Below are 71548 nucleotides of genomic sequence, written 5' to 3' on the forward strand. Positions count from 1 at the left end.
ATGTTTCGACCGACTGGTCTTCATCAGGGCAAAATACTTGCCCTATTTTTTGCGAGCTCGGATCTCTCCTATTTTTCAAGTCTACTGTGCTTGTTGAGTAAAACACTTCGACTCACATGAAGCAAGTCAACTCTTTTAATTTACTCTCATACAGTTTACTCCCTTTAAAAATGAGACACAAATGCTAATTAGAGCACAAAGTACTGCAACTTTAATAACCAATGGTAGAAAAATAGCCTATTTTAAGTTTTTCAGATCATTTGTTATTGAGTTATTAAACCTATTCTATTAATAAATGTTTCAACAATTTGACAGAATTCTAAATCTAAATCAATCTTATTTACATTGTATGTATTTGTATTTGTTGTATTTACGTCCAGAAGATGTAGGCTATTACAGATAGTTGCAATGCCTTGTGAAAATTACAAGATTTAGTGAATAGTCCTGTTTGGCCCATAGATATTGTTAAATTAATTCCAACTTCCATTGCCCAACACAACCCTGTGGTTTCTACTCAGGGAATATGACACAACAAACATAAGCCTCTACCTGTAACCCTCTGCTATTCACTGCATTTTACTGTACATATTTTTCATTTTTCTTATTTTTAATTTCTAAACTGTTTATATGATGTTCTGCATAGTAGTGTATATCTGTCTGTCATTTAATGTCACTATGAATTGAGTACAAAAGGACCCCAATTGAAACAATAATCAATTCTTGTTTTTTTTATTTATCCTATTTAGTTGACCTTGTATTTGAACTGTACTACATAATACAATGGTGGCTCTGATCAATCAGTATCACAGGACACACAGGACAATGTTTTAGTTTGTCTCAAGGTCTGATTGTTTTTTAGATCAATAATACAAGCTTAAGCCATGTTAGCCTACATTACCCATTACCCATGACCCATGCACACAGCACCTAACAAAGGCACCTTACATTGTGTAATTGCAATTGGTATTATATCTTGGTACTATTTGTACTACTATTTATATTATTATTGTATTGTTATTTTTATATTTTCTCTGGTGCCTGCATCATTGAGGCGCAAAACTTAAGAATTCTACTCCCTTATACTACGCTGTATGTGTCATTTTGAATCATTAAATCAAACAGTCAACTGTGTCTAAGACTAGACAAAAATCACGATTGATGATGGGCAATATTTGTGGCAGTGTTAATGGTCAGATTGAAAAATAAAAATAGGAAGCAGAGTGTAAATATGCAGCACATGTGTTAGCCTACAATATTTTTTGGCTATAGGCCAACAGGCCTGGTGATGCTGTTGATACAGCAAGGTCATACACAATTAGATATTTTAGAATCGAAATATCACCTCAAAACTATACTGCCATATGATGAGAGACATTTAATTACTAGTGTCTTATAGGCTTAAAGTGCTTGCTAGCCTATAGCCTGCACAGGCGTGAATGAGAGACTGGTTTTATGGACAGGTAAAGGCCAGCGTGAGCCACGTCTCAACCAATCACAGGTCCAGGTCATCTCAGTCCTTTTAAATTAACAGCATATGCTGTGTGTGAGTCTGTGAGAGACACATTTTCAGTTCATCAGCCCTTGCAGGACTACCATTAGAATCTATTCTAAAATATCTATAAATCAATTTTAAAGTTCTGAGACGTTTCTAAAAAGGTATTTTAAGGGAATAGGCCTAGCTATGAAGTATTTGCCCAAAGTCCTTCTCTTGCTGTTTGCCAGTTTGTGTTCTTGTGATTCCTTGTCCTCCACCGTGGAGGATGCGTACAGGAATGTGATCGGTGTCGTGTCTCCTGGAGAAGAAGATCTGACGGAAAACTCTGTTCACTCGCTTTTTAATTTACTGGAGAAACGTGTGCAGTGCGGCGAGGTGTCGTGTGAAAAGGTAAGTTTTATTAGGCCTCCAACTCCGCACTAAGGTAGACAGAGAGACAGACTGCCGCACTGAAGAGGTCGAGGTCCAAAGGCTGTTGCTGTTGCCTCAAGTGTGGAGATCTTATGGATTTTTATTTTTACTTTTTTATTTATTTAATATAAATATTGAACGTGGATTTGCAGTATAGGCCTACTGGTCAATGAATTGATTGAACATGGATGGAATACTTCTAACCTACTTTGGATAAAGGATCGAGACCAAACTTGCTTGCATCAGTGATCATTTTCTCTCTGAAGCATTTTCTAAGTTTACTGATTCTTCCGAAAGGTTAATTAATTAGCCTCTAATTTTGAACATTTGATGGCCACAAGCCGACCTCGGATTATCTTCATTTAGCGGCATAATATGGCATATCCTATCCGATCCTATCAATGACACGCGCAAAGTTTGTTTTCAACGGAGTCGGACTCCTTTAAAATTTCCTGTTATGGAACATCTTTTACACCTTTTACAGTGTTTACTGTTTAGTGGAACGTTAGGCTAACTTGCAATAAGGACGGCAATGACAGTAAAATAGCCTACGTTCAATTATCTCATTTTTTCTTTAACAAAATATTTGTTTTTGCTTTCCAATGTAAATTAATTGTACACCATTGAATGAGGGATACATTTTTATTGGCGTGTGTTTTTCATCGGTGTGTGGACTGCGAACTTTGTCACACTTACACTCACCATATCATATAGGCTACTTTTTATAGCTTACCAGTTCAAGTTAAATATGTGTATAAAAAAATAGTGCATTAACAGCTATTATTGGATATGAGTCCATTCAGAATCTGGAAAATAAATAGGCATAGGTAATAGATAAGTCTATTCCATGTAAACATCCTCTGGAAAAGGCTCAGCAATAGAGCCTTTTCATTTGAATTAGTCTTGTTGGTTAAAAGCAGCTGAAGGTAATAACATTACTTATCTGTGTTTCATTTTAGTGTTACTGTGTGCAGCAACTATATACACTCAATGGCACACAGAAACACCTAAATGACTGGACTGGGGTCCTTATGGGTTCCAGGTGGTTCCCCAGCATATGTTCGATAGTTAATCTTATTACATGTACAAGTTGTACAACCAGTGTTGCAATGCTGAATTGGAACGTGGTTGCACTGTATTTTAATGACGTGACACGCACGTCGCTTAACACCTACACTACAGGTCACACAATGGACAATTGATATGCATCTAGGCTCATTCCTATGTTAATTCACCTGGTGTGAGTCGGGACTTGTGAGCTCCTGGTCAAATAGGTTCCTGCACGGCGTGCAAGGCCGCCCCCATGAGCAATGCAACCCTGTGTACAACAGTACTAATAAATACAACTAGAGAACATACAAGAATGGCTATATTTTGATATTTTTTGAATTGCTGTTATCTCTGTACCTACATAGGCAATAGATAAAGGAATTCTGGACCAAATGACAGACTATGTCAGACCAAATCATATATAATTTAATGAAAAGGTTTTTAGAAGAATCAAATGGGGGTCTGTGACCTAATACATATCAAATTGGGGTTTGTTGAAATTAAAAAGGTTGGGAATCACTGACTTATAGCATGTAAAAACTCAAGTAATCCTCGCGCTTCCTAATGTATTTGTCAGGTAATTCATGTCCCGATATCATTGCCAGGCAACTAAGGTAGCAAGCTGTAACAATCAATCAGCCAATCAATAAGAACCTATAAAATAATAAAGTGAACGAACTGACTGACTTGAGGGAACTTGAACAGCAGCATCTATTCTCTGTTATGGTATCTGACTAGTGATGCAAGGGGGTTAAACATTAATGGAAATACATTATGAAGTGTACATGCCAGTGTAAGAGTCGTATTTAAGTTGGTAATAGTGTCCCACAGGCACATGCCTGTCTCCCCTAGGTTTATTTACAGTCAATGTCCATGGTCAGGTGTCAAATAAGGCAATACCCTAAGATCCTTAAAATGTGACCATGCCTCTAGTGCTGTATGTGTTTTGCTTGCTCTTATCTAATGGGAGGTCCCACTGCTGCGTGTTGGATGAGTGAACAGCTCATTAGTTCAATGATGAATCCTCGTTAGTTCCTTATTTGCTTCATCTTGTCATAGCTTCTGGGAATGTGGTGTGTGTGTGTGTGTGTGTGTGTGTGTGTGTGTGTGTGTGTGTGTGTGTGTGTGTGTGTGTGTGTGTGTGTCAGCAGTTTATGGGTGAATCTGCCCTCGCTTGCTCTCCTTATCTTTGTCTAGGTCAGAGTAAACTGTACATCTCAATCATTAAAAGACATATTCTCTCTTCAGTTTTTTTTTATTTCCTCTCCTTGGTTCTTTGCCCACTCTTTTATCGCTTCCTCCTCTCTGTTTTGTCTGATAAGCTATAAGAGTTAAAGAGGAATACCGCTCAAATTTAAAATCCATCAAGTTATTCATGTCCACAAGAAGCCCTATGGCATATGGTATGGAGATGCCTTAGTCGACAAACCAATATACAGCTTTGTGTACAGAATGTTTTTATATCTCATTGTGAGTTTTATGGTAGGTGCTCTTAATCCCTAGAAAACAAAACACACAAAAACAACCTGGGTGCTTTTACAGACACATTCATCCAAGATCATAGGATAACGCAGTTCTGACCCCTTCCCCTGCACATACATGGATTGGTGTAACAATTAATTAAACTATTGAAACTAATTATAACAAATAATAGATTTTAATTTCTTAATTATTTCAAAAATAGCAAAAATAGCCAATCTACAAACTCACAACACATATTGATGCGACGATGTAGATCGTGTCATATATATATATGCCTATAAAACATTTTAGTGTTTGCTACAAAGGTTTTCCTAAAAGTCTTAACCTCACCATGACAGTAAAATATTTCCCGCCTGGCCAAAGTCTATACACACCGCAGAAGGTCAAGACAACCTCAGTGACATTAAGGTTCCTGATGGTTTCCCCATCTCTTATCTTCACCACCACACCTTCTCTTAAACACCATTAAAGACAGCAGCCAGCAGGTCAATGCAGAATGCAAACATCCACTCCCTACACAAAGACCCAGAGCGCTTTTGAATCAAATCAGAATCATCTATTGTCACATCACAGGTTTACAGGTGTAAAGAAGTGAGTGAAATTATTTTTGGCGTTGATGTGACACGATGTTTAGAACATTAACCATTTGAATCCCTATTCTGCAGTTTGTGGAAAAATAGCAGACATACAAGCTTGTAGATCGGCTAAACTTTGATCGGCATCTTTTGGGGCATTTTTACACACTGTTGAGAAAGGAAGATCCTACACGCTACTCTTGCTCAGCATCACAAGTATAACTCATACAAATGTTTCAGTCCCTCTGGACCTTCATCAAGAGTATTTTTTAACAATTCTTACAACCACGATCTTAAATAGATAATGCTCCATCCATTCTGTATGTGCACACTAAGTGTGGCACAATTATTCTCCTGTGAGAGAGTTTCTCAATAATTAACTGTGACATGTGTACAATCTGTGACATTATAGACCACATATAAGAAAAAGACAAGAAAAACAAGAGAAGTGAAACACCATGATAGTCGTTGGGATGTGATTCCATGGCAAGTCTTTACTTGTGAGATTTATCCACTTTGAATGTTGAAAGCCCCAATGCTGGTATGTTCATTCCTTAGACATGCAGTTTTTGTTAATACGTATTATGGTGTCTTACTTATTCCTGTTTTTCTTTTCTTTTTCTTATGTGTGGACGTGATGACAAGTAATACGTAAAAATCACCTTTGTTAAGAGGCATTTAAAGCATGGTGTGTGTGTGTGTGTGTGTGTGTGTGTGTGTGTGTGTGTGTGTGTGTGTGTGTGTGTGTGTGTGTGTGTGTGTGTGTGTGTGTGTGTGTGTCTAGTGCAATCTGCTAGAGAACATTCACCAGCTGATCAGCAATCACTCCATCCAAGAGGAAGGGCAAGAAAGAGGGGAAGAGAAAGGAAGAGACAAACGTCTAGTCAGTGTATCAGAGTTCAGCCACTTGGCAGCTGGCTGTGTGTTCTACCTGACCTCTCCGGCCAGGGCCTGTAAAGCCATCGTAGAGGGAAAGTGGGATGAAGAGACTAAACACCTGCTACACAAAATCACACTCCATGAACACCAAGATCACCAGCACCAGGAGAAAGAACCTGATCACGAATCTGGTCATGAACATGAGTGCATAGACGTACAAGGACTGGAGCTTCTGATTCAAGAGCTAGAGGTGCACTATAAGCCCTCAGACCATGAGGTGAGCATGAGACTACTGTATTACTGTACATGCATACACATGTAAATCCCATATTGACCATAATCACACAGCGGACATTTTGCTCTTATGTCATAGCCTACTCAGGGGGTGGGAAACCCCACATATTTATTAATATTGTCGTTAATAGCAATAAAAGAGACTGGTAGCATTGCTAATGGGTTTACTCAAGCACATATCTTTTATTTTGCTTTATGATAGGATAGAGAGAAAGGAAACTAAGGAGAGAAAAGGAGGTACACACAACATAGGTTTCAAGACAGAATTGAACCAGGAACATAACAATTATGTGGTCAACTCAATGCGCAATATAGTCCACTAGCAGTGCCCCCCTAAAAGGTTGCATTTTAAGAACCCAGCAGAACTGCTGCAGGATTCTGCAGAGCTGTTGATCTCGTATCAGCACAAATCAAATCCTCTAGGGTTGTCGGATCAGTCTTTAGAAATCATTAACTTCTCTTTCTCCTGTATCTATCTCGCTCTTCTCTGTCCTCTGTTTTATCATTGTGTCAACCAGGGCTGTGTTAGACCAAATGACATCATGCTGGAGGTCAATGCAGCATCATCATCATCATCAGGCACAGGGCAGAAAGAGGAAGTGGGTGCAGTGTTGGGTCGCGTCTTGTACCATGTGCTGGAAGGTCACTATATCACTAGTCTGCCTGAGGAGAGTTTCTTCCTGGATTACATCATGCAGCGTATAGGGTCGGATAACTTCACGGTCAATGGTAAATATACGTTTTGGGGATGCAGACATTTTTGCTTTTACACTGGCCCTACTATTATTGTGATGCTTAAGGATACATGCATTAGAGTCATTAATATAGTAATTACCACAAAAACCCAAATTAAGTAACCGCAGACACTGTAATCAGGAAACATAATGTCCACATTAGTTTGTGTGTACTACAAATGTCCTCCACAGACAGATGTATAAAACGAATCAATCTAGCAGCCTGTTACCTGATACATGCTATTGCTGTGGTCAACTAAATCAAATATACAGTATATAATAACATATATTTTTAGTTTTATTAAGTAGTAGATCCTTTTGGGAGAGCATTACTTATACTGGAACAAAGTTAAAACACTATTGAAACTCCATACTGTACAAATAATGTACATCTGTGATCTTGTGTTAAAGCCAATTTGCATTTGTGCTCTGTAGACCTAGAAACTCTTATGGGGACATTGGGCATCGGCGCTAGCAATGAGAAGAATGACGAGGACGAGCACGATGAGGGATATACTGGTCACAAGCACAGTGGTTCACAGCACAGCGCGAGGAGCACTCATGAACACCATGAGCAACATGGGAGAAACAACACGTGGGACCAGGTATACATAACATAGCAGCTAATGAGGTTCATTGTGAAGTCCAAAACAGTAAACTAAATGGATAATAAATTGTCTTATTTTCTCACTTCCAGCATTGTTTCTCGGCTGAGGAGCTGGTACTGATCCACAGCATGAGGGGAAACGGCACCACTGTTTCTGTCCTGGATCGGTCTGACTTGGGCCGGCTCAGCGCAGCACTGGTTCAGCAGATCCTGAGTGGGGTCTGTGAGGGCACCGTAGAACCACCAGCACCAGATCAGCTTACCAAGACTGAGAGTGAGTAAAGACTGATGTATAGGCTACAGCAGAAGCTACTTTTCTCCCCACAGACGCGATCACTGGCAAACATTGGTTGAACGTTAATCTGACTCTCTCCCTCCTTTTCCACTCTCCCCTTCACTCTCTCTTAAGGATACATCTATGCAACCATAGCCAACATTGTGATCACGCTAACCTCCATGTTTGGCATCGTGGTGTTGCTGTGTACGTCCTGCTCAAGCTTGTTCCAATTATCCATCCAGTTTAGCATCAGCCTGGCTGTTGGCTCACTCACTGGAGATGCTTTACTGCACCTGTTACCCATGGTGAGTGGAGAGATGCTAGATAGACGGAGAGGGGGGGGGTACACTCGTAAAATCTGTGAATCAAATCTATTTTTGTTTGTTGGTTGTAACTGGATCAACGTATTCCTGCTGTCAATGGGCTTTAAACCATAACATTATCACCATAACATTATCCATGATGTGTATGATATTGTATGTGCATTGTCTATTCACAGCTTTGGCCATATTCTATAAACATTAGAGCTGTCGAATCAATTAATCGGTCATTTTGGTCTATACTTTTACGCCGTGGCCGTCTAGAAGAGCACTTGTGTGGGGGTGTGTGTGTCTGTCCGTCCGCAGCTAATTATGCAAGTCTCTCCAAGTTGATTTTCATACTGTACTGAAATCCAATAGTTTCCTCAAAAAATTAAACAAAGCTTTGGAGTAAAGTAATGCAGTAATGTCATGTATACCATGAGTCATTGCTAGTGGGCTAAACATTCCAGACCACCGGTATGGTCCTTTAAAAAGTGGAACATCTACCTGAACATCTACAACAGCTGTAATGGTTTCTGTGACCATTGTTCAAGGAATCAATGAATCAAAAGCTCAAAGACACCTACTGTTGGTCTGTGTTCAGTTCCTAGGCCTACACGTGCACTCAGGTGACAGTGAGAGCCACGACCATTCAAAGCACCAGGGTAAAGATATGGACTACATATACAAGATGCTGGTGGTGATGGCTGGGATCTACTACTTTTACCTGATGGAATGCATCTTTTCTCTGGTCACTCGTAAAGACAACCATCATCATCATCCTCATCATCATGGGGTAAGGCGTGCACAGACAAACACACCTGCCTTCCTTTATTTTACATACTGCCTTTAGTGCCTTACTCACTCTCTCTTTCACTGCATCTCTGTCTCTCTTTCTTTCTCTCTGTCTCCAGGAGGAATCTGATCCTCATCACTGTGATCATGGCAAGGTTATACAAATGTACCAAAAAGAAAAGGAAAAGAACCAGTCAGCATCACAAGTAGAACTGGTGAGGGGTACACACACACACACACACACACACACACACACACACACACACACACACACACACACACACACACACACACACACACACACACACACACACACACACACACACACACACACACACACACACACACACACACACACACACACAAAGATAAAACCTCTGATTTACAATCAAATGTATATAATAATAATGTTAATAAAATGTATCTATTTCAGTTTGACCCTGAAAACAGTGAGAAGTCTCCAATAAAAGAGCGCACCAGAGGTGAGATAAGCTATGTGTGACACACAGGCACGCCACATCATTGGGATGAATATATCCCACCTACTGTACTGTACCTCACTTTAGAGAAACCCTCTTTGAAAGACTAATCTCTCTGTCTGTGCGCATGTCCCTGTAGAAGAGCGTCTGCTGCCCTACATGATAACTATAGGCGATGGGATCCATAACTTTGCAGATGGTTTGGCTATCGGTGCGGCTTTCTCACTATCATGGAAGTCAGGCTTGGCCACATCACTTGCTGTACTCTGCCATGAACTGCCACATGAACTTGGTAAGAAAAAGAAAAGAAAAAAAGAAAATAACTCACAGAAAACATACAACAAATTAGATATAGACAATATATTGACATTAGGAACATTTTCAGATTATGATGATATGCCATCAGCATTGTTCAAATAATCACAATTTAAGATAAGATTATTTTATGAAATGTGAAGTTTATATCAAATATTTACAAGAACAAAAGCATTAAATATCAAATATGCAACTAACCCCGCTCACTTGACATTTTGTTTCTCTCTAGGTGATTTTGCCATATTGCTTCACTGTGGTGTTTCTGTACGCAAGGCCTTATTGTTGAACGTTGGCAGTGCCATGACCTCCTTCATAGGCCTGTATATTGCTCTGTCTGTGGCCACCGACCTCGCCACCAAACAATGGATAGCTGCCGTCACTGCAGGACTCTTTTTATATGTGGGACTGGCTGATATGGTGAGCGTTTGTGTGTCTAAAGAATGAAACAATAGACACCTGCCAAAACGGCTGTATTGTTTATATACGTAACGGTAAGACTATGAAGCATGCGTCAAATATGTGTTAGAATATTAGACAGAACGGAGGGGAGTTGGAGGCTAAATGTGTCCACTAGGGTACAGTAGATGTTTGCTAAATTCTTCCTCCCTCCCCTGCTCCTCTAACCCTGCCCTCTCTTTATTCTTCCCCTATCCATCATCTCTGCTCTCTAGCTCCCAACTATGGTGCACATCAACTACGAGAGACCCTGGCTGATGTTTCTCCTGCAAAACCTAGGTCTGCTGAGCGGCTGGGGCATCCTACTGCTGCTGTCACTGTACGAGGACCAGATAGGCGTCTAAACCAGAGGACAGAGATGGATAGAGACACACACACATACAAACACTTGATGCCACAGGAATGAGTACTCATCGAACAAAAGCCGGTCTGCTCAGTGGACTGGTCATTCTACTTCGGGATTAAAGAGATATTCAAAGAGAGACACGGGCACACTGGAAGACCAGATGTCACATACACACACTTTGTACAGACAGGCGCACACATTGTGTGCGATAGCCGATCGCTACATTCGTCTGCAAAGTGGACTGGTCATCCTTGGTTGGTGTGAGAAGATCATGTAGGGTTCAAGACAGTGGAACTAATCCATACATGCAATTGCACACACGCAAACACACACACACACACACACACACACACACACACACACACTTTGGGTAAGGACTTCAATGGGTACTAAAAGAAAATGCAGACACTGTACATGTCTATATATGTAGACATTTGATATGCCTATACTGTACACATTCTATCATAAGGGGATATGTTCATTTATTTACTGTACAATGTTTTGCTGCAACAACTCACTGATGAGTCATGCATACACTTGGAAAATGTAGCCTTACCCTGACTTATATTTATATTCTATTGGTTCCAATTTTGTCTGCTCATTTCTTAGTGCCATCACTTCCAATTTCACTTGTTTAATCTGTATTCTGTGCAAGTTCTCTCTCCTGATTGGATAAAATAGGTATCCCGATACGAAAATGCCTTTTCTGTTTCCTAAAGAGCAGGAGAGATGGGGAGACTCCTGTTACTGAACAAACACTCTATATCAATGAGTACTATCCGAATATAGAGCTATTTACCACTTACTTTGACAAAAACAATATGACTAAGTGCTTGCCAGTATGCAGTTATCACAATCTGCAGCTACTAATATTCACTTGTATAAACAACAGTATCCTGGCCTGTATTATGTCACTGAGAACTGTACAAAGAATGCTATTTGATTTAAGGTGATGTTATGAAATGTAAAGTTGTATGCCAAATGTATGAGCCATATGTTGTTGTAACTCATTTGAAAGATGGTAACGTGCTGGATTGCCTATTCACTCTAAGAAAACAGGTTTTATTTTGTATTGTTTTTGTTGTTGCATTATCCTGTTGTTTGAAAAATGAAAGCTCTTTAAATAAATAATTTCTTATTTGTTCATTTTTATTTTTGGCTGTTTCAAATAGTTTTTCCCACAAGGTGCTCCTAGATTTAGATAATTTTCTCTATCATTGCATGAAGTTAACCAAAATAGGATCCAAAGTATCTTTGAGTATTTAATATCAATTTAAAATAATTTTAATAAGTAGACAGTGGCTGGCTTTTATGGCCGTAATACAGTAACTGACTTTCCATTGGCCAAATGAACAATAAAGTTTGTTTGGTTGGTATTCTCTATGTCTTACTCCAAGTGAGACTTTGACTTTAAAACAGCAACAAGCTCAATGGGAATGGTTTTTAATTTAAATCCTATAGTATGTACTCTTACCATGTATTTTTAATGTGACATGGGCACATTCTATTGTGATCTTCCCATGTGTGCCAAAACAATGACATTTACATTCCATAGTTTTTTTCTTGTTAGGAAAAGCCATAAGAATACTTTAGAAAATGAAGTAATTCTAGCCTGATTCAGTGGAAACTGGACATATCTCATTATATGTCTAATCTTATCTGCTACTGGGATTGAGTGTGACCAGAGTCCACCGACAACTCATCACACAAGCAAGCATAATGGGCATGAACTGAGTAGGCTACACTCAAACATGCATATTAAACTAGGCTTACTGACAGTATGTATGCACATAGGCATGTTGTATGATTAATGACATGCGTATAAACACCATAACGGGAAAATGCGTATGCACACCATAAAGGGAAAGAATACAGCCAGAGAGATGCACACATATACTGTACATACTGTATTATGCAGGACTGTGAAGTTTTTTTTTTTAAGATATTTTGGGGGTTTTCTCTGGATAGTAAGAGAGAGCAGTGAAGAGTGACAGGAAACAGGGAGAGAGAAACAGGCAGTGACACGCAGCAAAGGCCACCGGGCTCGGGAATCAAACCCGCAACTCGCTGTTAGAGCCTATGTAGTATGGGCTGTAACCACTAAGCCATCGGCCTACACTGTGAAGTATTACTGTGGTCAAATTAACAGTTACTAGGTTTAACTACTGTATTCACATACAGTAATGACTTCTGTAATCTATCTATAAATTCAAGGAACCTGTATGTGTGCATGTCTGTCCTGGGCACCGCCACCGCTGTGGCGTGTGTCATACACGTGCCAATTTTGAAATCCTGCGGATGGTTTGTGCCAAGTGGGAATGTCTAATAGCTTTTAAATTTTTTGATTTGAAAATTTTATTGGAGGATAAACCCCTTGAGATGCAGCATCTCGTCTTCCAGGGGGTCCTCAGGCACAACACACAAACATTGATACAAAACAATCACGTAACATTCAACAACAACAAACATACACATATAGGGCTCTCACACCATCCCAGACCAGTCTACATCTGTTACGCCATAATAAAAATAATAGTAATCAAAATAATAATAATACAAATACAAATTAAAAAATAAAATAAAATAATAATAAAACAATCAATTATGAAAAAATAATAATAATAATAAATAAAATAAAATAAATCAAAAGCAAGAACAGTTAGATTTTAAGGAATCAAGCAGAGTTATTTTGAAAACAGAAAAAGAAATAATTGATCTAAGTAAAGTGGATAAATTGTTCCAATCAGAAGGTGCTTTAAACTTAAACGAACGTCTCCCAATTTCTTTGTTTATACCGACAGGTACTTCAAAAGCAGGTTGTTGAGTATGTCTTAAAGGGTATCTTGAATTGCACGGACGTAAAAGATCTTTCAGATAAGAAGGATAATTAAAGTAAATACATTTAAAAACAAAAAGCAACCAATGAAAATGTCTCCTATCCTGAGGAGATAACCAGTTTAACGTATCATACAGAACACAATGATGTGTACTGTAAGGACACCTGAGTACAAATCTACATATATTATTGTAAACTACATTTAACGAATGAAGATGTGTCCCAGAGGTGTTCTGATAAAGGATGTCACAATAGTCAATGATAGGAAGTAGAAGCTGCTGAACAATATGTTTTCTTATTTGAAAAGTAAAACAGTTTATTGATCTATACATTAATCTGAGACCATTATTTACTTTACTCCTAACAGAATCGATATGGGGCTTAAAAGAAAATTCAGAATCTAACCAAAGTCCTAAGTATTTGAATGTTTCCACTGTTTTAAGGGGAGAGCCATCTGTAAAGCAAATAGATAATTCAGAGGATGTACGGTTAAGAAAGTACCGAGTACCAAACACCATGCTGCACGACTTCTGCTTGTTTAATATAAGATTATTATTTAAAAGCCATTTTTGAACCAAATTAAATTCCGTTTGTAAGGAGCTTTGAATTTTATGTATATCACAATCAGATGTATAGATAGCTGTGTCATCAGCATATAACTGTATGGAGCAATTTGTACATATTTTGGGAAGATCATTAATAAAAATGGAAAAAAGTAAAGGACCTAAGATTGATCCTTGTGGAACACCCTTTTCTACCACCAAGAAATCCGATCTAACATTGTTAAAAGAAACACACTGACGACGATTATGAAGGTAAGAACTAAACCAAAGTAATGCCTGACGAGAAAGACCAAAATCATAAAGTTTATCCAAAAGAAGATAATGATCAACTAAATCAAAAGCCTTAGTTAAATCAATAAAAATAGAACCTAATAATTTACCCTTATCTAAAGCGGAGTATACGTCATCTGAAAATTTAACAAGAGCAGTAGTAGTGGAAAAATTGGAACGGAAACCTGACTGAAATGGGGATAAAATATTGAGATCATTAATATATTGAGATAATTGATTAAAGATGAGCTTCTCAAATATTTTTGCCGTTGCACAGATAATAGAAATAGGTCTATAATTATTAACCTCTAAAGGATCACCACCTTTAAAGAGTGGAGTGACCTTTGCACATTTCCAGATTGATGGAAGTTGATAAGTAGATAGGGACAAATTAAATAAATCGGCAAGGGGGAAAATGAGAACTTGAGAAGCTAATTTAATAAACTTGGCCTCTAATCCATCTGGACCAGAGGCACATCCAACCTTAAGATCTGAAATAACTTGTGAAATTTCCGTAGGTAAAATTCGTCTAAATGCAAATGAACCATTAATAGGACTACTAACATGATTATTTAAATAAGGAGAATCAAAAGAATAAGAATTACTAACAGAAGAAAAATAACGATTAAACACATCAGAGATCAGAGCAGGGTCATGGACAACTTCATCATTTACACGAATCTGCGGAACAGAGTTTTTCCTTGGATTAAGAATACTATTCAACTTATTCCAAAACTGTAAATGTTGGCCATGGAAAGAAAAGTCCATGAGGTGAATGATCAAAACTAAAACCACTGGAGTGTCTGGGTGATGTAGAGGAAAAACATTTGCCTCAGGCTTGGCAGGTGTGAACTTCCGCCTGCTTCCTGTGTTGCACTCTCCTGTCAGGTGAAAAGTAGCAGCTGGTGACTTAGATGAAGTGCATACTGTAGTCGAACACGAACCAATGAGATCACGCACATCCTAAAAACCTGGGAAGGCAGGTGTTGAATCCAAAACTAACCAAGATCAAAGACGAAATAAAGGCTTTTATTGCAGCATCCACAGAGTGACAAGTCACTTCAAGGGAGCTACAGTCTGCATACTGTAGTCTAGTTTACACCCTCCCCAGGCCAACAGTGATCAGTGACGTGGACTGCAATACACACAGGAAAAGCACCGGATAAAGTGGAGAGAAAATGGGGGGAAATTTAATTAAAAACTAAAGCCAAAGAAGAAATCATGACCCTGCATAAAAGCCTTGATGATGCACAGACAGAGACAGCAATCAGCCACAGCCAAAACACAACACACAAATTAGAAGTAAGTAATGTAGTAGATGATGAGGATGATGTCATGTGCAACAGGAGAACCAAGGTGAAGTGTGTTAAGGAAGAATGGCTACTGAAATACTTCAACATGGAATCAGGGAGAAGCAGACAGATCAATATATCATGTCTCTCCAGCGTCACCTCGAAGTGGCAGACAACACAAGCAGCTGAGTCAATGCACTCACTGACCACATCATTTGGCAATGTCCCCAGTTTGATTCCGACCTCTCATCCCTCTGGATCATTTCCATGTTTCCTCCCCACTGTCCTCTCTAAAGAAAGCAAAACAATCTACAAGCTCTCTGTGCCTTCTCAATATCATCACTGTGACTCTTATCTGATTTGTTATCAGCAAGGCTGAACATGAGAAAAGGGCAGAGGGTGTACAGAGAAAGAGATACACGTGCAGTACACTCAGCGAAAGCAGAGACATACAGGTGAATGATTGAATGATCACGCTAAAACTACCGTTTTATTATAACTCCAGTGTATGTGTGAGTGTAAACAGGGGACTTTGTCAGTCCTGTGTCATACTGGCAAAGAGAGAGAAGGGCCCAAAGAGAGGAATGGTTTAATTGGAATATAACAAAGGAGCCGTAAAGCGAGGCAGCTGACACTTTATGGGATGATACAAAAGAACAGCTTCCACTGTTAATCATAGAATGTACATAAAGATAACTATGATTCACACACACACAAGCCTGGAAAACCAGACAAATCTGCCAGTGTGGGAAAAAAATAGCCCTCTGCATATTAAAATCAATGCAGTGATATTAGTCTGCCCAAGCGAGGCCCCCCTTATAGTTAAAGTACTCCACATTTGGCTGGGGGGCCCCTGGACCCTGTAGTGGGACCCTGGGGGTCACATTGAAAAGCACTGCTCTATGCTTTTGCCATTGTACTTGTGGGTGTTTGAAAGAGCCATGCCTGAGTATTTGAAAGTGAATAATTAATTTAGCACAGCAATAGTGTCAGCAGTTAGCGTACTGTACGTCAGGTGAATGGCTATCATTAACACAAAAGGATGGTAAGAAATTAGCGTCCAGTGGAGACTTTGAAAGTGACTTGTCGTAATAATGATAGCTACTCTTTGTAGAGGATCATCAGTCATCAGTAGTAAATCCTCATTGGTGACAGGGTGAATGACAGGTCAGTGTAGGGGTGTGATGACTCTTTGCCACCACACCCTACACTCTGGTTTGCAATATAGAAATAGAATTGTACAGGTATTTTATTGTACATGTAATGTTCTGTACTGCAAATCTAAAAATGTGTTTGGATTTTGTAATCTGCTTTAGGGAATATTTCTGTTCAATAGCAGCTGAGCAAGACAGACGCCAATCTGGTCAAAGTGACCATGAACTCTCTACTGTACTGATATCATTGGCTCTTGTCAGTAGTAATTAGACGGCCAATTGTAATTGAATGCCAGTTATTCTCAGTTATCACTGTTTAAAGGACAACTTTGGTTTTTTACAACCAAGGTTTATATTTTAGCTTGTAATTAAAGTAAATAAATGATGAGTGTAATTTTTTTTTCATTTACTGCTTTCTATAGTTTTAGCATTTTTGGCGATATTTTTTACAGTGGGCGGGGGCATTCTGTCCGGTGGCTAAATATGCCTTTTTTACACAATAAAAAAGGTCCGGCTGTCTGAGATGGCCAGATGTGAGTTATTGGGGGCTAGAAGAGCTACTGTAAATAATAATAAAGAAAACGGCGGGTTAATGTGTTAAAAAAATACATATTTAGCCACCGGACAGAATGCCCCCGCCCACTGTGAAAACACTGTAAGAAAGATTGTGAAAATTGCTAAAACTATAGAAAGCAGTAAATTTAAAATTTTTAACACTCATCTTTTATTTACTTTAATTACAATCTAAAACATAAACATTGGTTGTAAAAAAACAAAGTTGTCCTTTAATTTACTATAAATGGCATTTATATCCACTCCTTAATAGCTGACAAATGTACACTTGGAGCTGACAGGTCTCAACATTCAACCTCTAACACAGTAACTTAAATTATTGTGGTGAATCCAACATATCTGGTGTGTGTGTGTGTGTGTGTGTGTGTGTGTGTGTGTGTGTGTGTGTGTGAGAAACATAAATCATAAACATAAATATCACTTAATATGTAAGTAAGGATATGCACATGCATGTAACCTATTACAGTATACTGTATGCATGTGCATGAGTAAATAAGTTTGATTGTTAATAAATTTGATTTCTTTATATACTGAAACTGTTTTGTTTTGTTTGTTGTCTCAGGGGAACATTGTGCAGTTAGACCACATTTGTTTGGGCTGACTTCTAGTCATGCTATGGCAGTCGTCATGCCCAATATCTGGGCTCATAGTCAGATAGGAGTGCAAACGTGCAGTCTGTGGTGGTTCTAAAAGTATAAGGTGCATAGTGGTTCTCCATGGTGTCATGTACCAAAACAAAGCTGACGTACTGTACACCTTCAACTTTTGTTAATTCTTTTAAAAAAATCGAATAGTTTATTTGGTTATTTATTCAGTATTCATATAGTAATTCTGGTTAGTGGTTATGAATTGTGTATTGTGTTCTGTGAGTAGTAGTGTTCTGTTTTTTAAGCTTTATCACTGAAGTTATAAGGAAACTTAAGTCCTCTGTATCGATTCCCGTCAAAAATAAACATTAAAATCATTATGTCTACACTAGAGCGGGGCAGGTAGAGGTGGAGAGGAACAAGGAAAGAGGGGCGAAAAGGCCAAACAAAAACTGTCAATATTTGCATTCTTGTAGAAAGTTCTAAACGTGGGTCAACAGAAACTAGCACTGGTGAAGTGGGTGTATTTTCTTTTTCTAACTTCCTCATAACAGAGAAGGGCCAATGGCATTCTCTGCCTGGGCCAAGTCTTTTCATGTGCTTATTTCTTTCAAGTCTTTGAGCCATTGTAAGCCAAAGGTTTCTTTCTTCATTGCTTTTTATCTGCGTCACACAGATCTGGTCCTCTAACTGCAGTCTAAAATTCTATGATGACATTATAGAACTTCAGGCTGAGGTGCTGCTTCACAGATTAGATTCACACAGTAAAATCCCTGTTTTTTCCCCACTCTGAATTGAAAATGAACACTGTGGACGTTAGTGAGAAAATCTGCATAAATGGGAGCATTTCTAGCCATCGCCATGAAATTTCCACTTGGATGTTTAGTCAAACGATACCTGTGTCAGCAGCATATCATGCCGTCTCCGCCAAACCAAAACAAGGGTCTACTCTACCATGCCATTCTGGCAGCCATCCCACTGTAGAGAAAACCCCCAAAACTGGAATTCCTCGTAATTTGCAAATCTAAGCCAAATCGATGATGTCAATCACACAACCCAGCTAGACTCTAACGTAGCCTGACAGTGCATCACAGGTTCGAGTCCCATTCTCGTCAATCCCCATCTCTATCTCCCTGTTTCCTGTCCATCTTCACTATAAATAAAAGCAGAAAAGCCCCCAAAATATATAATTTACTTTAAAATAACATAACCCAACTAGAAATATACAATACTTTTATTATTTTTTAACACAATACTACAATAGACTACAATAAAATAACACTGACATGTACAAAACTAGGTACAGTAGTGTTGTACATTAATGACATTGATTAATTCACAGCCAGGTGATATAACAAAATGTACTGCTTCCCATGAAGTCCTGTGAGTGAATGGAAGAGCGATGCCATTTGCACACTTCTGTATGTAGTTAATTTAACTCTGAGAGTGTACAATTATAACAGGGTCCTTTTTTTTTACTGCACATTGTATGCACGTCTGAATACCTGCTGCTGTGTGCACGTGATCTGTCACTTAAAGCCAATGATTTCTTGGGTGGCCCACCGGATGAGCTGGTTGTGGTCAAACTGGATGTATTTCCTCCAGTAGCGTCGGTCCCTGCCGTATGTTTGGGCGGGATAACACGGACTACCTGAAAGACAAAAAGAGATATTTTTTAATGTTGATGTTCTTGAAGAGAAGAGAAGAGAAGAGAAGAGAAGAGAAGAGAAGAGAAGAGAAGAGAAGAGAAGAGAAGAGAAGAGAAGAGAAGAGAATCTATAACTCCCTCTAGAGGTCTTGGAGAAGAGTTGTGTATTTTTGTTGCTGTTGTAAGCGATAGCTCGCCAGTATATCACAGTGTAATAATGTTTGTGTGTTCTCACTTATTCCATGGAAGATCCTTGCGACAGCTCTTCCAGAGAACTTCTCATCACTTCGGTTGGAAAGGAAACTTCTAATGTCTGCTCGGATTTGACCTTCCCAGTCTGACAGCTACACACACACACACACACACACACACACAAAATAAATATCTATGATAGTCCAGCTGTTGTGATATGCTGAAACGAATATCGACCCTGGATGAAATACCCAAATCAAATACTGTAATCCTCTTTCAAGTTAAATGAACACTGATATAGTGTGTGTGTGTGTGTGTGTGTAACTATGTGTTACCTTATATTTGTTGAGGTCATCATCATCCTCGTCCAGAGTGAGTGGGTGGTCTCTGTCTCGTCTCTTGTCAAAGTAGTCAGACAACAGGTTTTTCAGCTTGATACTGCGAGTCTCATCCAACTCATCCACACAGGACTCTACTTTACTGAATGAAACACTGGAACAGCGCGCACACACACACACACACACGCACACACAGTTGAAACACCGCTTTGAAGATGTTGTATTCTTGACACTTTATTAACTTCATAATTCCTACAATGATTTCTTCAGATTATTATTAGTATTAGTAGTAGTAGTATAACTATTTAGGGAATTTCTCACAGCATTGGTCCCTTACAGATGCTTAGATGATTTACAAGCTTGTAGATCGGCTATTCAATATATTTGTTTTTACATTTTTAATAAAAAAAGGAACGCTTTTGAACATACAGGTTTCCACCCGACACCGACGACATGCAGTATATACACAAGATAGATTGGGGTTTCTCAAAGTGGAGGCAGTGGCACCCTTAGGTGCCGTGATGCAAGTCCAGGGGTTCCGCAAAATACTTTGATAATATTTGGAATTGATCATTATCACTTCAATTTAACCACCTTCTATACTAAATCAAATGGACCTGAGTTGCACTGTACTTGGTGCATTCTTTTTCAATCTACACCAAATCTCTTGGCCAAAAATAGCCAATCTACAAGCTCACAACGCTTGTAGATCGTTTATTTTGGTGAATGTTCCCCACAGAATAGGGGTGCTGGGTTCAAGTGGTCAAATGTCAAATATATAAAGTTATTTTCAATCCATCTTAATGGAAACTTGATCTTCTCTCAAGTTTTCCTCGTGACATACTGTACTGCATCTTAGGACGAAAGATTTACATATTTATGTACCGTAATATGATAAATGTAAGTTGCTAAAAAGTAATTATGTGTGTGTGCGTGTGCGTGTGTGCGTGCACGCGCGCGTACCTGCGGAACGCCTTGAAGCTGGATGTCAGCTGGTAGAGCTGTGTTCTCTCTTGTTCTAGCACTCGGTTATGGAGGAACTGACACACTCTGTCCATCTCATCATCACTGAGGTCACCGAAGGAACGGAAGTAGTATGACAGATCGGAGAATTCAACCAGGACGCCGCTACGACCACCAGCTGACAAACACACACACGTCAGGATTTTCTATTAAATATTCAATTCATGTACACTGTGAAATATTGCAGGTCCACTTGTTTATTTCGATGGAAAAGCTTTATGAAAAGCTTTATTTCGAACATGTTTATTTCAAGACAAAGTCAACAATAAAAAAACTACAAAGAAAAGCTATATAATATCTATATAAGTCTCACAGGCAACAACAAACAATACTATAATAATATATGTTCGAAAAGGACATTTGTAAATGCTCAGTTAAATTAACACTCAGGATTTTACCGTGTGCTGCAGAAAATTCCAGAAAAGACAGAGAGGCAGTGTGGAAAGTGAGTCCAGATTTATCACTTAGGTGGATTAAACCGAATTTAACTACTATAAAAATAAAAGCAAGGACAAAATACTACCAAAACTATGCAAAATAAATATAGTTGGATAAACATACACTATTTCATATTTCACTGGTTTGGAAAACATATACGGTACCTGTAACTTTCTACACAGCATGAGTGAATGGCAACACTTCTTTAAGAACTGTGTTACCACAAATTAGACTCAAATTGTGTCAAACTATACCAAAATTGATGTTACAAGTGATGTATGCTTTTTGAAGAGCGTGCTCAAGCACACGCACACACACACACACACACACACACACACACACACACACACACACACACACACACACACACACACACACACACACACACACACACACACACAAACGTGTACCAGAGCTATATTGCAGTTGTCTTAGCCCTCTCTTCACAAGAGGAAGCTGCCATCCCATAGTATCAGCCACTTCGACGACATCAAAGTCCACCCCGTTAAAGCTCTCCACGCGCTGGCCTTCCATACGCTTTCTAGCCAGCACCACGGCAACCGGAGGGCAGCTGTAACCATGGCAAACCAGGAACAAACAAAACCACAGTCACATATTGGGAGATACTGTATGTATATGTAATGTCTAATATCGTTGCCGTGGGGCATAAATCTCTTATCTCCATGTTTTAACTTTTAGTTTCTTTTCGTAATTTAACGCCCTACTTGATCATACTACAACGTCACACAAAAGCATCAAAAGTAGCAGATCTGCAAGCTCGAAATGCGGCGCTTTGAGCTTGAAGATCTGCTACTTTTGCCAATTTTGAATGTTAATCCTGAAAAGTAACAAAAAAGTAATAGTTTTGGACATATGAGCTTCCCACCCGACAGAGACGATATGTTACAGCGGTGTAATTTCATACAGAATTTAATAATATCTTAATACTGTGTACCAGTTTTGGCCAATTGTAGCATACAGAAAGAGATATATGTTGTACTAGTTGAGTTAATTATAGCACACTATATTGGAGAATATTTCATACATCTTAGTGACTTTCTGAAGCTGCTTTGGTCCGTCGTAGCAGGTGACTTTACACACAGACAGGGTGGGGTGGAGAAGCTCCACAAAGCGCTGTGGGTGGAGTTCCAAGTAACACAGCAATGTCTCTACACCTGATACACACACACACACACACACACACACACACACACACACACACCAACATTAGAGGTACAAAATGATATGCTATTTGTTGACAGGTGGTTTTGAATGTATGCATCTATTCATCTCTCCAAACCTACATAATCTTTATGTATTATGTTCATTTCTATGTGTATTTTATTCCTCACCCTCTTCTGTGATATCCAGAGCCTCCACAGTCTGATGGATAGGGATAGCTCTCTCATGGGTGTGGCACACCCTCTCTCTGGGCCAATCACTGCTCTGCACCGACTCCACTTCCGGGTCGCTTGACCGATGGCGACCTCCCGTTCTGTCATCACCCTGGTTTTCTGATGATGGGGGACAGTGTTCTTGTTTAACCACTTGCTCCTTTTCGCCGACCTCCTCCTCCTCTTTGCACTTGTCCCCTCTGTGTTGGCGTGGCACCTCCTCTTCACAGGGAGGTGATGGAACCTTACAGTAAACAACAAAAAGTACCATTATTTTCAACCTCAATTCAGGTTAGTGACTAGTACAACTTCCATGTAAAATGCATGGCTTACAGGAGACAAATAATTTGTTTCCAAAACTACTAATTGTCCGCAGGGGTCCTATTATTTTCTGCCGTCTCAGCAAACCAAGAAATAGCGATGCCACAGTTGAGGAAATGATTATCAAATTACCAAAAATAGCAGATTCTTGTATATTGGCTATTTTTGAGCAACACCATTGTACGACAAAGTATAAATTATGGTTTATAATTAGGGCTTAGAAATTAGGTTCGGAAACTTAACATTGGTTGATTATTTCTCCCCTTCAATAATACCAATTGGTCGATTATTTCTCCCCTTCAATAATACCAATTGGTGTCAAAGTTGCAGGACCCATGCTCAGGTGCCAGTCACACACCTGCATGCATGCATCCAATTAATTACCTCTTCAGCAGGAGGCAATGGTACGTCCCTCTGGTGGCCAGGGTCTGTGGACTGTACCATTTGGGGCTGGTTAGGGGTGTTCATGCTACTCTCCTGTTCACAGAAATCCATCATCTCCAGCAGTTCTGAATCCTCAATGTCCTCCGCATGCTGACAGACACAATGGAGACATTTGCTGTCACATGGTCCAAGGGCATCATCTATGAGAATTTCAATGTACCACAAGTTCGCCATCTCTTTCACTTACTCACACGCACATTTACCTTGGCTAGTTCTTTTTGTTTCTGGTCTATCTGTCGACATTTGCAGGACGGGAAGGCCATCTGGACGAGTCTCTTCACCGTGTAGAAGTCTACTGTGTCTGCATGGATGTGACGACGCAACTCATGGAGGTCCCCACCCTGCACATACACACACACACACACACACAATTTTAACATTTTCTTCTTCTTCTTTCTTTTTCTGAATCAAACTTGCATCAGTAAATTAAAACCACGTAACTTTACCACGAGGGTTTTAGCCCAATGCCAATGCTCAGCTTCAGTACAATACATACAATTACATGGATACATAGTACAGACAGACTATAATAAGGACTAACCTCTGGGTCCAGGAAGAGGTGGCAGTGGGCCGGTTGTCCATCTCTCCCTGCCCTCCCAATTTCTTGAACGTAACTTTCAAAGCTCTGAAACAAAAAAAACATTGTTAATTTAACTGAAATTTATGCTACAATAAATAAACAATTACATAATTAAACACTTAATAGCTTTGAAAACTGTGCTTTGTGTACATCTGTTAGATGTACACAAAGAAACAGCAGTGTTTCAAAGGCAGCCACCTGAGGCCATCGGGTCTCAGGTCTAAATGGGTTAAATGTGTGTCATATAATCAAACCTTGGGCATATTGTGGTGAACTATTCCACGAACATCCGATTTATCCAAGCCCATGCCAAAAGCCACGGTAGCCACCACCACCCTCAGCTCCCCGCACATGAAGTTGTTCTGGACACGACGTCGCTCCGATGCGGACATGCCTGCATGGTACGACTCCGCCTGCCATTTTAACGCCTTACGAATCTTCTTTCTGGCTAAACACAGAGAAGGGTGAAAGGGGGATGGACAGCAGGAGAGGTTAGATAAATCTAAAAAAATAATAATATCAAAGTGTGTTTTGAGCGTAATAATTACTGTTTTGAATTTGAAACACACACACACAAACACATATATAAAGAAAGCAATAGAACTAGGTTAATCGTTTTGATGATAAAAGACAAGAAAAGTCATCCTTTACCCATGTCTTTCTTCTTCTGTCCTGCAGGATTGCTCTGAGTCTGGCTGCTGGGCTTCAAGTGAATATTTTCCTTCACTAGCACCCCCTGTAGGCAGGTCCTGAGCAGTGCCGACACACGAATAGTCTCTTCTCTTCTGGTGCAGTAGACAATGATGGAGTCCAGACAACCAAAACGATCTCCTTTCAACAGGGATACTAAAGCCTGGGAGAGAGACAGACAAGACAAGGGGGAAAAAACAAGAGAGAGAGTGAGAGGGCAAGTGGGCGATACAAAAAGTGTTATTTGGTTATTTCTTTTTTTTTTTTGTTCAAGGTTTTTTTATTTTATATTTTTACATACAGGTCAGTAATAAAAGGCATACAAAAAACAGTGAATGTATGTTACCCCTCCCACCCCCCCAAAGTTCACACTCCGAAAGAGCCACAACCCTGGTATCTTATTGTACCATTAACTCAAAGGACAATATAAACAAGTCAAAAAATAAATACAAAAAATACCAAAAAAAAAAGTTATTTGGTTATTTCAATGAGGATATAAGCCAGTGCACAGTCACAGACCATATTGTCGCTGTCGGGCAGAAACCAGCTTTCTCCATCTTTTTATTTTTTGTAATAAATCAGTGCTATTGAACACCCTTTACATCTATGTGTGGGTTTTGCAAATATTTAACCAATGAAAAGTAATAAAAGGCACTTCTGACTAAACATCCTAACTCCATTGGATCCTCAAACTGTCGGTCAAGCCACCTAACTCCAACTTTGGAGATAGTTGGGACAACTATTTAAAATCTCCTCATGAATGGTCAAAAATCTCCTCATGAATGGTCAAAAACCTCCTAACTCCACATGAGCTGTATTTGGGTAAAGTGATGATAATAAGGACACATTCAAGTATCTGACCATGTATAAAGTCACCATACCAACTTTGATGAGGCAATATTGTGTTCCATTTCCTGAAAAGTTAATAGTTAATTTCTGCCCAAAAGCCCAAGGACCGACCCCCCTACACACACACACACACACACACACAATACCTTGTCCTTCTCTCTGTCCATAGACACAGACAGCACCAGGTTAGGAGGCACCGCGGCAGACCTCACAGAGATGCCTTCCTCGTCGTTGATGTCCAGGTGGTGAGCTATGTCCAAGGCAGTGGACAACGTGGCTGTGGCAGTGAGACCCAGAAGGCAACGCACCCCCAAACGCTCTCGTAGTACCTACAAACACATATGCTGTATTTTTTAAGATTCTTTTAAGTACTAAAAATTATAATCATCTGTAGCATTAATGGGTTCCCTGAAGCAGTGGCTCTCAAAGTGGGGTCTGCGGACCCCCAGGAGTTCTTGAGGGGGTTCCAGGGGCACCTGATTGATAGTTAGGAACCAAATTGATCTTTATGGGGCTGTAACTCTGAGAGTATACAAATGGAACCAATTTTTTCTACACTCTCAAGAGTTATAGGGTTCCGTGATCTAATCTAATGCATGAATAAACTAGGGGTCCTTTAAATAAAAAGGTTTTAGAATCACTGCCCTGAAGAGACAGGTATGAGAACACTATACGCACCTTACAGAGCCTCAGGTAGCAGGGTCTGAAGTTGTGTGACCACTCGGACACACAATGCGCTTCGTCAATACAAGCGAAGGCCACAGGGGGGAGCTGCTGAGCTGTGGGCAGACAGCCTGAACCTGATCCACCGCCCCCCACCAGAGCCTCAGGGGACAGGAGCAACACACACACCTCTCCTGACTTCACCTGGAGGGACAAGTTGTTTTCAAGGCATTTATGATTGTATTAGACAGAACAGTAAAAATGAATAATTACATAAACACACACAGACAGTGATGCTGTGTGTACCTCCTTACCTTTTCAATAGCTGCTTCCCTCTGTTTCATGGACATGTTGGAGTGGATGCATGCTGCCTTCAACCCAGGTGGCAGACCAGAGACCTGCGCGCACACACACACACACGGTACAGATGAAAATTAGGCAACTCTGGCTAACTCTGGCTCATTCACGTGGATGTGAAAAACGGACATGTTGATTAATGTGCACTGTCCCCGATAAATAAATAAATAGACAAACATTGCATACTGTACAATGAGCTGGTGTGTGTGTGTTTTCTTGACACATTAGGGCCCAAATGTTCAACCTGAAACCAGTTGATTGAGGTTCGGCATGTGAAATTGGTGTAAATCCAATTAGATTTGACTAAAGATTCATTTAGTTGAGGTTAGGGAATATGGAATGAATGTAAGCAAAAGTCCCCAAAAATTAGCAAATTTAATGTGTGTGCATGTGTGCGTGTGTACCTGGTCATCCATCAGTGAGACCAGAGGGGAGACAACCAGCACGATGCTTTTAGATCTCTGAGCATACAGATAGGCTGGGAGCTGGTAACACAATGATTTACCCATCCCTGTTGACAACACAACCAGGGTAGAGAGACCTACAAGACAGGAGAGGGAGCAAAGGAGGGAGAGAAGGTAAAGGAGAGAGGAGGAGAAAATGGAGAGAAGTGTAACTACTAGCTGTTACAGGTGAAGTCTACCTAAAGAGGAGATTTCCCTAAAAATCTCCAACATTTATTTCAAGGTCAAAGTGAATGCAAGTCCCATTTCAATCCTCACAATCTGCACCTCCTCTCTTGACAGAAAGAGCATGAGTGTCTGTGTGTGTGTGCATGTGCGCGTGTGTGTACAGTACATACTGTACCTGACAGTATCCTCATAATGGCCTCCTCTTGTCCTGGTCGGAATGACTGGTAGCCAAAATCATTCAAAGCCTTGTACACATCAGCAGGTGTTGCTACACACACATATACACAAACTCAATTATTAAACTTAACATCAACAACTTTTTATTTATTTAGGACTTCACAAAATTGATGTGCAATATTATATACAGGTTCTAGGAGGTGTGTGTGTGTGTGTGTGTGTGTGTGTGTGTGTGTGTGTGTGTGTGTGTGTGTGTGTGTGTGTGTGTGTGTGTGTGTGTGTGTGTGTGTGTGTGTGTGTGTGTACCCTGGACTTTTCCATCATCTCCTACACTATACAATGGCTCCATGGGTGGAGGAGGGGCGGGCCGTTCGTCGGAGGGGCGAATCACATTCAACAGCACCTCGTCCTGTTTACTGTCCACCTTCTGGTCCTGATCTGGCTCCACAACATTTGTAGTAGGCTGAGTAACTGCAACACACACACACACACACACACACACACACACACACACACACACACACACACACACACACACACACACACACACACACACACACACACACACACACACACACACACACACACACACACACACACACACACACACACACACACACACACACACACACACACACACAAAATTGAATATGATCCATGTAAATTCTCCAAAATATGTACACACAAATATAAAGACACACCAAAAGAAAGACCAAAGAAGTGGAGCATTCACAAACCAGGTGGTAAAGATTAGAGCAAGCCCTACTGTACACCTGACAGCATACAATATGCAACACATGCAAAGTTTTACTGTTTTAAAACAGATCAGGGTAATCTCATGACTCCTGCAGCAATCATGCAACTCGTTATAAAAAGAAGCATTTGGTATGCACTGCGGGCAAGACATTTACTGTAACAATTCATGTACTGGGGAGTGCAGTTCTAAGGTATAGGCTCTAGTAACAGTAAAATCCTCAGTGTTAGTTTTTCCATTTGTACAAACCTACCTCTGCAAATGTACCCAATCCACTTGGTTACATTTTGTACACTTTCACAGTTATATTAACTCAGGATTTTATTGTGTATGTTGAACAGACAGACATACAGTACTGTACCTAGAGGTTCAGATCGCAGTGTTCCTGTTGCCCTGGCAACCTCCTCCAAGGTGGGCAGTTCAAAAGGCTCCTCTTCTACAGTGTCCGCTATCTGAGACAGAGATGGGGGAGGGGCTACAGAACAGAGGAAAAGCAGCTTGAGATGAATATCGTCGATGTCGGGTGAAAACCTTGTACGTCCAAAACTGTTACTTTTCAGGAAATTTAGAAAAGAACCAATGGATCCAATGCAGTATTTATTTATTTAGTCACATGCTTCTGTTCACTAGTTTTCATTGGTTAAATATTTATAAAACCTACAGACAGACTTAATCACTTTCACTTAAAACTTAGTAGTAGTAGAGTATTCATTTACAAAAGATGTAAAAGAAAAATTGAAACCCATTTGCTTTAATCAAAACATATACACTGCATTCTTCAGTTCTGGTATTGGACACAATTTTAGGCCACAGGAAGGGACATGAATTAGGTCTGGGTGGGTGATATGGACAAAATCTCTGTATGGTAGAGTATGTTAATACAATACAACTTATACAATTGGGGTGGTTGTATTTTGTCTCCTTGCTCTTCTATTGTCTAAATGCTGATTTAATGCATAATTCTGATTATTGTGTCAAAGGTCATGTCTCACCTAGACTAAAATGTTCAGCACTTACGCTGGAAGTTCAAGTCCGGGGTTAAAGAGGAAAGTTACATAGTGCAGCTTTAAGTGATTAAAATCAGAAAGAGACTACACTTACAGTATGTCATATCATGAAATAACAATATCCAAAATCCCAGAAGATATCTAGTCACAATATGGATGTAATCTCAATATATTTGCCCAGTTCTAATGTGAATGCATACACAGTGTGTTTCTCTTACCTGGCCCCTTGCAGTCCATGGCCCAGTGTCCAGTGCCTCCACACTTGAAACAGCTGTCACCCTGTCGATTCATCCCCCCTCTGAAACCTCCCCTGAAACCTCCCCTTCCTCTGCCAAAGCCACCCCCACCCCCAAAACGCTCTCCTTTCAGCGCAAACTTCGCCATGACCATCTGAAACACACATACACAGAAACTCACATCACTTGTAACACAGTACACTACACTAGTGAGTTAATTCTACTCACTGATATAAATATATTCTTAGAAGAGAATTACATACACAAACAGTTGTATTTTCATATTAAGTACATTGGTGAACACTCAATCCCAACTTCATCATTTACACATTTCAAATTCTATATTTGTCAAGTCATTCACACACAACAACACAAGCATCTGCTCCAATTTACCTGTTTGCGTAGGCCCAACCCTCTCATCGCGTAGCCTTTGACATGAGATTTCTTCTTTAAGTTGATCTTCACAAAGTTGGGGTCTGAATTTTTTACGACGCTGTCCAAATAAAGCAACAACAACATACATGACCACACATAATTCAGCTGGATAGCTTGGCACCCCTACTTTAGGCACGTTATAATAGGTGAACATTTGTCAAAAATAGCTGATCTACAAACTCACAATGCAACGTGTTGTGACCATGTAGATCAGCTATTTTCGATCCTACATCCTACTTCCTAGGACTGAATACCAATTTGAGCTCACCTGGGTCTAACAATCTGAATGTGTCGTGATTTGTTTGCTTTGGCATCCTCTTCATCCACCTCTCCAAACAAGTTCTCCTGGGGGGCCTTAACATAAAGGTAAATGCATTTACATAATAAATACAAAATATTTGTTATATTATTATGGAACGTACTGTATGCAGAATTGTATTATGCTGTCACGTTTTACAGGAACACTGGGGTGAAATAGAGAAAGAAAGAAAGAAATGCTTACTTTAGCAAGTGGCTTGATGTCTTTCTTCTCTTCTTCATCTTCATCTTCCTCTTCCTCTCCCGTCTTTCTTCTCCTCTTCTTCTTCCCTCCCTCTCCGGCTGGTGTTGTGTTTCCATCAGAACCCGCCTCCTTCTTCTTTCTGCTGGTCCGCTGCCTCTTCTTCACCCCACCCTCCTCTGCCACCTCTCCTTCTGTGTCCTCTCCCTCTCTCTGTCTCTTCGCCCCTCTCTTCTTCTTGACTCCTTTCGTTTCCGGCAGGGCCCCATCGTCCACGTCCCCCTGTCCTCCTTCAACGCCCTCCCCTCCTTCTCCTCCTGCCATCGCTTTCTTCTTTCCTCCTCGTCTCCGGCTTTGTGGGGCAGGTTTAGACGTAGCAGCATGGACCTCTCTGTTCTCGTCTCCATCCTCTCTTCTTTCACTCTCTTCCTGTCCTTTCTTTTGTCTTTTCCCTCCTTTTCTTCCTCTGTCACCTTCTGTTCCTTCTTCTCGTCCTACTCCTCCAGATGCAGTCTCTCCTAATCCTGTCGCCGTGTCCCCTCCTCCTCTCACTCCTTCTTCCTCCATCTCTCTTGTTTCTTGTATTATTCTCTCCAGCTCTAACTCCCTTGTTTCTTGTCTTGTTCTCTCCAGCTCTACCTCTCTTTCTTGTCTTATTCTCTCCAGCTCTACCTCTCTTTTTTGTCTTATTCTCTCCAGCTCTGCTTCTCGGTTGCCTGCCACGGGCTTCTCCCCTTCCGCCACCTCTCCGAACACCTGACATCTCTCCAGCCAGCCTCGGTCCAACAAACTCAGCCTGCTGACCAGGGCCGACCGGCCGCCCCCCTGCAGGCCCTCTCTCCCTCCACTGAAAGCATCTGAAGATTCTCCTCCTCTCAAGACCCCTAATGCGTGGGAATTATCTAAAAGACCTGCATCTCCTTGCGAAGTCCCAGCATTCTGGTCATCTCCTTGGGAAATAGCAAGACTTTCCCCATGTCCTTTCAAGCCGCTTAAAGCTCCTGTGCGTCCTGGGGGAGATTCAGTCACAGTCGATTTGGTTGGAGACCAAGATAAACTGGGAGCATTGCGCTTACCAGCAGTAATACTCACACTCTCACTATTACTACCATTGTCTCTAATAGTAGAACTAACGGGTTCATCACAAGACATGAGAGCAGGATCGAAGACTTCAAATGGTGCTTCAGGCTCCGTTGGACATAGCGTCTTCATAGCCAAAGACCCTGGGCAGGTATTGGCTCGTCTATGGAGAGAGGAGCATGTGAATTCAAACGAACCCCCTTAAAGTATCAGTTTGTTGGGGTACATGATGGCTACAGTAGATTATGTTGACAGTTTATAGCTCCAGTCCTCCATGACATGGTCTGTTTAAAAGTCTGTAATATAAAAGCCATTCTTATAGTACATAGGCCTGCACAGTAAAATCCTCACTGTTAATTTATATACTATTTACAGGTCCATTTGGTTACGTTTGCAAGAGCATTAAGAGTTAAATGAACACTCATTCCTTAACTGTGTATATTCATACACCTTAAAAAAAAGGTTTTTAATGACCTTGGAGTGAAGGGGCTTGACCTTGGAGTGAAGGGGCTTGACTTGGCTGGAGTGGCCAGGGTGAGAGGAGTGGAGGCGGCTGTTGCAGCAGGGCTGCCTGGTTGTCCTCCTGTCTGTCTGTCCTTCCAGGACTTGAGGGGAGTACGTCCAGGAGTCAAAGACTTCTTCAATGAGGCAGGCCTCTCCTAGACAAACAAAAAGAATAAGAATAACAATAATATTTTTTTTTAAGTTTTGTTTTGACATTTATATAACCAGGGAGATCTGGCCAAGACAGACATGCAGCATAATTAAAAAACAAAAGGAGACAGAAATAAAATAAATCACATTTCAGAAGAGAATTCTACAGTACAGTAGATGCAAAAACATTGACACATCTGCCACTACTTCTTTCATTTTGGATTAAAAAGCATTTCGCTCATGTTACAAAGAAATCCAATAAAAAGAGTATTTTTTTTTTTTAAAGAATTTTGTGAAATTAATCGATTTAGTTTCAAGTCATTCTGTATTCCATCTCCATGGTGAAAAATACGCAAATGACCTTTTCACCATTTCAGACAGCATAAAGCACTCCTGACTGAGAGCGCAATATGGAAGCAGAACAAGAATTGCCTTATGTATGGTATAAAGCGTTTTTTGCAGTGTATTTGCATCCATTATAAATTAGTTAGTCAATGCATTCAGAATAGATTCAATAATATTTTCAAAGCCATTAACTTATCTCTGTGATCAACTGTTTTGCTTTCTTTTTCAAAAGACTTAAAACATGTTAAGCTCAAAGTGGCTGTAGCCTATAAAGTCTAAACCGAAATTATTAAGCACATTTTCATTTCTCTCTCCCTTTTTGACTCTTTTGCCTTTCTCTCGCTCCCTCCCATTACTTCCTACCTTAGAAGTGAGAGAAGTCAGATTGCTTTTCAGCTTCATTCCGTAGTACTGGGAAGAGGCCTGAAGACCCTCTCTGTCCTGCGGGGTGAGACTAGGAGAGGGCACGGGCCGACTGCTGCGATTCAGATGAGAACCCCAACAACCCGACTCCTGAATGGACGGACAGGTAGAGATAGATGTTTGGATGGATATAGGGATGAACAGGTGGACATGAAGGTAATGGGAGAGAGAGACAGTGATACAGTAGTATAGACACAACGCAAGGAAGAGAAACCGCACCTCAGAGCGCAAGACAGTACACAGAAAAATCTTCTGTGTTAATTCAACTCTGAGAGTGTACAAATATAGTTTGGTTAGTCAGTGGCTCCACACATGTCCGAGTTCCAAACGGATAAAACAACACTGAGGATTGTACTGTGTAGCATCATTGGAATCAAATTCAGACTGAGAACATGAATACATTTAAGCTAACAAGTTGTGATGCATAGTTCTCTTCCAGTTTACTTTGGATTGCACTTAACTCTTGTCCATCCGTTTCCTCACAGACGACACTCACACTCACACTCACTCACTCCCTCCCTCGCTCTCTCTCACACACACAGTAAAGGTACCTTTGGATCTGTGTTGGTCTCAGCTGTAGACCTGGGCTCAGTGTGTCCATTGCTCCCATTATTAATGCTGCTGTTCTCCTTGGCTTGTTTCAGATTACGATATTCTTTATACAACTCTGAAATGCATACACAATAATCATCATCATCATCATCATCACCATCACTCCAGATGCCTCAGAGTATGTGTTTGATTTGGTTTTACTTCCAACAATGCATCTGTGTAATTATTAATCTTCTTATAATATCTAATTAGACTAAGAATTAGAATTGAATACTAAACTGCAATGAGTGCTATACTCACTCTTAGTTTCTTCTGGGGCTTGGTCAATGTCCTCCTGTGACACACAGAACATCACCTCAATTTTAACATGCTGTAGATATCATACTCTGCATATCACTTATGCTGTTTTCAATTTCTGTTAGTATATTATGTTTTTTATTTTATCTAAAACAATCCCCCAGCACATGTATAGACAGAAAAAATGATAATAATAGTGACATTAATAATAATAAACCAAATCAATACAATATAACATAAATGTCAAAACAAAAAAAAAGAATATAAGTTGAAAGAATACATCTTTCAACCTAAAAACTTTGTTTCACCGATCCTTTTATAGGTGAAAAAAAACTAAAAGGATGCTGTTGCTGTTTTAAATTTCAAGAGCAATGTTTCAACTACATTGAGTAAAACCACTAAGATACTTACAACACCCAATAGGGTAACTTAACTTTATAATGTGGTCGTTATGATACACATACAGACGTACGTTATCCAATATTCTTTTCACCACTGTGGACTTTTGTTTATTATTACCTTATTGGGTTTCCTTTCATGTTGTCCGACAAACGATTGCTCCCAGTCTTTTAGAAGAATCTTCACCTCATTGTAGCGATCCATGTCGACCACTGATATTCTCCTGGTAACTTTAGTTTAATAACATGTCAGTCGCTTCATTCACCGACTGAAGTGCTGTTCTTGTAGCGTAGTTTACTGTGTGCTGTGCTGCTTTTCAGTGAAGAGATTTGGTGTAGGGGGGAACTGCGATCACTGCAGTGTTTACAGATCCTTCTAGTTGTGCTGCAGGACTTCCGCGATCATTTTCGCGCGCTGGGTGACTGACGGCCATGTTGCCAGGTTTGACTTTATCCCCTAACTAAATCATGCCAAAATTCCAGTTTCAAGTTTTTTGTAAAAGAGTATGATATGGTAAAAATGGTAAGTGATCAGCCTGAAGAGAGTGTTTACTGGGGTCTGTGCTGCTTAATTAAATTACATTCCATTATTGTGTCGAACAATCAACTATATATAATACAATATATAACCAGCAATTAGCAAATCATTCAAGTAAAGACGGTGCTACCCACACACTTTTTCACTGATCTCGAGTATGCTGCCACCCTCAGGCAAACGTTACACCTTCTTCCTTTTGGTGTTTAACGGTGGCTGGCAGGCAGAATCCTATGTGTTGCATTACTGCCACCCTCTGGAGTTAGTTAACTCCTACAGTGTCCAGTTAGTTAGATAAAAGTATCTGATCAGCTTTCTTTGGAGAGAACAGGACATCCTACCATAGATACTTCCACCACACTCCAGTTGTATACCCTTTTGCCTTCTTCTCCTCCAGCTCTTTTCCCACCATCATGTTCTTTCTTTCCGTCGTCGTCATCATTCATCATAACCTTTATTTAAACTCGGAGTTACAGTTGGGGGGCAGGCCCTCGTTTTCAATGTAGTCGAGGTAACAATACAGAACACAATACTCAACAGGTAATTCACATACAACAATAATTAAAACACATAAATCAGAAGACAGAAAATACTCAAAATCTTAAACAGCTAAACCAAAAAATGTAATAAGCTAAGTTACATTGTTGAACAAGTGTCAGAAACCATTGACCTGAATTGACCCAAAGAAGGAAGTGAACTGATTTTTAAGGACTTCTGAAGCTCATTCCATGCAGATGGAGCACTGACAGAGAATGCTGCCTTGCATAGCTCTGTTTGACCAAGAGGAAACCTGAGCATCAGGAAGTCACCCGAGCGGGTCAACATAGAACAAATATACTTTTCCTGCAGGTAACAAGCACGTGTTCTACTGTTTGTGGTGCGTGACAATGCTCACACAGTACAGTTGGGTGCTTCCCTATAATGTGTAATCTTATTACTGGGTCTTCCTATTCGTAGACTGGTCATTATACGTCCGTTCAGCCCGCCCAGAATACATGTAAAAGTGTCCAGCTAACCAGCCAACCCCCCCTCCCCTCTTCATTCTTGTGAAATAATTATAATGTTTTCATACTGGTTAAAAAAGTGTGTATGAAAAAGAATGAAAGGAAAACTCACAATAACAAAGGAAAACACCATGCTTTATTTTTAGACAGCAACGTGTATAAAACGGTCAATGGTGTACAGCAAATCAAACCACCAGGTCTCGAGTTTGAAGGGTAGAGGGAAGCATAATTCATATTTATAGTGTTGTGACTGGTCCATTTACTCCAGTTGAGATACCTCATGGAAGTACGCAGCAAGCAGCTTGATACCCTGAATGTAGTTGGTTCTGAAAATAGAGAAACAATAGGGAAGGTATTGTATCATACAAATTATACATTAACCACTAGAAAATAGCAACAGAATAGGCAAATTAATAATAAATACATTTAGTTACTCAAGATACAAATTTAGCCATCTCTGTCAAGAAGTAGCCTTAGCTTTCTTTCTAGTTTCATACATGCAGTGGGTCATATAGAAACAGGTTAAATCATCGTCAAAATGTATTTTTGTTTCAAAGTTGTTTGTGGGCATTTCTGAGCCTTTATTTGATAGATACATAGCGAAGAGAGACAGAAAACAAAGAGAGAGAGCAGGGTAAGTGAATCGAACCAGGGACTCGCTATCAGTCATTAGAGCCCATGTGGTATGGTATGTGCCTGGCCCCTGACCACTCGGCTATCGGGTCACCCAACTTTTTCTGTGTGCTACTGTACCTGTTAATTTTCTCATTCTGAGAGTGAGCCCCATCATCACAGGATCCCATAGGGAGCAACATGACATTTTTTCCTGTGGCCTCCTGGAAGGTCAGAGTAACTGGAATGCTACCGCCCTCACGAGTAAGGTCAGGCTCCACACCAAACACTACCAGCCAGTAAGGAAGTAGAAAGGAAGTATACAAGTCAAAATATGGGCAAAAAAATAATAATAATAATAAAAAAATCAGATGAACCCTAGCGTCCCCATTACAAAATAGCTATTTTCAGTGAAGAGATTTGGTGTAGGGGGGAGGAGGGGGCCAAGTATAGACACCTGGGGGACCCCAGTTTGCTAAGTATATAGGGTGTAGGTGGTTAAATGGTATAGAATGTACTTGTGAAGAATAACTAGATAACTGTATTCATGCCCTCTTTCTTTAACACTTCTGTCCGTGACAAGACATCACAAGGTAAAGTTAGGTGGTCTACATTTTAATTCTCATGCCATATGTACCTGTCTTCAAGGCCTTACGACCAGCCATGTAGTGGGGGTGGTCGAAGTCAGACACCCACGCCTTGGCCCCGTGGCCCATGTAAACCTTTAGTTTGTTAGGACTTTCCAATTCAGCAAACTTCTTCTGTAGATAACCGATAACCTGGACAAGACCGGAAAAAGGGATATCATAGGTTGGATAAGTTAGGTGATACTATATTATGTATTGATAAGAATTATTGATGAGATAAACAGAGCTTAAGAAGTGCTTCTGTAAGCAGAGTATTGCAGATGCTATGTTTGTAAAATGCTTTTCTGTTTTTTCCACAAATGCATACTGTAGGCAATACATCCCAAAAGTATGGTGAAAGTACCGCAAAAGCATAACGAAAACACCAAAAGCATAACAAAAAAAATAAAGAAGCTTTTTTTTCAATTGACAAAGCACCCTTCTCAAAATGGCGGATGCATTTATGATTTTATTTTTAAGATGATTTTTTTCTGCTTTATTTTGATAGCGACAGCGATAGAGAGACAGGAAAGCCAGACAGATGAGGGGAATGGCACACACAGTCCGGCCAGCCGGAAATCAACCAGAGACATACTGTATAAGGCATTTTGCACCATTTGGTACTGTATGCCCCCTAACGATCCAGCTATTACCCGATTTATGATATTTTAAAATGTACCTTTTTCTCCACAACATCGGGGTCCATGTCTGGAACTAGGCGAATGGAGAACTTTCCGATGACCTTGCGGGGGATAACCGTCTTGGCCCCACCTTCGGAGAAAGCTCCCTCAATACCATGGAGAGAGAGAGATGGATATCTCCAGCGGTGCATTAAGATTTGCTCCTACAGGCAAAGTAGACAAGAATCATCATTATTTCTTTGTTAATTATCCCTACAACAATACTTGCTCTTTTTTTACTAAAATATATAGCAATGTCATGAAATTACTCCAAACTCCTTACAGTACCTTGGTGTCATGAAGCAGCTTTTGAGCCCCGAGATCCTTGCGGTACTCCTCCGTGTCAAAGTCGATCTTCTCATACAGCTGTTTCTCCGCGTCTGTAACCGGGGCCACGTCTTCATACATTCCTGGAACCAAGATCCTTCCCTTCTTATCCACCAAGGAGCCTGATTGGTTATAACAAACACAGTCAGAGACACCATGTATTATTTAGAACTCAACGGGATACAATTCTATCACCAGAATGTTTAGCTTTGGCATAGCCACTGAGCTCAGAGACACTGCATTAAGCTTCAGAAAAGTGGCGTGACTTGCCCATGAGTGCGATGAGGTCAGTCATGGCTTCATGAACAGAGCCACCAAATACTCCAGAGTGGAGATCCTTGTCACAGCACCCCATCTAGGATTTAGGAAACAAAAGCAGTCATTAAAAAATTAAATACAATCTCACTTTTCAATCAACTCCTTTGACCCGATGCCACTACTAAAACCAAAGCAGCACAACACTTATAACACAATACCTCGATGAAGAAATAGCAGATGCCTCTCAAGCCGTAAGTGATGCAGGGTTTGGTCTTGCCCAGCCAGTAGTTGTCTGAGATGCAGACGTAATCCACGTCTTTTAAGAAGGTGTCTTTACGAGAGAAAATCAGTTCGTCTAGGCCCTCAGATCCAGACTCCTCCATCCCTTCAAAGCAGAACTTGACGTTGACCGGAAGCTCCTGATCCATGATGCAAAGAGTAAAAAAAAAGAGAAAGAGAAAGAAGAAATAAAACCTTTAAGAGATTGTGAAAATGCTTAATCCTCATCTCCTTATAGAGTTGGATTTTCAAAATGCAAACCAAACAAACGATAAATAAATAAAAGCCTCAATAGACCCAATAACTTGATTATACTGGAGGCAAAAGTCAGAACGACAGAATACAAAGAATAAAACGTTGTTCAAATGGATCATTTTGAACTGAACCCATAGAGCTTTGAAAACAGTGGATTCATGGTCTGCTTGCGTCTCTAGTCTACAATATCACTAATTTCACTTTATTTGGGTTAGTCCTGGCAAATTAGTTCAATCATTAATGCTGGGTGTGATGCAATGATAAGAAACACCATATGAGCACATATTTTACCCGAAGACCTTTGACCACATTGACGACATTGAAGGGTGGTTAACATGTGGAGAGGAAGACATGAAAAGTTTCAAAAAGGGGGACAGAAAATGTATTTGTTGGAAAAAGAAACATTCAGACCACAAAAGTTCAACTATGTTTTGCAGACCACAGACCCACATTCCATTAGAAATTATCTAGTTTAGTTTTGTCCTATCTGGCACTATGCTGTCTCTTTCTGTCAAATGGCAGATGTCTCATTATGGATGGAAAGATCATTCCACTTGCCATTTTCATAGCAAACAAACACAAAGCAATGGATGACCCATTGCTGTAATAGGGCTCCAAAGTTTATGGTGTGGGCGTAGCACCAGTGAATTCTTCAAGCCAGCCAAGGCAGCCATTAGTGATTCCTTGTATCAGTTCTTGTCATCTATTTTCTAGACGCTAGTAGTTCATATATTATGTATATTATTTAGATAACCATACCATACTGTTTGCTTGACCGCAAATGCTAATAGTGTTACTTCATTCTTTTCCTGGTATCCCAGTTACTTTGTATTGTTTTCTTAACCTACTGTATATGACCATGTAAGTAAAGGCCAACGTGGAGAAGGTCACAGGCCAGTCCGTCCCAAGGGACAGGTAAACACCACTTGGTAGGGCCTTGTCCTTTTGTAGAATAGGGTTTATGCCATTTACTATGATCTTGCGCTCTGGATAAAAGCATCTGCTAAATGCCTAAATTGTAAATTGGATTAGATCTACAGCTGTAGACCAAGCTAAACCAGAACCTGTGATACCTTCTTGTTACCATTACCTTCTGAATCTTCTGGTAAGCCTCAATACAGTTCAACCAGCCCAGCACTGGACCCTTGTCATCTGTGGAACCTCGTCCATAGAGCTTCCCTGCAGAGTGATTAAGGGAAATGTATTAAGGGTCATTGTCACACAACCCTGTTGACAAGTGTCTCTATAAAGATGTCACAATTTAATAATAAGTGTTGCTTGACACTTTTGTCTAATTGTCTTTTTTTCCTAATTTACCTATTAGGTGATTGTGATTCTTTGATGTTATTATAAGTATAACAGTAAAGGAGGAGAAATCTAATGTATTTCTGTTACACTAGAATATAGACATTTGAGTGCTTTACAAGCAGCACTGAAGCAGAACTGAAAGAGGCAGTGTCTGTCATTGCCAACTCATCAAACATGAAACTGATCTCAACAGAAAAAAGGATATGGCACTATCTCTCAGCTGACTGTCACCAGACAGTAAATCCCTTAAGCAAAAAAAGAAAGGGAAACGAGTGGAAAGAATGTGTGCTGACACACAGTCTGAAGCCAGCAATTTTGCACGTGTGCACTAAGCTAAATCAGTGTACAATGTGTACGACACAATGCATTGTGTTGTACATAAATACATTTCACTCTGCCATTTCGGATAAGTTCGGGATTATGTAATACTGAACTTGTGGGACAGTTATTAATGGATAAGTAAGTCATTAGCTAAGGTAATTAAATGCCCCTTGATCTGAAAATCACAGTTAAAGTAATTAAGAACATAATAGTTCTGGCCTACAGGTACACAAGGTAGCTGAAGTGGACTTTGGAAATACGTAATAAACTAAGACATGATCTGGACTGGAGTATTTGATTAATGTTAAAAGAGAGCTTAAACAAGTTACATGTTTGATTTTGGCTGGAATTTCTGTTGGTCTAAGAAGAGTTTTACCAGCTCAGTGGCCTTGTGGTTAGAGTGTCCTGAGACTTGTAGGTCGGGGTTCGATCCCTGGCCGGGTCATACCAAAGACTCTAAAAAAGGGACCCAATACCTCCCTGCTTAGCACCAGGCATCAAGGGTTGGATTGGGGTAAGTCCCTGCGACATACTAGCCATGTCCAGGGGGTGGACTTGTACATCAAGCTGACTCACGCTAAGGAAACAGGAGATAGTCTCCTGCCCTATGGGCCTCAGGGCTCTGCAAGGCTGACTTAAGAAGGATTTACCCAGTAAATTCAGGTGTGACAGGTCTGACAGCACACTGAACTGGAACTGAAGTGGAGAGTAGATAGGAAAACTGAACACAGAAGAGAGACCTGAGGAAAATAATTAACCAGGTCTGGTCTCACCATCTTTCTCCACCAGAGTAAAAGGCTCTGTATCCCAGCCATCATCAATGGCTGCTGGCTGGACATCAAGGTGACCATAGACACACACAGTCTTCTTCTTTGGGTCTGAGCCCAAATGCCCCAGGATGATAGGGGGCAAGGGAATCTCCTCTCCAGAAGGAAGCTGAATGAATGAATAACATCATTAATAATAACAATAATAACAGCAACATTAATAATCGCAGTATGATACTATACTATGTATATATATATATATATATATATAAATAAATGAGAGAAATAACAGCATGTCTGACCTTCTGTTTGCCAATGTCCACCATCTCCACCGTACCCCCCAGCCTCTCAATGTCTTTGGCTGCGATCTCCATCATCTTCTTGATCTCCCCACGCTTCTCAGGCCATGCTGACACACTCTGAACTCCCACCCATTGGGCTAGGCGCTGGGTAAGAAAACAAAAAATAAATAAATAAAAATCACATTTTCTTTTTTATCACAGCCCTATATAATTTTTTGTATGACAAAATAGCCTACAATCTACAATCTCACAAAGAGCGGGACTTTGAAAACATTTGACAGATTTTCAACATTTTTTAAAAAGTGTGCCTAATGACCAAAATGCCCAAAACAGAGATGCCAGGTTGAAAATTGTTAATGCTGTAATTTAGCTCTCAAACACTGAGGACAGCGAGGACAAAGACTGCAGATTTCTCCATTTAGCAATGAATGATATAGTCTACCTCGGTTTATAATGTCAAATGAAATTAATCACTCTCTGCTCTTACCTCAATGTACAGCTCCTGATGTTCATCCACATATTTGAAAAGTGCCGATAGATCAGCCATTTTTGCTAGTGACAGCCGCTGTGGGGAGACAGGTGACCTGGGTGACAGTTAAAGTGTGTGAGACTTTGCCTGACTCTCCAATCTCTCTTTATGTGAGGACAAAGACCACACCTCCTTCAAATGTGCTGATGACAGTATTTCGAGTTTCCTTTATCATGCATTCCAGTGGTTGACTGATCAGAGTCCTACAGATAGCTAAAAGGTCTGTGGCCATAATTGGCTCGTCTGTGTCATCACAGTTCCAGCTGGATTGTGATGAATGCCGGACATTAGTCCTACTGTATATAGTTATATGTCAATTATATGCCCTGCAAGACCAAGTAAAATACCACAAGTAAAATGCTAATTTTGGTATGACTTGACAGCAGTGTTAAGATCTCACAATTGTGGCCCTGTAGCTATACCATGTAGGTCTCATCAGTGGTGGGAAAAGTACTACATTGTTTTACGTAAGTAAAAGTATCTATACCATCATGTAGAAATACTCTGTTACAAGTGAAAGTCCATCATTCAAAATGTACTTGAGTAAAAGTACAAAAGTATTGGCATCAAAATATACTTAATACTTAAATATACTGTATATAGGGCTGAAGTGGTTCATGTATACGTTTTGTAATAATAATCTAAATCTACAAAGCAGTAACTAAACTTTTCGAATAATAGTTATAAGTACAACATTTGGCTCTGAGATGTAGTGGAGTAGAAGTAAAAGGGTTGGAAATTGGAAATACTCCAGTAAAGTAAAAGTACCTCAAAATTGTACTTAAGTACAGTACTTAAGTAAATGTACTTAGGTACTTTCCACCACTGGGTCTCATTTATCTTGTGCTCCTGCAAAATGCTCCTGCAGTACTAACAGTCTGCCATTAATTCAAAACCTTACAGGTGACAAAAGAGATAAGCTATAAGAATATTTAACTAACTCTCAAAGTAAAGAGCAAAACATTGTCCAACCAAGAGAGCCTCAGACAACTTTCTGTTCAGGTCCATGTGTTGAAAAATAAACTATTTTTTACAGAATAAGTGTATAAAAGAACATTTTCCATTGGAAACTGACATAAAAACCTGACCTTACGAGAAAGAGTATGTGCACATTGCACATTATCTCTCACAAAACACACAGCAACAGAAAAGCAGTTAATTACACAGTAATAACATAATTTAAAAACTGCATTTAAATCTTGTTTTAGCTTTCTTTAAAAGTGTATAATATAAGCTACACCAGTGGTTCTCAACCTGTGGGTCGGGACCCCACATTCTTTTGGGGGGGTCCCCAGATGGCAGTGATCAAGTGACAATTTGAGGACTTTTAAGACCTTTTTAATACATAAAAGAAAGAAAGGAAAAAATACCATTACTGCATCAAAAGTCATCAACAAACTACTACAAAAACTGGTCAAACATTGGCCAAATTGTCAAATAATATAAGACACAGGCAAAAATTGTGAAAATAGCCGATCTACAAGATCACAACGCCTCCTGTTGCGAGGCGTTGTGAGCTTGTAGATCGGCTATTTTCACAATATTCATCTGTGGAACCGAATCAAACAAAATGTAATGCCTCAAATCCTACAATTCCAAGTGGTGCATGTCGGGGTCGGGGGTCCCCAGTTCAAATGTGATTATTTTGGGGGGTCGCGGCCTGAAAAGGCTGAGAACCACTGAGCTACACCATGGGTGTGCTGATGTACAGTAGCAGATTTTTAGCCGTGCGGCAGAATGGAAAAACGGACCAATTTCCTAACTGCATATAGTTAGATGATAGCGACCAAGACAGCTGTCATATCACTGAAGAAACATGCTATGCTAAGTTACCATCTACAATCAAATACACATTAAGTTACATTAACAGTGCCGGGACACTTCTGCAAACTCACTCACTTTGTTGTTTCCACACGGCTGTTTTAAACGTGACACCTTTCCGGTCGCCGCCGCCGCTTCCTGTTTTGCACCGACGCATGATTTACAGTGTTGCCATGTCGGCTTATTATAAGCGACTTTGGGCTTACTTTTCTGTAAAGTTGGCTTGCTTGTTTTGTGCCCAGGCCAGGGAGCATTTGTGTTAGAATGTTTCAACAATATTCCAAATATTGTTAAGCTTGTAGTTCAGCAATTTTCAACGCGGTCTATGGACTTTTGGAGAGTGAAAGAAAAAAGGAGTAATTTAAATACGTCTCATGCATTTCATGCGTTAACTGTTGTATGCATCGTTCGAGCGTGCCAGCCTTTTACACATCCATGCAAATGGATGGATTTATGACGCACAAATTATAAGTTCTGGCCACGATATTATATTATAATATTAAGAGTGGGTCATGCTCAAACTGTAAAATGATCTGAAGTATCTTCCATAAAACGCTAGTTTTTCATAAGATACGTGAAAACTGCTACGCGTAAATCTTCACCGCGTTAGAAACAATTCCAGAACCAAGAAAACGGGCCACCAAAAGAGTGGGCATCTTTGAAAACTGGGCACCAAAACTGAGTGGCACCTACTGTAGGTCTACGTCACAAGACTTTTTAAGTAGCCCAAGACATCAAGAGAGTCCACATCAATATATTTTAAATACAATAAAACAAAAAATCATTAAGGCCCAATAACAAAAGCTTGAATGTTAACTCAACAAGGGAGACAAAGTATTGTTGGACGAGTAAAGGTCATCAGCTTTATTGGACACGTAAATGGAATCAAAAGTAAAGAAAAAAAAGCTGCAATGATAGGCAGATCCTTTGCCATCTGCAGCTTTCCCAGTCACCTGCAAGTCCTCCCTCATCGCATCCATAAACCTCTTTGAATTTCCTCTTCTCTTGCAGCTCCAACTTAAGCATCCTTCGCCCAATGTATGCCCAATGTAAACCCCATCTGCACATGTTCAAACAATCTTCCCTAGCTTTATCCCCAATAAACCTGCTAAGCTGGTCTGATCATCTTATGTACTGAATGTAGTAATTTCTGATCTTGCTCAGTCCAAATAAGTAGCATTGTTATGCCACTTCCATGACATAAGTTAAAGCCATCTCCAATTGGCTGGCTTTATGTAGAACAGCAAATAACAACAAATAGTATAGCATATCATGGTTTAGGAAACAGTGGTAGTGTAGAGAACTACTTTCCCAAATAAAGTCTTGCTTTTAACCCCTGCTTTTGCATTTTTCCACCCCTTCCCAAGCTTCTCGCCAATATTACTTGCAAAGCAATATTTGCAAGCATGGCAAAATTCTGTGAGGGCAGGCATACAGAATATCATCCCCCTTACAACACCATGTGAGAGTTTTAGAACTCTTACTGTACTAGCATCTTCTAGTAAATAAATAGCCCAAGGCATAGAATTCTTTTAAAACATTTTATTTTCCCCATACACACTGCAACAGGTCTTGATCCACTATCTGGGAATAGTAGTAGAATCTCCTAGCCGTGGCCGTTGCTAGAAAGAGAAAATGGATTAGAGACACGAGACAACATTGGTCATCATCTTGCCAATTAACCCTTTCAGACCGAGAACGCATCTGTGTCATGTTAGATTTATTTGGGCTATTCAAAAATAGCAGATCTACAAGCTCGTATATCTGCCATTTTTTGTTAAAATTGTGAAAATGTGTGCAAATGTTTGAATATCCATAGCGAACATTTTTAACTCTGTTAAAACTTCTGGGGGGTACCTGGAACAAAATATTTTGAGATGGGGGTCCGTGGCCAAAATTCATACAATTTTGGGAGCCCTTGACATGAAAAGGTTTGAGAACCACCGATTATAGCAACATATTTTTTTTTTTTGAAAAAACTGTTAGGATTTAGAAGACATGTGTAGAATCCCCCAGAAGCAAAGATTTGAGTTATAAATGTTTGCTTTGATAATATATACACACACGTTAATTTTCAAGATTTTTCAAAGATGGCAGATATACAAGCTCATAGCGCGTCACCGAGTGCCGTGCTATGAGCTTGTACATCTGCCATTTTTGAATAGCCCAAAGAAATCTAAAATGACAGATGCTTCCTCGGTCTAAAGGTTAAAAAATATGTTCCACTCACCCTTCCATCAAAGCACCGCTCCTCACATGGCCCTTCTACTGGCATACACAGCTCCGTGGAGCACATGAAGTAGATCTGTATGGGGAATGAATGCAAATTTGCTCAAGCCAGTTCAAGTTTGCACAAAGAGAAAAGAGGAGTCTGCAATCCATGTGTGCGTAGTCGGACATAGTTTGCCAGCAAAGAATCTAAACGTCCATAAAACAATCTTATGTACGACCTGGGTACCACTCAAGTAAGCCTGTTGATACATTGAATTCAAATTGCTCAGTGATAGTAAACTGCCATGATAATGAACATTTAGGCTACATAAACATAATCTTCTAAAGACACCTGTGCCTTTAGTGATAAAAAAATATAAGGCATCTGAAGCTGTGTGGCCAGTCATGTCTAGAATAACTGTAGCTCCACTAGCACTACAGTCCCATTATTTACTCTGAAGTCCGACTCACGTCTTCGTCGAGGTACTTGTTGGTTTTCAGATCCATGAACTGAAACGCATCAACCATAAAGCGCCTTGTGTAGCGATTTGTTGAGTCAGTGACTTTAAGGATGGCCACGGCTGGGTCAAAAGGGTTGGAACACCTATAAAGATAAACTTGTAAGTCAGGTGATTCTTTATTAAAAAAAAAAAAAAACATTAAGCTTGCTTGTGCATATTGAGCAGTGAGGTGTTATTGTACATAAGTCAGTTTCTCTTACCCTTCATAAATGAGCACAAGAGCATTTGAGGCAGAGCGGGGATAAGCAAGACAGTAGTTAACCAGCAGCACAGCTTTTGGTTGTGGAGACCTCAAGCGCACTTCCAGGTACACTGGACTGCCAAGGAGTAGTCTCAGAGGTAGGTGGTCATCCTTTACGTAGCTGGTGAAAGTTGCATCTGTTGGCAGAAATTTTGTTTTAGGTCAGTTCTGTACATACTGACATTGACTACTCTACATCCAGTAAACATTGCCCAAGACTAGTGTTCATCAATCCAGGACACCCAACCTGTAGCGAGCCTCAGCTGAACTGCAAACAGGCCATCAGAGACAAGCCGTGAAGGGGCTGTTGAAAGGGGCGTTTTGACCATGAACCCAACGCTGACTAGTGATGACGGGCTAGCAGGGCCACCGGCATCATAGCGGCACTCAATCGCGAATCTGCAACGCAACAGAAAGAGTCTTAACACTGGCAATTCTAATCTAGATTAAACAATTCTGATCTAGATTAAACAGCAAAAAACTCATTATAGTGAAAGAAGCAATTAACACAAGACCAATCCTAAAAGTTGCTTTTGAAGTTCAATGTGAATTTTAGGTAACAAAAGTGCATACAGTACTGTAGCTCCTCAAGGCAACCTCACCTCAAAGGACTACTTCTGGTGATGAGACCATACTTGAGGCTCAGGGCACTGACAATAGTTCGCACTTCAGCCAGATAAATGTTTGTCCCACCAACTTGCTGAATCGGGGAGAAATTATTTGAGAAGGTGGCATTCAAGTCCATAACAGCAGTTCAATTGTTCCATGGTGCAAAATTGCATTAGAGACATTAAAACTTACATAGACATGAGTTCCACATTCATGGATTGAGAACTTGAAGATGGCAAACATTTCATTAACAATGACTGGTTTACAGCTTTTGCCTTTTGAAAGAGCAAGCCTTCTGGGATCCACACGGTTGCGTGTAGAAGAGTCACGGTGAATGGCAAAGACAAAGTGTTGATCTTTAGTGCACTCTGGGGGTTAAGGCGAGAGCACCATTAATGAAACACAAACTAGACTATGTAGGATTTTGCAGAGTAAGTATTGACAGTATTGATTATGTCAAGCTCTTAATTCCCGTTTTTTGGCATTGTGCCCAAAAAAAGCCATGCCCAAAAGGTTTCAACACCAGGTTGAAATTAGTTTCACATCACACATGTTAATAGCCCTCCCAGAGAACAGCCTCACCATCCATTGGATAGAAGCAGGTAGAGGAAGCAGAATCAAAACAGCAGCCCGCTTGTTCACAGTCTGGGACTGTGGGTTGTGCTGTCACAGAGCCACATCGTACCCGCTGGTTCTTACGGACACCACAATCTGAAAAGAAGTTATACCATTAAATCATTTTACACCATCAACTCATAACTTTACTGAAATGACTAGAAGGAATATCCTACCATCTAAAGACAATTAACCTAGCACTGCATTAGTCTGCATGCATGATGCTGGGCCAAATTAATAGCACTCACTTTGGGCCGCTAGTGATGACACAGAGCCCATAGGTGCCAGAGGCACAGCCGCCAGAGGTGCCAGTGGGCGTGGCACAGCCCCCAGAGGGGCCAGTGGCAGAGCCCACAGAGGTGCCAGTGGCACAGTGATTGTAGGTGGTATAGGGTCTGTTGAGTCTGGGCTGGGAGTGAAGGGACATTTCGCTGTTTGACCCGAGCGTGGATTCACTCCAGGGCCTTGGAAAGGATTCTTGTTTGTGATGACTTCTCCAACTTGGGCAATGCCGTTGCTATAATCATGATCTTCATCGTAGTCATCTGCAGTGTGGCAAGCAACCCAAAGTCAACTTTCACCATCATAACATGTGGAAAAGCTTTACAGATTTTTAAGTGTCATTTAACAGAATTGGTCATATGCCTAAATATTGATCTGAAGGTCCATGGCATAGAGTTTCCTGCAACACCAGAATGATTCCGTCCTGTTATTAAGAGAATGACTTGTTTCTCAATAGTCTATATCTTTGCTTAAAAAGGGTATCACTGATGTTTGCTTCTCTTCTCTCTAAGGATTTAGTAAAGAGTATGCATTATTTTGCAACACTTGTACACTAGTTACATCTAATCAGGACTCAGGAGAGAATACAGTTTCAGCTGAAATTGGAAAAGAAAAAAGTATTGCAACAAATTTAAACAACTTACTCCCCTCATTCTTTTTTTTGCTATAAATGTATACACACAATGCATTGTCATCAAAGGCTGCATAGCCTTTACTAAACTCTATACATAAGCCCCACTTGGCACTTACCCAACTCTTGCCTTGTGGAAGATCGGGGTTCATACAGCAGGTCAACCCATTTTCCACTCTCACCTGTATCTTCAGAAAAGGATTCCAGTGAACGATAACTTGACACAGAGGGAAATGCCAGCACCAAGACTGCACAGAACCTCCACCAAGCCATGGCACCCTGAGACATCACTCCAAGCTTGAGAGGATCTGTAAAGAATGGCTTTCTAGACAGATATATACAGTTTGGCTTGATTCATTACACCTGTGAACCAATTTGTTTTCTGACGATGTAAACCACTACACCTGCTGCAGAGATGCAACTGTGAGATTGAATGGTAGGCTAGTAAAGGCCAAGGCCCTTGGCTTTTTCAAACCTCTGTATGTATAAAAACTCCACCCTTGAGAATTCTTCGAAACATGAGCATGGCTGCGTTGATAAAGCGCATTCATTTATATTATTCTGAATCTGAGACAATAGGCTACAGCAAAGTTTGCCTTAAGTATTTATGGATACAGCCAGGAAGAGTGGGCACCTGAGAAGTCTGGGCACCTCAATGTGAAATTGGCAATTTTTTCCAAAATGTGAAAAAGTAAAGATAAGTATGCTTTGGAAAATGCTCTGAAATAATGTAAAGTATATGATTTGAACATGCACCTAAATTTACCCTACAACCTACTGTTTATGCCATAATGATATCCACAGGTTTTGTAGCAAATGTTCAAGCATGTTCAAATCATGTATACTTTACCAGCATACATTTATTCTTTTTACGTTTAACATGGAGGTGCCCAGACTTCTCAAGTCTCCACTCCTCCGGTTACCATATTTGTGTCTGTTACAGTACATCCGTCACTGTCAACCACAATTTAAACGAAAACATCATTATGTAAGTACATTACAAAACTCTATTATAGTTTAATTTAAAATACATTAACTTGGTCATATAACTTCTCTGTGTATATTCATGATCTATTTTGTCAGTCACAAGAGTGCAGAGAATCGTATCAGCATCATGGACAGCTACTGTCACCCACACCAGGATATTTACTTAAGAGTATTTCACAATCATTCTCAATTATGCAGTTTCTCTAATAGTAACCTAAGGTAACAATGAAAAAGGTGTGACAGTAGGCTTTATTGCATATATTTTCAAGTATCCATACAGTATTTCCACTTTTGTGTATACAACTACTTTTAGCTCAGCAAGATAAAATATTAAACAATCTCAACCTCAATCTCCTTACAATTTCCTATTTTTTCTTTGCCCACGGTTGATAGAAAAAAAAAATCATAAATACAGGGTTCCCACACATTTTTAATGATGCATTTTCAATACTTTTCTATAACTTTTCCAAAGTAGTTTACCTAATTTCCAGGCCTATACCAATCATACGGCGCAATAATGAGGCTCTTACACCAGTGTGCTATGCTCCAAAGACTGAAGGTGTCACGTGACAAAAATAACAGATCTACAAGCAAACAACGTATCATGGTGCATCGTGTTGTCAGCTTGTAGATCTGTTCTTTCCTGTATACATCCTGTATAAATTAGTCCGCACTCACGCAGCTCGTGCAGCGCAGCACTACATTTTAACATGTTACATATTTCACGTCATGTTACACATGTTTTGGGACATGTTTTTTAACAACAAAATCAATAGCCAAAAACTAAGTATATCCAAACATTTTCCAAAACAAAAAACAGATTTTCTCATTTCAAAATACTTCCAGGAATTGAATGACCATGGGAACCCTGTAATTAGCCTTTTCCTCTCAAACAATTTATTAAAAAGAAATACAAAATGTAAGCCTGGTTTGCACATATAGAGAATAGGTATCACTTGTAGGCATTAGCTTTATGTTTGGGCAGGAAGTTGAAATTCCCTGGTACGGGTCCAAGCAGCATCTCACTGGAAAAAAGGGTAAAACATAAAAATGGTTACAGTGATGTCCATCTAGTACATGTTAAGTTGAGCTGCTGTGAAGTGGCGAGTTAAAACTATTGTAACTAGAAAAAGTGCTCCTCGGAGCACAGGTCTCCGCCAGGTCAGGCAGGTTATTGTGGGCCAGCAATGTTCGGAATTCTCCAATCAGGATGGAATATGAAAAATAAGACGGATCCGTCTTGGGTCACAATTGTGTGATGTTTGGACAAACTCTGTAGGAGTACTGTCAAAAATGTGTTTTGCAAAAATCGGTCTCCTGGTGGCACTATAACAGGCCCATGTGAAAAATTTGGGGCAGAGGTTCAGCTCTGGCCTCCAGGAGCAAAGTTTCGCTGCGACCAAGCCAACGGTGCCGGAGATTAGCTGTCCACAGACGGACACACGGACACACAGACGGACGGACAGGGTGCAAAACATAGTCTCGGCCACGCCTTTCGGCCTGGCGGAGACAATGACGGAGCACTCCTGCAAACTTTGGAAGCCAATCTTAACCAATCAGGATGGAATATGAAAAATCTGAAAGACCCGTTTCGTTTAATGACTATAGAGATAATGTGTACCGATTTGTGTGATTTTGGGACAAATTCTGTAGGAGTACTGTCAAAACAATGTTTTTCAAAAATCTGGTGCTATAACAGGCCCATGTAGGGTCAGAGGTTCTGCTCTGGCATCCAGGAAGTGTGTGTGCACAGTTTCGCTGCAATCAGGCCAACGGTGCCGGAGATTAGCTGTTCACAGACAGAATGATGGACGGACGGACGGACAGGGTGTAAAACATAGTGTTGTTCGCCATGCCTGTCGGCCATGAAGTTACATTACCATTCAAGATTTTCCTGTGTATTCATATTATTATTACATTACAATTCAAGATTTTCCTGTGTATTCATATTATTATTACCTTATCTTTACCCAGTCATCAACATGTTGACTAGCCATTAGAGACTCTAGATAATCCCTGCCCATGTAGAAGGGAGGTCGCTCGTTGATCCTCTGAGGCACTCGTTCCAACAGCCCCACGGGTATGTATCTACATATAAGATAGTAAGAGACAGAGACATTGTGTGATGGCCTCAGGCTATTGATGACTAGAGGATTCTCAAGTCACATTAGCAACATTAGTTTTGCACATCAAGACAATTGTATTTGAACATTATTTGATGGATAATTCTTCATGGCTAGAGATAGACTATAATGGATAATTCTTCAGCTAGAGATAGACTATGTGTCTTCCAGTGTAGTATCTGTCAAAAGTAAGTAAGATCGCAGACATGTCTTATTCTGTCTTACATTTTCATTTGCTTGCTGGACTCCATTACTATACAGAAACGGATTAATAATAATAATACTCATTGCTGCAAAAATAATTAATACATTCCAGATTTAACGACCCACCTGCACATAAATGAAAGCCATTCCAAGAGGAAGTTGCGGGTCTTCTCCAGGCCTTGTGTGTCTGAACCCCAGTGTTCAAGGCCATAGTTAGTGAAATCCCTGAGGACGTCCATTCGCTCACTGGATGAGATGTCCCAGTCCCGCCTCTCCTTGATTTCAGTAAAGATCCAGGGCTTGATGAGTGCACCCCTATGGAAGATGGCAGAAAATGTTCAACTTGGACCATAGGACTAAATGTATCTTCTATATTTTTAGTCAGTTTGACAAGTACATATTTGTCATGTTTTGGCCATTTGTTAATTATGAGTTATTCTGCTGGCAAGTATGATATTAGATATTTAGTTTCAGAATTTGTCACAAAGATGACATGACAAGAACTAAATTGCTGATGACTTTGAGTACTCAGAAAAGCGCTACATAAATTGTCTGTATTATTATGATACATTACATTGTAGTTATTCAAGGCCAAAATAAATAATTTCTGTAATTTACCCATGATATACTTGACATATTACCAATGCATGAAAAAGTTAAGTACCAACCTTGCTATCATTATGCCAGACACTCCAGTTTCTCTTGCTTTCATGGCATCTTCATAGGACAAAACATCTCCATTCCCTAGAACAACAAATAACAGTTAAGTCCAAAGACAAGATAAATCAAAACATTGACCAGTTTCTATTTCAACAGAATATAACAGATATATAGAGTATTTGTAGCTTCATAATCTAGAACAGCCCATGTACCAAAAAGTGGAAGAGGGCTAGCCAGTTTGGAACAGGAGTTGATATAGTCCCAGTCAGCTAACTTTGTGTAGCGCTGCTCCCTGGATCGGCCATGCAGCTGGAAAAACAAAACATTGTTACATATCGTCACATCCACATCCTGTAAAAGGTACCCCTGTAAATGAATTTAGATTCATATAATGTGCTGTTGAAAATCAATATCCCTCTACATACATCTCATCTCATAGCACAGCAACAAAATAAATTAAAAGATAGGATTGATGGAATCTTTCACTTCAGCCACTCAGGTCTCTCGGCCACTTCTAAAAGACTGGTGGTTAGGCATGATGCCGATTCGGATTTTGGAAGAAGTTTGACGCTATAATGGGTTTAAATAGGAAGGGGACGTGTATAAAAAAAATAATATCAGATATCTAAATATTGAATCAAGCAACTTAAAAATTGTCTGGGGAGCACACAAAAGCCTGAGTAGAAGTTAAAATTACCCCAAAAGTGGTTTAAAGTGCAATACCCCTTTAACAACTTAACTACTTGTATCGAACCCCAGCATCCCTATTCAGGGGCGAACATTCACCAAAAATAGCAGATCTACAAGCTTGCGTTGTGACCTGTTGAGAGCTTGTAGATCGGCTATTTTTGAGATTTGGTGTAGACAGAAAAACACGGTCCAAGTACAGTTGCAACTCAGGTCTGTTTTACTACGAATAGAAGGTTTAAGCGGTCGTTAAGTCCTATTCAAAATATTTCTAAAAACCCATTTACAAGCTCATAACAAAACGCAACATGTTGTGAGCTTGTAAATCTGGTATTTTTTTTCCCCCACGATTTTTTTCACCCAGTGCCAATGCCTAAGCTGTAATCCTGAGCTCATGCTTCCTTCAATGCATGAGGAGTGAGCAGGCCGCTTCTTATCACCTGACAGGGGGGAGTAATCTGCTATTTCAATTTTGCAACATTTCCAAAATAGGGATGTAAAGTTTCAAGTAGTTAAAACACATCGACACCATAATTGCAGATACCTTGTCGTAAAATGATGGCAAATAATGGCCGTTATATATCAGCCAGACCGATATATTGGCTGGGTTCTATAGAAGGAACTGGGACACATGATTCACTTTAAATACTTTCTAAACGTGCAAAAGACTAACAATACAATCTGTGTCTCAGCTTTTAGTTTGTCTCTGAAGTATGCACATGTGTATCAGAAACTTTAGCTGTTTGTACCTAAGGTATTTCAACAAAATTAAGTTGTTTATGTAATCAAGAGGTTCTGCCTAGGATAGAAATTATCACAGCAAATAGCTGCTTTGATAATACTATAAGAGCCCTACCGTGATCATGGATACGCCCCATTTCTTCATCTCTGGGATGAGTTTATGAGCCACGTTGCACTTCTCATGAACACCAGTACGGATCTTGACAGTCAAAGGTACATCAAGGACCTTATGGAAGGAAAAAGTGTTGTCAGCTGGCTTTAAACTTGGAAAAGTAACAAATCTGAAATAAATCTGTTTCGTTTCAATGCAAAATGTTTACCTGGGTAGAAAGAATAATATTAATAATAATAATACTAATAATCGTAATCGATGTGTTCCCAGCACCATGACAGGTGCATCTTGCATAAAAGGGTTACTTACGTAGTTCATTCCTCTGATGATTTGTTCAAACTTTTTTGTCCGTGTCATCAGACCACATCCTCCGCCCTACAGGGGAAAACATCATGTCATAACTCACAACATCAGCCACTGAGATTTCAGCTAATATTGTCCAAGCACCAAATGTTTGACTTTTACCTTTTTGTAGACAAGATCAATGGGACACCCAGAGTTAATGTCCACAAAGTCTACGTCAGCATTGTCGTTGATTAGCTCTGCACACCTTGTCATTGTGTCTGGGAAGGAGCCCTCCACCTAGAGGACACAATTCAGGAAAATATTTCCACTCAGTAAAACATAAATCTCCTTTTTTGCAACAAGAAAGGAAATTGGAACTCAATCACCATCAGAGAGAAAGATTATGTATATTTTTGCATAATATGCTGTGTGGATATTTATTTATATTTACTGTTCCTCAGTAAATACTCCATTTTGCTTTGTCACTGTGAAATATATGCAACTGTTGCTTACTACTCTATGGACATGGTTTTTGTGGAGCGCATACACATTACACACCGTTGCTAATTATTTGACCATTATGAAGAGTTTCAGACAGGCACAACCCCTAAAATGATCCCACCTGAACGCCGAAGACATCTTCACTTTCATGCCTCTTCAGAAGGGCCCACTCAGAGGCCTGTCCCTGTAGTAGGTTGGTGCACATGGCCATCTCTCCACAGGTGATGTCAGCACCAAAACGTTTGCAAATGCGGCGAAAAGGTAGATTTCCACACTATGGGATACAGAGAAAATGATTGAACCCTATGTTAGGGATAAATCAGGCTTAAGTGGTTCATATACTGAATTACGTTCTATCCATTTGATAAATCAGCAAGATATAATATTCCTGTTTTACCGTCTAGACAAAAGAAACGCCCATTACCTTAATAACCTATATTTTTAAGAGCTGAAATCTAAATAACTTTATATATTACCTGGATGAGTAGAAATGAGTACTTACTGTTGTTAGAGGAGCAAGATAGAGCTTGTCTTGAAAGTCAACCTTGAGGAAAGTGTGAAATAGATTTACTATAATTGAAAACAATAAAGACAACATGCATACACAGTAAAAAAATAGTGTTCATATTTATCCATTTGTAACGGAAAATGTACAAATGAAACCAAATGGGCCATTACAGGTCCATTTGGATATATTTGTAAACCAAATGGGTTAAAGTAACACTGGGGATTTTACTGTGTACTTTGTTAATATGGACATTAATTTAGCAATGCATGGAATTTGATTAAATCATTGAGTGCAGACAAAGAAACATTGATTAGATGTTGTGGACGTTGAGGTGGGTGAAAAATACCTGCTTCTTTTCACAGGTCCGCAACTTGATAACATCGCCATCTGTCAAGGGGCCAATAGTCTTGATGAGAACCGGTTTATCCTGGCTGCCCTGTGATGGTCAAAAAGGAAACCATTCCCAAATGTTGCATTACGCCTGATGACACCAACATATTGACATCTTGATAAGCTCAGCTGTTTGTTATTGTTTTATTGGCAAAGTTGGGAAATGTAACAGCTTTAAGGGCTACTTGGCTCTGTGACTAGTGAAACGTACCTGCATCTCTGGTGCAGTTGTTGCATGTAGTTCCTCACCAGCAGGACTCTGAGTGGACATTTCAACTGTATTACCTGAGCATGACAAAGCATTGAAAAATCAGCAGCGTCAACAGAGAATATACAGCCTGCGTGAATCTTATCATGCCATAGCCTTTAATCATCATATGGCCACGTCTACTTTATGTATCCCTTTACACCAGCATTTGTTCTACTTGTATGAAATAAGGATTGATTTGTCTCATGAGATGACCAGGAGATCTTATGCGCACAAATCAATGCTAGAGGGAATAGATATACAATCTCATAATTCAGAGCAACACATTCATTTATACAGTAAGTTGTTAATGAATGCTAGTCAGCTGGGATTTGGACATGATTAGCCCACACGACAGAGGCTTTTGTCTTCATACCATGCTGCTTTCCCTGATTCTTGTCATTTGCAATTGTTTTGAGGTACTCCGCTGACTTCCTGAAGGAGACCGAACGCTTCCTGAGTCGATTCTTGAGGTCTCTATCCAAGGTGTTCTTCACTGGAGTCGTGCCTTCACAAGCCTTAACGCGTTCTTCATTCACCATGTTTTTGAAATCAGGTGAAGTGTGTGCCTTGGCGAAGCGGCAGGCCAGACCATAGAAGCACTTTCCATAGGTGTCGTAGAGGTAGCAGCTTTCGCCGATGTCAGCAGGCTTGACAGCCATGTATTTTGCGATGTCATGGAAAAATTTGCATTTGTCTCCATATAAGCAATTCCCACGTTCCTAAATTGATTTATAAAACAAAATAAATTACTAAAAGTGTGAGAAAATCAATTATCACTGGTAAACTTTGTTGCACACTGTGTTCACACACCAACAATATCCGATCTACAAGCTCCCAAAGAATCATGCTACAACATTGATTGTAGATCGGCTATTTTCTGTGTGCAACACTATGTGCAAGTAAGTATAAATCTTAATGGTTTGGGATTCATACCTGAATGACTGATGTACACAGTCGTTTGTTATCATAGCTGTTAGGTTTCATGTGTGGTCTTGATTTATTCTGTCCCCGCAGTCGTTTGCCATCTGGCTTTCCCACCTTATCTCCATCATCGGCACCCAGTTTGAGTTTTTTCACGTCTGGTTCCTCCAGAGGTGCCTCTGTTGTCTCCTCCTCCTTTCCTCCTTTAGGGCCCTGCCCATTAGAATCTACATATTCATGGAATTTTTCTTTGGTTGTTATGAATCTGCAAGCATAAGAACAATTATAGCACATTACCAAATCAGTATAGCTGCATGTCATGTAATTAAAAGCTCACAATAAAGTGTCAAGGATTAGGACAGTTAGCCGACCATCAGTTTTACATTATTTTTGTTGTAGTTACATGACTTTCTCATCAATAAGTCAATGTCAACTATTGTAGCTGTAAGTCTTTGCACAGCTTAACAGCAAGAACATATGAACTAGGTACTGTAGTGTATGTGTTCAGATAGTGACTCTGAATTGGGAAGTAAATAATATATTTTTTGTCCTGTAAGACTTGTTGGCACTCTTTGATATTCAACTGGAATACAGAACATCAATTTTTTTACAGTCATGGTTGATTTTGCACGGGTCGTGGAAATGTTTTTAGATCCCATAATGTAGCCATCTTACAGGGTCTCCCCATAAGCACTATTTATTAAAAAACTATATAAAATAATAAGAACACACATTTTTGTCAACAGTGACAGAAAGCACCATACTCACTCAGTTTTAATGACAGCTATGCCTTTTGCAACATCTTTGCTAACATCTTCTTGAGATGTTTTCTCTACGCCGTCGCCGTCTTTCTCCATTCCTTCTTCTGAAATATCAGAAAATAAAGGTATCCTTATCTGTTTTTTTAACATGAAGTATGATAAATGTGAGTCATGTGCTGAGTGCATGAAATATAAAACATAATACCTTTTTTAATGACAGCTATGCCTTTTACAACCCCATCAGCCCGCGTAACATCTTCTTGAGACGTTTTCTCTACGCTCTCGCTGTCTTTCTCCATTCCTTCTTCTGAAATATCAGAAAATAAACGTATATTTATCTCTTTTTTAACATGAAGTATGATAAATGTAAGTCATGTGCTGAGTGCATGTCATTACAAATTTGTGATAAAGAAATATAAAACATACCTTTTTTAATGACAGCTATGCCTTTCACAACCCCATCAATCCGCGTAACATCTTCTTGAGACGTTTTCTCTACGCCCTCACTGTCTTTCTCCATTCCTCCTTAATTCTGAAATATCAGATAAATAATGGTATCCTTATGTTTTTTTTTTTTTAACATGATGTAGTATAACTGTAGGTATGTAGTGCATGTCATTACAAATGAAATGTGTGATAAATAAATATAAAACATAATACGTGAATTATTTGGCATTCAACTGTCAAGGGTATTAAAGGAGTACTTCATCCATTTTCAACTTACATACTTAAGTATATGCTCATTACTATAAGAAGGCACAATTTCTGTCTACTCACTGCGTCTCATTGGTGGACTATGGACAGTTCAGACACAATGACATCATTGATGGGAATCCAAGCTAATAAATAAATAGTACAGCCTTTCTTTTCCTGTAAAGTTAGCAAAACTAACTTTTATTTCAGCATGCTGCTAACTTAGCATACTGACATAGAAGCCATTGTTCTTGCATTCATTAAATGGATTTTAAAGTTTCAAATCTTGTTTGAAATGATCAAAACAATGTCACATGTAGGCAGGTTTCTGAACTGTCCACAGGAGCCTTCTCTGAAACAGAGCTTGTAGACATCTTATGAGCAAGTGAGGACCAATTATAGGCTACAATGTGAACATAAAGTTGTTTATTAACAAATATTTCCCAAACCTAAGTGCAGAATGAGTCAAAGAGTTCGTTTGAAGAGAAAAGGACAAACATGTGGCAATCACACATCTTAAAAGTCACATTAGCTTCATGATGTACGATGAAAAGTATGTATTTGTTATGTATTCAAACACTGGGATCGTGTTCATAAACATCATGAGAATTGCAGGCAGAAACATTGTTGAAGGCTATATTCATAATAACTACCATAAGCATGCGTTAACTGTGTAAGTGTTCATGGGCAGACTGAGATTGTCTGATTTAAAGGTAATTTATTATTGCTTTAATGTTTGTTAATGTACTGTCCACTGACGACGGGTCACCACGTTAGCTCATAGGCTACTTCTTGTAAATAAGCCGATGTTAACGTTTGCATGACATTTTGTAGACAAACAATAATCTAAGCAACACATTGGATGTCTGCTTTTCAAACACTAATGATAGACCATGTGGAATAGAATGTATTCCTTGTAAATACCTGGATGTTCGTGGGAAATTACCACAGCGTGGGGTTGTGCTTGCGCAACTGTTTTAAAGGTCCGTGGTATCGCGTGTACCAAACATTGGTTCCATGCGGAAGAGAACAGCGACTCGAGCTCTGATCAAGGAATCTTGGTTCTGATCAATCTTGTATTATTTTTATACAGTCTATGGTTCTGATCAGTGGTGTAACTAAGTACATTTACTTAAGTGCAATTATGAGGTATTTTTTACTTTACTGGAGTACATCCAATTTTCAGCACTTTTTCTTCTACTCCACTACATTTCTGAGGCAAATATTGTACTTTTACTCCACCACTATTATTTGAAAACTTTAGTTTTGTAGATTTTGATTATTATTACAAAACATAGATTAACCACTTCAGCCCTATATACATTTTGGCCATTTGAAAACAGCCGATCAGCCTTTAACTCAATCCCAGACTTTTACTTGTAACAGAGTATTTCTACATTGCAATATTGATACTTTTACTTAAGTAAAAAAGTGAGTACTACACTGACGGCTGTTTTCCCTCTATCGTGGCATTGAAAATAATTCATGGAAGGAGACATATTTTGTAGGAAATGTCTTATTTGGCCACTGCATGGCTAAAAAACAAGTGGATGAGAATCACCAGAGGAAATACTGGAACACATTTTACAAAACACTTTATTTTATTTTAAAATCAGTCAGTTATATATATTGAAATTATATCAAGTTATTCAAGGAAACAGAAACAGTGTTTAAGCGCACAAGTTTTAATGTCAATCCATCCAACCCTTATACAGTATGTCATAATTGGAAGCAAAAACAAAACCTGCCACATTATCTTGCGTTGTCCAACATGTACATTCACTCATCTGGTGAAGCAGTAAGTCTTTCTATCTTTGCATCAAATCGCTTTCGACTCAGGTCCAAGATGTTAATACCATTCCTTTCAAAGTCATACCCCAACCTTTGCAACTCTACTAGTCGCCCTGTAATATTCTTTGTGCTGAATTCTAGAACTCTGGGCTTCTCCACTATTTGCTTCAATGTAATTCCTCCTTCTAGTAGACAATCCAGTTTGGAGCTCAATGTATTCGACCCAATGAACAGCACCATTGGATAGGTGAGTACAAGCTTTTTAACATCAGTTTTCCGACCACCATGCAGGACCATCTTCTGCTGAAGGCTTTCAAAGTTATTTTTGAGATACTCATTGGAGAGGTCCAGGATTTCTGCCCCAGCACCTTGCAGCAGAGCTAGAAGTTCAGAGTTGCTAAGCTTGAGAGAAGTTTGAATGTTGTCAATGTTTGTCTTGACTCTCTTTGTGCTTCGGATGAGAATGTAGACATTTCTGGAAATGACGGTTTTTGCAAAATGCGCTGGATCCTCCCCACCGAGTTCTGTACAAACATCCTCCAGGAGCTCCACCATTTGCTTGTTGAGGTTCACAGTGTTGGAGAAGGTCCGTGGCGCTGTGGTCAGTAGCCGGTGAAGGTCTTTGGAACTAAGTCCCAGTGAGGTCAGAAATCGTATATTGCTTTCCAAATTCTTGTTGTCGCTGGAGCGGAAGAAGGCCTCAGGAGAGCGATCCAAGACGCGTATAATCTCCTCATCACTGTCGAAGAAGGTTCTCCACAGACCCCACTGCTGCTCCAAGTGCATGTCTGAGCGAGTGATGGAGCGGGGATAGCGAGATATGATGCTGGCGATCACACTGCTGCTGGCACCTTTGCCCTGCAGGAACTGAGCGACACCTTGCTCATTAGTAAAGTTTCTCCGAAGTACCCCAGGCTGTCGCTTCCGTACCTTCTTCAAATCCACCCCCATAACATTCAGGTTCTCAAGCAGCGATTTGTTCTCTGACCCAATCACAGACTTTGGCGTACTCTTATTGGGAGTTACAGTGCAAAGCCCACGAAGGCAGGGGGAAGTTAGCTGTACTGGAAGGTGGCCAAAGACGCATTTCACTGCCAATGCTCGAGGAACATGTAGGAATGTCCTAAGTCGAAGTGATGCTGCCATTTTCAGTGAGCAGGCCCGTCACAGCCACGGCAATGATGATCTGTGGGAGAAAATGACATATGGTTCACAGTTAATGGCATTACTTGTAATTGCAGTCGTTTAAAAACAATCTATTGATTGATTGATTGATGTACTTTATTTAGTAAGACATGAGAACAACAGTACATGGAAGTACAAATTCACAATACGAGGTCTACTAAACTGGAAGACTCATAAAAGCACTGAGCTTGTTTCAAATGAGTTCCCCACGCACACAAATCATGATGACATATAAGAGACAGACAGATATACACACTACTATAGAATGTCATACAATCAGTTTACAGGTTACTGGTATGAAGAGTGAAAAATATGTACTAAAGAAGAAAGAGAGAGGGGGGGGGGGGTAGGTTAGGATTGTCTTATACTACCAGAGGACAGCCAACTGTAAAGGCTGCTGCCATCACAATGAGTAATAATAATGTAGAAAAGGCTTTCACATCATACAGGTTCATTGAATAGATCGCCATAGTTGCGCGATACTACGTCCGATCACATCACTGAATGCTTGGCACTCATTATGGATATGATGTCTCATCGCAACTTTTGGCAGATTCGTCTGGAACCAGACTCGGATGACACACGCACCATAGCCAACGATATACTGTAAATGCAAGGGAATCTCTCAGTTGGTTGAGATCCCAGGATGACCCCCAGCTGATTCTCCTCCCCTCTACTGCCCAGGGTTTAATTCCTGCTTGGATACCATCACGGTCTTGGGTCAGGTCTAAACAACCAGTCGAGTATTTGCTTTTATAATAATGATAATCATAAGTGTATCATTAAAGGCTTGGATTAAACTAGCCTTAGATCAAGACTATCGTGTATTTTATTGACTTTGACATTGTTATATCTACGAGTCTTAGCGACAACCCCCCAATGCGCCCTGGACTTTCAGCAGTAAAGCCCGTACTTCTCCGTACATTTACAAAGAAAATATATAAGGTGCTTACCCGGTTGCTCCAAATGTTAACTAGCGGGCCGGAGTCATTGTGCAATGTATTAGTCTATATTATTCAATAAAGAAGTGTTTTAATCCCGTCTGTGGCCGGTTCTGACCGAAGTTCCCAATGGGCGGTAGTGACGAGACGCATCCGGTGAAACCCGGAATTACACCCAATGTAAACAGGAAGTAAACAAGGGGGGGAATGGCGTTCGGCCACAGACGGGATTAAAATACTTCTTTATTGAAAAATATGGACTAATACATTGCACAAAGACTCCGGACCGCTAGTTAACATTTTGGGCAACCGGGTCAGCACCTTATATTTTTGCATTTGTACACGCCCAGGGCGTACTGGGGGGTGGGGTGGGGGGGATCGCTATACTCTCGTAGGCATACAAATGTCAAAATCGATTAAATACATCTACGATAGTCTTGAACTAAGGCTAGGATTAAACAGTCTGCAGTGAAAGCTTCTAGCGTCAATTTACAGTGAAAGTGGAATAAGATTTTGCTACCGTTTCGTCTACCTAATCCCGGGGTAATAACAATAGGCTTAGCCTGATATTGTTAAAGTAGTTCAATAAAATGTGATGAATAATAGAACAACATCATTACACTCACTCACCTCATGTGTTTCGTTTCACCCCCATAGAGTTAAAAATAAATTCACCCCAGATGACGGTATGAAGTATGAACTGTGCTAGTGTGTGCCATCATGTAAACAGCTGTGTTCCGTGAGCAGAAATAACGGAGCAGAAATAAGACTTCCGGTTGACGATCTCTTCAGAATAAGAGTACCCTCTAGAGTAAAAAGAAACCATTGAAAATCATTGAAAAACGGTTCATTTGCACATTAAAACTATAAATTAAGCATTTAAACGAAGCTATATAACACATGCTTCTGTGTAACAAAAACGTTTTTTAAAACATTAAAACATTATCTAAATGGATAAATGCTGTTCAAAGGACTGCAAAAAAAAGTGTGGCGGGCCGTCCAGTGAGGTCAGAGGTCAGAAAAGTGCCCTTTTCTGACATTTTCAGACAATAGTGGACACTGGACCGGAGACGGCTGCCGATGCCAGCACTTGTGACATACACACGCGTTCGGGGAGACCCCCTCTACAACGCCACACTCTCCGCTAAGCGGGAGAGGTGTAAAAAAAAGTGTGGCGGGCCGTCCAGTGAGGTCAGAGGTCAGAAAAGTGCCCTTTTCTGCCATTTTCAGACAATAGTGGACACTGGACCGGAGACGGCTGCAGATGCCAGCACTTGTGACATACACACGCGTTCGGGGAGACCCCCTCTACACTGCCACACTCTCCGCTAAGCGGGAGAGGTGTAAAAAAAAGTGTGGCGGACCGTCCAGTGAGGTCAGAGGTCAGAAAAGTGCCCTTTTCTGCCATTTTCAGACAATAGTGGACACTGGACCGGAGACGGCTGGCGATGCCAGCACTTGTGACATACACACGCGTTCAGGGAGACACCCTCTACCACGCCACACTCTCCGCTAAGCGGGAGAGGTGTAAAAAAAAGTGTGGCGGGCCGTCCAGTGAGGTCAGAGGTCAGAAAAGTGCCCTTTTCTGCCATTTTCAGACAATAGTGGACACTGGACCGGAGACGACTGCCGATGCCAGCACTTGTGACATACACACACGTTCGGGGAGACCCCCTCTACACTGCCACACTCTCCGCTAAGCGGGAGAGGTGTAAAAAAAAGTGTGGCGGACCGTCCAGTGAGGTCAGAGGTCAGAAAAGTGCCCTTTTCTGCCATTTTCAGACAATAGTGGACACTGGACCGGAGACGGCTGGCGATGCCAGCACTTGTGACATACAGTACACACGCGTTCGGGGAGACCCCCTCTACACTGCCACACTCTCCGCTAAGCGGGAGAGGTGTAAAAAAAAGTGTGGCGGGCCGTCCAGTGAGGTCAGAGGTCAGAAAAGTGCCCTTTTCTGACATTTTCAGACAATAGTGGACACTGGACCGGAGACGGCTGGCGATGCCAGCACTTGTGACATTTTAGAGGGGGTCTGAAAATGGCTGTTTTCTGACCCCTGACCTCACTGGACGGCCCGCCACTTTTCAAAATACACCCCTCCCGCTTAGCGGAGAGTGTGGCGTTGTAGAGGGGGTCTCCCTGAACGCGTGCGTATGTCACACGTGCCGCCGCAAATAGCTGTCTCGTGTCCAGCGCCCAATTTGTGAAGTCTATGCACTGAAAATGGACCTTTTCTGACCCCTGACCTCACTGGACGGCCCGCCACTTTTCCAAATACACCTCTCCCGCTTAGCGGAGAGTGTGGCGTTGTAGAGGGGGTCTCCCTGAACGCGTGCGTATGTCACACGTGCCCCCGCAAATAGCTGTCTCGTGTCCAGCGCCCAATTTGTGAAGTCTATGCACTGAAAATGGACCTTTTCTGACCCCTGACCTCACTGGACGGCCCGCCACTTTTCCAAATACACCTCTCCCGCTTAGCGGAGAGTGTGGCGTTGTAGAGGGGGTCTCCCTGAACGTGTGCGTATGTCAAAAGTGCTGGCGCCAACAGCCGTCTCCTGTCCAGTGTCCAGTATTGTCTGAAATTGGCACTTTTCTTACCTCAGGCCGCACTGGGCGGCCTGCCACTTTCCTTTTTTTACAAATGATCTCTCAAATGTTCACCAACATTCTGTACTGGTCTGTATCCATTTTCTATCAAGTTTAGGGGCGCTCAGTTATGGAGAAGTACACACACACACACACACACACACACACACACACACACAGACACACACACACACACACACACACACACACACACACACACACACACACACACACACACACACACACACACACACACACACACACACACACACACACACAACTACAAATTTACTAATATTTCTGTCCTCTATCTTTTTTTATGCTGTGTTTCCATGTTGTATATATGTTGTTAAATAGTATACATTTTTAATTATTTTTTTCTGATTACATTTGTATTTGTATTGTATTTTAGTTTTTAAATAGGTGAGATCAACTTTATAAACCCCAAATTCTTCTTTTTTTTTATCTCACCTGCACTATCTACTATTATTATTTGTAGCATATTTTGTGGTCTCTTTTATCATTGTTTATTTGCTTCTGCAATAAACAATATTATATCATCATCATTTTCCAAGAGTGACCTGGCCTAGAGTCATCATTATAGACCCCTTAACAGACGACGTCACACTGATAAGAACCAGTATGCGTGCAACCAGTATGCGCTAAATGAAACCCATTCTATCAGGTCTCGCCAGGACGTGCCACACTAGCCAACACACAAGAGGGGGTTGGGATGTGCTGAAACTAGCGCACCCCGAAACAACAGGTTGGAAATTGATTGCGTGAAACAATCACCTGCGCATCCAGTCTCAATGTTAGTAAACAATGAATTGGTCTATTACATGCCACTTAGAAGTGTTTTAGTATGAGCCATTTAAAAGGCATACATCATAAATGTATTTTTAAATTAGATTTGTGTCTTTTAAAAAACATAAAAAATGTACGATCTTATTTTGAAGGCAACCGGAAACCTTATTTCTGCTAGCTCGAAAACCGGAAGTCCAATTTCTGCTCACGGAACGGAGCTCAAGTAAACGACGACGACGACTACAACAGTACATTTACAGCATTTTACTATATTCCAAGACTTGTATTTAGCGCCCTCTATTGCTGTGGAGTTTAAAAAACTATTCCGGTTCACCCCACTAGATGGCAATATAGCACTTCAAGTTAAAGGCATACACTTTGGCAGAATTAGATCAGGGATCATTACATTATCAAGATAGATTAAGATAAATCGGCAGCCAGCTACGATATATGAATTCAGGGTTATTTTGTGAAGCATTTGGACGTATGCATGGGTTATTTCACTTCCTTCACTGTGAATAATGTAATTGTTCTTGTCTTGTGTACATCACCAAGCCCTGGACAACATGAAGAAAAATTATCATTGCATACAGCTACAAGCTACGTACATCATATCTCACATAGAGATATGATATAGACATATAGTGACTCCTAGTCCAGCCATAAATAATAATGATTATACCTTGTGTAAATTAATGGAAGTAAGGTCCATAGTACAGACAGTTCATTTCACCAGCATAACCCTAATGTGAAGTATAAAGCTATCATACCAGAAGTATTTTTTTAGACAATGAGCAGTAAATGTTGCTTATGGTTTATTCATGAAAGACTTCTCAGTGTCTCAATTGCCAGATGACTCTTGAGTCAGCTGTCTGCTGTGTTTGTCACAGAGGTCGCAAGCTGGCACACACAAAAAACTCTCTTCACAAATGAGCCCCTGCCTCTACTCATAAATGTTTTATTACAGCACTGTACAATCTTCAATATTAAAATGGGACTTTACTTGCATTGCCGTTAACACAGTTTCTTATGTTGTCTAGAATGAATGAGAATAGGAATATTAACGTTTTTTCTTATTTATCCCAATACACTTTGTCCTCCTTAAAACATGGCACTGTTAAATGTCTATGAATGTGTTAAGGATGTGATGTAGAACCAATTATTTGTTGAGGCCATTAACTAATGATACCATCATTCACAATATCATTAACATGTTTCTGTAGTTTTGTTTCTTTTCTCTTTCCTTTTGTGTGTGTGTGTGTGTGTGTGTGTGTGTGTGTGTGTGTGTGTGTGTGTGTGTGTGTGTGTGTGTGTGTGTGTGTGTGTGTGTGTGTGTGTGTGTGTGTGTGTGTGTGTGTGTGTGTGTGTGTGTGTGCGTGCGTGCGTGCGTGCGTGCGTGCGTGCGTGCGTGCGTGCGTGCGTGCGTGCGTGCGTGCGTGCGTGCGTGCGTGTGTGTGTGGGACACATTACTGTCTGTTGGCATTGAAAGTAGGACCTTTCCATTTCAGGATGGTCACTTTAGGCTGTATGGCTGCCCCAAACATCTAACATATTCTGCTACTTAAAGCTCTATTCTGTAATTTTATTTGGTTTCACACAAATGTTGACCTCAAAATTCAAACCCCAGAGCAAGGAGGCAGAGCAGGCTCTATTAGCTCAGTGGTAAGAAATATCAGCACTTATGCAGGAGTCTTGGGTTAAAATCGCAGGGTAGAACAGGAAAGTTACGTGGTGCAGCTTTAAACGTGTAAAGTTCTATGCTAGCAATACGTCATTTAATGTGATTTATCTGGAAGAACCAATCAATAAAGAAACAAATCCCTGAGCATCACTTCAGGTCTAGACTCTCTGACAACTCTTGTTTATGGGAGTTATGGGGGTCTGTGGCCTAATGCATGCCAAAATGGGGGTTCTTGAAATAAAAAATATAAAACACTTGAGAAAGTTTGAGAACTGTGACTGGCAGTGCATGCTTGTCCATATGTTGACAACTTGACATTATAGGTGAAATTGTGTCCTGGTCCATCTGTTGAGTTCTTATGGTAGAGCTGCTGGGGTGTCTGACACAGTACTCCTGTGGTGCATCAATAATTCAAGAGCCTAAACTTTCAGATGGCCAGCAGTTCCTATTGAAGCAGCTGTACAAGCAACAAGTATTCATAGGTGTATTCAAACTGGTAAGGATGTCAAAGAGAAGATGGGTGGAATTCAAGATCTGTCAGACCATAAGCTGTTCGGCTCCAGTCTCCAGAAGACACAGGCCGTCCTCTCCTGCTGCTGCTGCTACTGGTATGTTTCAAAATAACTTCAACAGGCAGTGGTATCTCCATCTTATGCATGTAACATCATATACTTTGTTTTGAGAATCTGACATTTTAGACAATACAAGCTCTGAAAGAATTGGGAATTTATCATTTGTATGCCTGGTCCTAATGGGGTTTTAACTATTTGTAAACTAAGTTCTATATCTAGGCTATGTAGGCCTATAGGCGATCTGTGTTGGAAACCACTGTAGTTGAAAATGAAGCAATATGAAATACAGTGTTGTGAAGCCTTTCTCCCCTCTCCTCTCCTCTTCTAGTCTCCTCCTCTCCTCCCTTATCTTCTCTCCTCTCCTCTCCTCTCCTCCAATCTTCTCTCCTCTCCTCTCTAAAGCCATTGGTACTCCAATTCTGGATGAGTGACTGTATTATTATTCCTTTTTTTTTAAGTGTCATCTGTGTTCCTGATCCTTGACTGCAGGGTTTGTCACTTCTGCCTACCAGATGGATAGATTTATGGATTCTGTCATTCATAACAATGCTATGCAGGAAAAATAAAATAAAAATCACACACGCTGTAGCTGTATAAACAAATTGACACAAACGAACGCCATGGGAAAACAAAGGCTAGATTAAAGAATGAAGTTTTGTATGACATTCCGAGAAGGCGTGGCTAAAGCGGCACCTATGATACGTCATCACACCAGCCAGTCAGTCTCGTGTTTACGTGGAAAACATGGCGGCTGGGTTGAGAGCGTTCCAAGGAGCTAGCTCCCGGTAACGCGACACTATCGCTCTGTTTTGGTAGTCCTACTCAACGAATTGGAAGTCAGGCGTCTGGAGGCTTTGTCGCCCACTTCTGGGACTATTATCTGACGTTTCGCATGAAGCCATTTCCCTCTTGTCTCAGCCACAGGGACAACAACGGCAATGGAAGACGAGGAGAGGCAAAAGAAGCTGGAGGCCGGCAAAGCAAAGGTATGAAAGACCTTGAGTCTCTAATACATCTCCCTATGTACAACTTCAACCCTTTCCATGTGTGTAAAAAAAACAGTGTTGCAGAGCTCATTGCATGCCTTCCTCTCAACTTATTGTTTCATGTTTTGGGCCGTCAGCTGTTTTTACAGGGCCCCCCTCCCTCCCATCCCATAACCCACTCAGCTGTCAGAGTCTCCTGTGCTGGTGGTCACTGACAGCTGGGTTAGCTAGTAGCCAGACACATTCCTTTTGTGATGCTGTCTGTGTGCCAACTGTTAATGTTTGATTCTTCCTAAACTTCTCTCACTGTAAGGAAGCTCACAAGCAAACCAACCAGGCAGATATGTGTTGTGATTGATAGGTAATGGCATGCGAGTATGCGGACAATCTTGTGTGACAGGATTTCCAGGGCATGCCACCACTAGCTTTAGCAAACCCAGTCCCACATGGCACTGAAAAATACGTATTTTTTTCTAAGGTTAACTGCACTAATCTTTACCAACCGGTGTCACAAGTTAGGCCATAACATTAGCATAACATTACCCTAACTAATGTCATACAAAACAGTACACAAGTCAGCTTGCCATAGGCCATCAGGAAAAGATAATGGAGAATGAGTACTACTTCATGAGTATTCTGTTCAACAACATTTTTATTTACACTTTGACACATATAGTACAACAAAATGCAAATGCAATACAATGTTGACTCGTGGAATTTAACTTTGTTTCATGTGTGAACAAAACCATGCACACCCAGAATGATCAATCTGCTGCTTCCATCCTCAGGCTTAAATGTGGTGGTGGATTGGGGCTGTATTTGGGGTATTGGCCTATTCACAGCCTCGTTCTTATTGGGAAATTAATGAGGTGCTCTGCAAGCTTTGCGAAATAGCTGCATTAATATAAATCTTACTCAAAGTGCATGATTTAATGTTCAGTCAGTATTGTTTTCTTGGTAACACCTGATGGATGTAACTTTGAATGCAAAACACTTGCATTCCACGATTAACATGTTAGACATGGTATTTAGAAAGGGATTGTTATTCTCACACGTCGTATTCAAATGGCCATGAAGATCTAAGGGAAAAAATAACATCAGTATTTTCAGTCTTTTTATGAGAAATGATGAACAATGATCAATGACAACGATCCAACACATTCTGCACCCAGAATCTGAGGTGCTGCCTTCAAGCAGATGGTTTAGAATGCCAAAGTGCAGACTGAACTACAATAATTCATTAATTCTATTCTCCATCATCAAGATTATATGGCAACAAGTAGAGGTATGATTATAGTAGAGGGTGGTACTCTATGATAGGGGACAAAGAAGATATTGTGATGTTGTATCAGGTTTGATTAAATTTGAATGAATTAACAATTGTCTCAGACTAAACATGTGAAATTAAGTATGTTAATGCTTGAGGGTATCTAGCTTATTTACGTATGATCTATGTACGATGATGTGTGTATATTGTTGAAAAGTGTGTTCAACACACTTGTCTTGTTCAACACACTTGAATGCAGTATAATGCAGCGGCTTGGTACCCAAGACAGATCCTTATCTGACTGATCTGATCTAATCTTATCCCTCTACTACAAAAACAACAACAACAGCACACATATTACAAACTGTCTGGCAAATGATTAGTTCTCTTGTTGATGGACATGTCTGTATCGGCCTGGTGATGCTGCTGTAATTTCACTTGTTCTGAACACAGTCCGTGTAAAAGGGACATAATCCTATTCAATTCAATTTTATTAAATTGTCAAATCATAACAAGTTGTCTCAAGACACTTTACATGTCCTACTACTTTAATTGAAATGACCTCCAAAATATGTCCGGGGTTGCTCAACGCACGATCACTCCATTTGCCCCGAAACTTGGCTGGCTATTCTGGCTATAATATAGGCTTCTTTCCCCGCCTTCAATGTACTTACATATTGTACGGTTAATAAGAAACTACATTTCCTACTACATCCTAACATTTTAGCCACAGCAGCTTTCCTTTTCTCTGGCTGCAGTATCTTTTGATCGGGCCTAGATGTGAGGGCTGTGAAGCGGCCCAAACCTCTAGTCTTTACAATTAAAAAATCCCAACCTTTTTATTTGTGGCTGCTGGTTCTTTGTTACATGTATTTGTTAGGGGGCTCTCAGGGGCTTATAGTGGAGTTGGTGCTAGGGCTTTGCGATTTACACTGTGGGGAAGATACTATTAGCAAAGCCATTACCTTGGCTA

At 40.3% G+C, this 71548-nt stretch overlaps 6 protein-coding genes across 7 annotated transcripts in view; 2 read left to right on the forward strand and 4 right to left on the reverse strand.

Annotated features, from left to right (window-relative positions):
• Positions 1-1436: 1436 nt before the first annotated feature.
• On the forward strand, positions 1437-10495 carry LOC311061678 (zinc transporter ZIP4-like; the record flags this gene model as incomplete). Its single annotated transcript, XM_084080367.1, has 12 exons — positions 1437-1460; positions 1760-1885; positions 5825-6169; positions 6705-6915; positions 7356-7525; positions 7618-7801; positions 7937-8109; positions 8711-8902; positions 9021-9123; positions 9520-9672; positions 9925-10112; positions 10367-10495. The coding sequence occupies 12 exons, from the start codon at positions 1437-1439 to the stop codon at positions 10493-10495; spliced, it is 1998 nt and encodes a 665-aa protein (XP_083936493.1).
• An 8493-nt stretch (positions 10496-18988) lies between these two features.
• recql4 (RecQ helicase-like 4) lies at positions 18989-34522 on the reverse strand. The gene is made up of 28 exons (XM_084080144.1): positions 34320-34522; positions 33804-33837; positions 33503-33618; positions 32892-33041; positions 32004-32188; positions 30453-31692; positions 30219-30304; positions 29909-30008; positions 29498-29669; positions 28634-28747; positions 27825-27989; positions 27517-27609; positions 27114-27250; positions 26667-26750; positions 26368-26556; positions 25836-26018; positions 24802-25003; positions 24405-24598; positions 24112-24195; positions 23774-23911; positions 23511-23660; positions 22764-23049; positions 22457-22586; positions 21822-21982; positions 20914-21091; positions 19948-20104; positions 19656-19764; positions 18989-19423 (listed from the first exon to the last, which is right to left on the reverse strand). The coding sequence occupies exons 1-28, from the start codon at positions 34401-34403 to the stop codon at positions 19302-19304; spliced, it is 5043 nt and encodes a 1680-aa protein (XP_083936270.1). The 5' UTR covers positions 34404-34522; the 3' UTR covers positions 18989-19301.
• A 1329-nt stretch (positions 34523-35851) lies between these two features.
• On the reverse strand, positions 35852-43914 carry LOC311061331 (cytosolic non-specific dipeptidase-like). 2 transcript variants are annotated; one of them, XM_084079930.1, is made up of 12 exons: positions 43897-43914; positions 41960-42056; positions 41473-41616; positions 41177-41339; positions 39865-39953; positions 38459-38659; positions 38253-38337; positions 37944-38104; positions 37655-37819; positions 36987-37128; positions 36491-36638; positions 35852-36063 (listed from the first exon to the last, which is right to left on the reverse strand). In XM_084079930.1, exons 2-12 carry the CDS (start codon positions 42017-42019, stop codon positions 35997-35999), a joined length of 1425 nt encoding a protein of 474 aa, XP_083936056.1. In that variant the 5' UTR covers positions 42020-42056; positions 43897-43914; the 3' UTR covers positions 35852-35996. The 2 variants fall into 2 exon arrangements, with proteins under 2 accessions (XP_083936056.1, XP_083936057.1); XM_084079931.1 differs by having other exon boundaries at positions 41960-42047; positions 43899-43908.
• A 6767-nt stretch (positions 43915-50681) lies between these two features.
• On the reverse strand, positions 50682-59723 carry dus3l (dihydrouridine synthase 3-like). Its single transcript, XM_084079932.1, has 18 exons — positions 59680-59723; positions 58489-58594; positions 58268-58369; positions 58070-58166; positions 57314-57566; positions 56754-57099; positions 56342-56415; positions 56087-56176; positions 55735-55776; positions 55354-55506; positions 54912-55028; positions 54756-54821; positions 54450-54560; positions 53119-53215; positions 52915-52990; positions 52373-52561; positions 51879-52007; positions 50682-50944 (listed from the first exon to the last, which is right to left on the reverse strand). Exons 2-18 carry the CDS (start codon positions 58580-58582, stop codon positions 50872-50874), a joined length of 2109 nt encoding a protein of 702 aa, XP_083936058.1. The 5' UTR covers positions 58583-58594; positions 59680-59723; the 3' UTR covers positions 50682-50871.
• A 696-nt stretch (positions 59724-60419) lies between these two features.
• mterf1 (mitochondrial transcription termination factor 1) lies at positions 60420-63389 on the reverse strand. The gene is made up of 2 exons (XM_084080091.1): positions 63303-63389; positions 60420-61732 (listed from the first exon to the last, which is right to left on the reverse strand). The coding sequence occupies exon 2, from the start codon at positions 61690-61692 to the stop codon at positions 60535-60537; it is 1158 nt and encodes a 385-aa protein (XP_083936217.1). The 5' UTR covers positions 61693-61732; positions 63303-63389; the 3' UTR covers positions 60420-60534.
• Positions 63390-69065: 5676 nt separating this feature from the next.
• akap9 (A kinase (PRKA) anchor protein 9) overlaps positions 69066-71548 on the forward strand; it is a 99576-nt gene continuing 97093 nt past the window's right edge. Inside the window, exon 1 of the mRNA XM_084080368.1 lies at positions 69066-69308. Coding sequence (XP_083936494.1) covers positions 69261-69308 — 48 coding nt within the window. The 5' untranslated portion in view covers positions 69066-69260. The remainder of the gene's footprint in view (positions 69309-71548) is intronic.

The sequence above is a fragment of the Gymnoscopelus microlampas genome, assembly GCF_963454915.1.
Source record: "Gymnoscopelus microlampas genome assembly, chromosome: 15".
In the NCBI taxonomy this organism is placed as follows: domain Eukaryota; kingdom Metazoa; phylum Chordata; class Actinopteri; order Myctophiformes; family Myctophidae; genus Gymnoscopelus; species Gymnoscopelus microlampas.

Coding starts and splice junctions, on each gene's coding strand:
- recql4 (XM_084080144.1), bottom strand. CDS start 34,403: ATGGATCGCTACAATGAGGTGAAGATTCTTCTAAAAGACTGGGAGCAA. Junction 25,004..25,835: donor TGGACAGAGAGAAGGACAAG/GTATTGTGTGTG, acceptor TCTCTCTCCCAG/GCTTTAGTATCCCTGTTGAA. Junction 21,092..21,821: donor ACAACTGCAATATAGCTCTG/GTACACGTTTGT, acceptor TGTGTTTGTCAG/CTGGTGGTCGTAGCGGCGTC.
- LOC311061331 (XM_084079930.1), bottom strand. CDS start 42,019: ATGGCTGATCTATCGGCACTTTTCAAATATGTGGATGAACATCAGGAG. Junction 38,660..39,864: donor CTTACCAGAAGATTCAGAAG/GTAATGGTAACA, acceptor ATCATGGATCAG/GAGCTTCCGGTCAACGTCAA. Junction 36,639..36,986: donor TCGTAAGGCCTTGAAGACAG/GTACATATGGCA, acceptor ACTGGCTGGTAG/TGTTTGGTGTGGAGCCTGAC.
- dus3l (XM_084079932.1), bottom strand. CDS start 58,582: ATGGAGAAAGACAGTGAGGGCGTAGAGAAAACGTCTCAAGAAGATGTT. Junction 58,370..58,488: donor CATAGCTGTCATTAAAAAAG/GTATGTTTTATA, acceptor CTGATATTTCAG/AAGAAGGAATGGAGAAAGAC. Junction 55,507..55,734: donor ATCTTGCTCCTCTAACAACA/GTAAGTACTCAT, acceptor TGTATCCCATAG/TGTGGAAATCTACCTTTTCG.
- mterf1 (XM_084080091.1), bottom strand. CDS start 61,692: ATGGCAGCATCACTTCGACTTAGGACATTCCTACATGTTCCTCGAGCA.